General features: G+C 39.1%; 2 protein-coding genes and 2 non-coding genes across 4 annotated transcripts; 1 reads left to right on the top strand and 3 right to left on the bottom strand.

The window, feature by feature from the left end:
* The first annotated feature begins 26,879 nt into the window (after window positions 1-26,879).
* LOC139136490 (extracellular serine proteinase-like) lies at window positions 26,880-37,079 on the top strand. Its single transcript, XM_070704215.1, has 6 exons — window positions 26,880-27,014; window positions 27,797-27,923; window positions 28,725-28,831; window positions 32,075-32,219; window positions 32,604-32,788; window positions 36,849-37,079. The coding sequence occupies exons 1-6, from the start codon at window positions 26,895-26,897 to the stop codon at window positions 37,077-37,079; spliced, it is 915 nt and encodes a 304-aa protein (XP_070560316.1). The 5' UTR covers window positions 26,880-26,894.
* Window positions 37,080-39,632: 2,553 nt separating this feature from the next.
* On the bottom strand, window positions 39,633-62,050 carry LOC139137494 (uncharacterized). Its single transcript, XM_070705635.1, has 6 exons — window positions 61,684-62,050; window positions 57,676-58,735; window positions 49,456-49,660; window positions 45,114-45,216; window positions 42,921-43,282; window positions 39,633-42,234 (listed from the first exon to the last, which is right to left on the bottom strand). The coding sequence occupies exons 2-6, from the start codon at window positions 58,429-58,431 to the stop codon at window positions 39,761-39,763; spliced, it is 3,900 nt and encodes a 1,299-aa protein (XP_070561736.1). The 5' UTR covers window positions 58,432-58,735; window positions 61,684-62,050; the 3' UTR covers window positions 39,633-39,760.
* Window positions 62,051-71,063: 9,013 nt separating this feature from the next.
* On the bottom strand, window positions 71,064-71,135 carry Trnap-ugg (transfer RNA proline (anticodon UGG)). Its single transcript has one exon. It is a non-coding gene; the product is annotated as a tRNA-Pro (tRNA).
* Window positions 71,136-71,807: 672 nt separating this feature from the next.
* Window positions 71,808-71,879, bottom strand: Trnap-ugg (transfer RNA proline (anticodon UGG)). The gene has a single exon. It is a non-coding gene; the product is annotated as a tRNA-Pro (tRNA).
* Between the last annotated feature and the right edge of the window lie 210 nt (window positions 71,880-72,089).

Below are 72,089 nucleotides of genomic sequence, written 5' to 3'. Positions count from 1 at the left end.
ATTTTTATTCTAGCAGGCAATTGTCTTTACAAAAATACTTCAAATTAAAGTTCAAACCGAAAAGCACCCATGCAGGTATCGAAATGCAAAGGTCAGCACTAGTTTTATCATCCGAACTGTCTCCGTAGGTCCCATACCTTCTATGACCACAGATTCGCTGCTGTTACAATCCCACAATGTTTGGTAGTGGTTTTTGCCCAACTTTTCCTCGTGAAATTAATTGGAAGTCCATGAATTATAAATCAAAACTGTTTGCGATTATAAACAACGAGCTCGCACGAGAACGCAGCAATGTTGGTTATAATAGGTATAGTCGTACTACTTTTCCATATCGTCATAGTTATAGTTTTAAACTAGATTGAGCCAAGGAGACAGATATTCGCACTCTAATCTATTTACATTACATGTATTAATCAGACAACTTTCCTCTCAACCGATAGTCGTTAACTGTTGGTGGTACTGACATGGACGACACTCTGTTCGTCAACTCCAGTTTCGGACCTTGCACTCACCTGTACGCGCCTGCTGTGGGCATTACAAGTCTCGTGAATAAGAAGAATGGAACCGCGGTTAAAACAGGCACCTCCATGGCTGCTGCTCACGTGTCAGGTAAATACTACGTCATTGAATATTTTGTGACTCGCAATGTCGATGTTGCTCTCCAGATCTGAAGGACTTTTAAAGATACACTTTTGTCGAACTTTTATAATGGCAAGTAGCTGTAAGTGTTGCTGACTTTCATTAGTTTTGTTTTGTATGTCAACAGCAAGTTCTTTTTCTACTTTCCTACATAAGCATGTTAGAACACTCAATATTCAGCGTGTCAGCACGGGGTCTATACGTGTAAAGTGAACTGTTATTGTTCACATGTGAGTTGAAGTCGGAACTAGAATTCACTATTCAACAATAACAGTGCGGTGTAAACATGTGCACAAGATGTCCTTATGACTTTACGATGTTGTATTTTGCGATTCATTTGGTTTTGTGTGTAATGTATACACCAAACTAATTCTCTCTCTCTCTCTCTCTCTCTCTCTCTCTCTCTCTCTCTCTCTCTCTCTCTCTCTCTCTTTCTCTCTCTCTCTCTCTCTCTCTCCTCTCTCTCTCTCTCTCTCTCTCTCTCTCTCTCTCTCTCTCTCTCAGGCATTGCTGCCATCATCTGGGGAGCAAATCCAATTTTAACTGCCGATGAAGTTCGGGAACAAGTTCTTGTGAAGGCAGTACCGGATAGGGTCATTGGCTACGGAGGGCCGAACAACTTGCTCGCCCAAGTGTAGACATTACAACTGCAAGAAAGTCCATCTTCGTTCCCTTCTACTTTCAAATGATATTATCGTTTAAATTTCACATTAGGTTTGTTCAAACAATTTATGTAGAATAAAAAATTAGTTAGGTAACTCATCAGCCTTTGAGCAATAATTCGTTTTGCGTACCTCATTCTACTGTAACATGAAACTGCTACTTCAAGGATTATCTATATTCAGTTGTTAGGAGATGAAAAAACGGTGAACTCATCAATTTCCTTTAAAACAAAATTTATTACAAAAAATAAAGCTAATCACTAAGTCACAGGATAGAGTAAAAACTGTAAAAGTTGACAATCTACTTATCTCAGCTGGGACGGCTCAAAGCTCCAGAGTTTAATCAGACACTGTCAGATCAATATCTGTAGCAGGTTTCCCCCAATTTGGTGCCGTAATTTTAGAGTTATATACCTAATTACAGAGTTCATTAAATATGAAAGTTAATTAACTTCACACTACTAAATGCTTTACAACACAGTCAGATAGCTGTCGGATCGGTATCTGCAGCAGATTTAATCAAGTTTGGTGCATTTATTTCGGAGTTAAATGACTATATACATAACTTCGTAAAATATGCAAATGAGCTATCTATTAACTTGACACTGCCCAATCCTTCTCAGTACAATTACATATTAATCAAATCAATATCTGTAACAGGTTTCTCCGAATTACGTGCCGTAATTTCAGAGTTATATACGTAATTACAAAGTTCATTAAATATGCAAATTAACCCTTAATTAACTTTACACTACTAAATGCTTTACAACACAGTTAGATATCTGTCGGATCAGTTTCTGCAGCAGATTTCATTGAATTTGCTGCAGTTATTTCAAAGTTATATGACTAATTACAAAACCTGATAAAATATGCAAATGAGCTATTTATTAACTTGACACTGTCCAATGCTACTAAGTACAATTAGATATATATCAGATCAATGTTTGTTGCATGTATCTTCAAATTTGGTGCATGAATTTCAGTTATGTCACTAATAACAAAAATTCATAAAATATGCAAATGAGCAGACAATCGACATGACACTCACAGTATCATCATAATATTCTGAGATTGTCATCTGTGAAAAGTTTAATGAACTTTTGTGCAGTATTTCTTGATATATGTCTCCACTGTCATTTCCATCTCCATAGGGAAACCATTGTACGGAAAAAATGATATTGCATAACTTCATTAATATGCAAGCCACACTAACCAAACTCTACTCAATTCTTACAAGTAGTATATGTTATCTGTGTACCAAATCTGACTTGAATCTGTTCAGGCGTTTTTGAGTTATCGTGTAAACAGACAGACAGACACACACACACTAACACACACACACACACACACGGACAGACACAGACATCGCTATGACATTAGCCCACGTGTGAACACGTGGGCTAAAAATCAGGATCCAACACACCAACCAATCAAATCGTTTGAAATAACAACCAATCATACAGAATCTAGACGTGATAACCGACCTATAACAATAGACGTCCTGTCTATCTACTATAAATTGAGCAATAATTTGCTTCCTCCGACATACATTCGCTAGAATGGAACTGAATCAACTAGATAGACTAAGCCAATCTTCGGACGACGAAAACCCGACCCTCATCCCAGCAACTCAGCCGAATTCCAGAAACACCAGACTTTACATTCTCAAACCCTAGGCCCACCACAGATCGTGTCAGTAACGAAATCTCCAGCCACCTGAAAAAAAAAAACAACTTGAAGAAACCTGCTTCAACAACTGTACATAAACCTAAACAACATCGAACAACAACTGCATGGCATCAATCCATAGGTGTTTGCAAGAAGAAGCGGTCCAACGAAGCTTGCAAATCAACCTAAGGGCACAACTACTTGGCCATAAACCAGACGAAGCTTTCACAACAAAGTGGCGTGAACTAGAAAGACACAGTGGTCTAGTTTGTTGAGTTAATCAACAATTATCTACCACTACACCAATAAGAAAGCATCAAACGAATCGACAACGAAATCAGCGTCGCTGGTGAGAAGAAGAAGGCAAAACACCTACTCACCAAGCACATCGAGTCGGCAAAGAGAAGCATAAACAAGGCTCATCGCCAAAACAAACGCGCCAAGCGTTAACAAAAACCCATACCAAACGGCCCTTTTCAAGGTCACCAAATACTCTAAAAAGAGAACTACCAAAAAAACCCAATAAAATGCAAGAGAACACACAAACACTTAAAAGAAATAACAAAAATCGTAAACACAACAAACAATTGAAACACAACATTAAAAAAAATAAAAACAAAATCGAAAAACACCTTAACAGACAAAATGGCCATAGAAATAAATCAGCCATCATCAGAACAAGCAGTGAAAAACGTACACGAACTATTAAAACATCGACCATGATACTTATAAGTATCTTGATCCACAAACATAAAAATCCGTACCCCGGAGTGGATTTATTGACTAGAATTATTCACAAACCACCGCTTGAAAACTCAACGTTTGCTGGCAGACCAATAATCAGTGGCTGCTCCAGTCCCACTAACAGAATTTCAGAATTCCTGGATTACTTCATAAAACCAATAGTTCAGCAACAACCAACATATATATAAAAGACACAACAAATTTCATACAAGAAATAGAAAAGACAAATGTCCCTCAACAGGCATTTCTCTTAACACTCGACTTGGTGTCAATGTACACAAACACAATTCAGGACGAAGCAATTCGGCTAGTCAGTGAAACACTAAACTCACAAACCTCCCATTAAACAAAATACAGCATCAAAAAACCAACAGACACATTCAAATTTCTACATAGATAATCGTATCACCCGACAGCAACTTTTAATGGCTTTATCAAAGGCGAAATCCTTAGTTACTCTCGCACTTGTAACAACAATGACGACTTTATTAGAAAAGTCGTTTTCTTTACAAACAAACTACTCGACAGAGAATACAAAAACAACGAAATCACGAAAATAACAGCAAAAATAGACCATTTTATCCGAAATACACTAACAAACCGCACAGGTACACGTAAAGAAAACAAAGAAACTCATCTTCAGCGCACAACATACAGCCCATACATCAAAACAAAAGATCTTAAGGGAAGTCTTTTGAAACATTGGGCGGAACTGGAGAAGGACTCAACACCAAGGAATCTATTCCCAGAATCACCAATCATTGCTTACAAGAGAAACAAAAATCTAAAAGACACACTAGTCAAAACAAAATTTACAGAAGTAAAGAAACATGGAACAAACAAACCGGACCACCAAACGGACTCACAACGAGACCTAAACATTGATATTCTTGCCTCGCTACTCGAAGAGCAAGAACACTAAAATGCATTAAAATAAATTTTCACAAACACAAACTAAGGAAAGAATCTACACTGCGACTGATGAGAAACCACACTCGGGTTTCGAAACGCAATCGTCAAAGGGCCAATCTATCAACTTTGTAACACCATATGTCCGGCTGCATCTCGCCATAAGCTTTCCCCACACAAACAAAACATGACCGTACACACTAATCCAAACTTCCCTGCAAATATCCGAAGCGAAACAAACATTTTTATTGACACAAACAATCGGATAAGAATGTAGGAACACATATCTGAAACGAATCAAACAAAGTCGACACAAAAACATTTTGAATAGTAAGGTGGGGGCCTCTTTCACATTTTTTACATAATATCTAATTTTACTGAAAAGCATTTGGCAGTTTCAAGTTAATAATTAGCTCATTTACATATTAATAAAGTTTTGTATTAGTGATTTTACTCTGAGCGTACTGTGCGAAAGTTGATGAAACCTGCTACATATAAAGATATAACAGATATCTGATTGTTCTTATTACACGCCTCACACGGGTGTCGATCATATTGGTATAAATTGGGTTTATTGACAGGAATATTGAAAAACATAATACAATAAATCCTCGTCAGAGATAGTTACTCTGGCATGTAGACCGTATACACGTCTGTCTTATCAGTAGTCTGTCTCCCACTCCGCGTCATGTGCTCAATTGAACTGCTGTTAGAATGTACAATGTCTGTCTTTGTTCTTGTCTTTTGGTTAGTGATTATTCTGAGGTCTGCAAATGTTGCGTAACATCTCCTTTCTCGCTGTTTTGTCACGTCAAAATGAGACAGGTAAAAGGAACAATTGTTTTACACAACTTCATAACAGTCACAAAGTATGCAGTAATTCATGTCATACTGTATTGTTTCATGCGTCCAGTAGTGTCTTATAAATGTCAGTACATGTCGAGTCATCAGCAGTCAATTTCAATGCTTAATAACTAAGTTTGTAATTTTGTCAAACTCAAAATCTGTACAAGTCATTTGCATATAACACGTCATTCCTTCCATTTAGGGGTCACATTAGCATGTCAAGTTGTTCTGTTGAGTAAATGCTAAAATTTTCTGGTCTGTTTACTGGATATCCAACATTATGTGAAGCGTACTACTATTAATGAACCTGTTGTAAAACACGTGAGCACATTCAGTTCACATCTGGTTTATGAAGTGGCGTAATCATAGCCTTTCTCCAACTTGAAGGAAAAGTACCGTTAGAAAAATATTGTAATACAAGAGATATAAAACATGACTCAAACGCGGCCAACTATATTTGACTAATTCAACGAAAATACCGTCATGACCGGGTGCTTTCCCATTTGGCATACAGTGAATGGCTTTCTCGATTTCAGCCTGAGAAATAACTGCTTTAAGGTCATAAGGAACATTATCAAGACAACTGTTACAAGGTTGATCATGAGTTTCAAGTATTGCTTTGACAGTATCATGGAAAGTGATATCTATATTTGTAGACAAGGGATTGTTAAGCAGTGAGCGAAAATACACATACCATTGATCTGTTGTAACATCACTTGTTGACACATACTTGCGCCTCATATTTCGCAAATGGCCCCAAAATTGCACAGAGTCATTCTTTACTTTTAACAATCTTTGTTTTTGTCTCTCCTGAAACACAGATTTGTTTTGTCTACATATAGCCTTAAACCTACTTTTCGAAGATCTATATGAGAGCAAGTCATCATTACTACTCGTGAGTCTAAATTTATTGAGAAATATATACGTTTCATTCTTGGCATATTGACAGTGTGAATCCCACCAACCTGGTTGCGAATTGCTACGATTGTCTGGTCTTTACGTTAATTTCATTTCAGGTGCTACATAGTTAGAAATGTCGCTAACAATTTGAATAGCTTGATCAACTCTGTTAATTGCGATTTGATCACACACATCAGTAAGCAGATCACTTGTATGTTGATCATTCATCCTTAACAAAACTGCATTTGAATATGATGGCTTCCATTTGAAAGAGTGCCAGGGTTGAGTATTAATCATTGGTTCAGAGTTTCCTTCGGGTAAGGTATACAGAATATCTCTAAATTCACAGCAAATAGAAAAGTGGTCAAAAATGTCTACAAGAATACTAGAAAAGTCTTTCTCAAAAGAGATTAGTTCTGATGACAGCATTACGTAATCTATGACACTTGTTCCATTGTTTGACACACAAGTACAATTACCATCTTTGTCAGCTGGGAAACGTCCATTTACAATAGCAAATCTGTTTGCTTACAAATATCTAGCAGCTGTTTCCCAAATAAATTTACACATTTATCCTTCAACCTACGTGGCGAGTCAAAGTTGTCAGTCTCATATCCTGGTTGAAAAAAACACATGACTATCTTGCACTATGTAATCAGGCAATTCACCTGTACGGGCATCAAAGTCGCCAGCTATAATGAAATAAAAGTCATTTAGCTGAGCATATGCATCAAGGATAATGTGCTCTAAATTCTATAATACCATCATAAGAATCATGTAAGTACATTGGTGAGCGCTCACGCGGTACATATACAGCACATAACAGAATATCTTTATTCAACCTCAGAATTGTTTTATCAATGGTGATCAGAACAACATTTTGTGAACGTTTGGGGACTCTTTTCACGTACGGAGCTAAATGATTAATGACGAAAAATAGATACACCTCCCGAATATCTCCCAAAACGACTTCGCTTTTCATTGTATTTAGAGAAACATTTATTTCCACTGACCGCATTATCGAATTCAACTTCGGACTTGGCCAAAGTTTCATTTAAACACACTAAATGGTACTTTCTTACCAAGTCTATGAAATCAAAATTATTCAGATGTTTACGTAGACCTTGAGTGTTCCAAGCAAGGACAGCCAGTTGTTCATTGTCTTGCTGGGCCCGGCCGGCTACCTAGCTAGGTCGATGGCGGCTTTCATCAGATACTTCCTTGCACGAGCGACGGTCTTCGTCGTAGATGTATACTTGCTTTCCACGTTCTGACGTGACAAGAAGTTTATCATAGTTCAATCTCACTTTCTCTGAGCTGTTAAGATTAAGGATCTCTCGTCTTTTGGCCAATAGCTCGTTCCGGTTTGCTCGCATTCTTGGTGAAGAATCTTCGTCAATACTGATTGATGTGCCTTTCAAATTATAAGCATTTCTTAGCACAAGGTCCTTGTCTTTGAAGAATGAAAACATTGCAACAATCAGAGGTGATCCACGGATTGAAGTGCAAGTGATTTTATGTACTCGTTCAAATATTATGTCCTTTGCGATACCTAGCTTTTCCTTGCTCAAGTCTTTCACAATGTTCTAGCTCGTATCCTAGTCTTCATGAGGAATTTCTTGAGCAATGCCTCGAAATAATAGGTTGCATCTCCGACTTCTATAATCGTTGTCATTAGCCTGCTTGCGAAGTGCTTTTACTTTTTTTCTTCATTTCTGTCTGTTGTTCTGTACTCTCTTTTATTCCTTCCAACGGATGTTCAACGTCAACAATTCGATGCGCATTCGAAATAATAGTCTCACTGATGGCAGGCACAGTGTCTTCGATGTTATTCATACGACTTTCTATGGCAGAAAAGCGACGTTTCACTTCTTTTGAGTCGCTCTTTATTTCAGACAATGAGATCAGAATCATGTCTAGATAATTTTTTCTTACTCATGTAGCTTGTGAACGAGCATCAGGTCCGGGATTTAGTTCAACGTTGTCACTTATAAATAAAATCATGAGCACGAGACGAAGAGACGCAATTACTCCATGATAAGGGACTGGTCAGTTTCTTTGGCCTGGGGGGGCCGAAGGATTCATGGGGGGTCACCCTGTTTTTGACTTTGGTGATAGGGGGGGTCACCATGTTTTTGAAATGCCCATTAGAGGGGGGGTCGGTGTATTTTTGAATTTCGACACTGGCTCATTGCCTAAAATGCATCGTGTCAGCCTCAAATTTCATCATTCAGTTGCATTTTTCGGGCGCGTAACTTTAATAATAAGACATATTTTTCATACTTTCACATATCAGGCATACATATATCAGAGATATCTGTATGTTCAATATTTTTCAGCATGCTCTTCAAGCGCATTACTTTAATATATCAGACATTTTTCAGCACGCCCTTCCTGTGCATGACGTTAATATACAAGACATATATATCAGAGATATCAGGATATTTCGTATTTTTCTCCGCGCCCTTCGGGCGCCATACTTTAGTAAATCAGAGATATATGCCAAAGATATCTTGATGTTTGCTAAGTGAAAGTGTACCGTTATGAAAGATGCATCTCATATGATAAGCAAGACAAATTCCTGATACTTTTCTGTTCTCTGTATGAGAATTCAGTATGAGAAAGCAACATGCACAAATATTTCACAATATATATTTGATACAGTGACTTATTTTAGAGATAGAAAAATGATAAGATATCTTTCGTTCTCATTGATGCAACTGTTTTCCTTTGTGTCTCAGGCTTTCTGTAGAATGATGCTTTTTATGACCAAAATAACAGTTAAAAAAGGCAGTTTTTGTCATTATTAGCTGTGCTTTTATGGTTTCAATTTTACATGAAAAGGTCAACTCAGACACTGCACACATCAGATTTGGCTAAAATGCCTCTCTATGGCTCCTCAGGAGATTTAATTGGAAGGCTGGCAAGTCTTAACACCCATCAAAATTTTTGATTTACACGGTTAAGAAGACAAAGGGACACCATGTTGACTTAAGGTACCTGGCGAAGCAACCAATTCTTGCACGATACCCCTCCAGTGAGATGCCCATTATTGAAGTTATTCCTTACAACTAATGTTCATGTACTTACACTACTCCAGACAAAGTTTCGCCAGTACAAAAGGTTTTTGGAAGAGTGAAAAATTGACTTGCATCGGAACAGATACATGGACGATGTTGAATCAGTGAAGCGCCCTCTCTCACCTCAGTTAGACCAGTCACTACTCCTCAATTCTATTTCATCTGACTTATCTACATTTCCGTTGCTAGGTTCACCAGGTTGCCATGGCATAAAGCTTTGATCCACAGCTGATCCGTCATATCATTTTATCCTTGGTCAGGCTGTTTTTGGGACAAAATTAGAATCAGAAACGTTAAGGATGTACAATATACCATAAACCCAAATAAGAATTTCTTTCAAACTTACATACACCCTTTCACACTCTTTCGCCTCCGCCCAAAACTTCAACTGGGAATGCTATATCAATGTTGACAAACATATTATTTGTCATAGGTTGTGTCAATGACATCATCAGGTTCACACGAAGACATTACTTTCTTGCAAAAATATACCCGTGGGAAGCTGTTATGATTTACTTGCCCTGTATACCAAGCCGATGTATGGGTTACAATACCATATTGGTAAAAAACCAGCTGTGTTCAGTTTTGAGACCTCAGCAGACAGAAAACTGTGTACATCCCTCGTATCCTTTGCCACTTGACCTCCTTGACCTTTGCAGTAGGCGTCAGCAGAGTTCCAGCTTATTTGGTTTGTGCCAAAATAATAGCACTTGCTTTGAAAGTGCTTTCAATTTTAGGGACTCCTGTTTTAGAATGAATGTACTACAATGTATATAAATCACAAAAAGAATCCAGACTATCATAGAAGAAATTGTTATCTGTAAAGCATTTTGTTAAGCATGTACATACATACATACATACATACATAAAATTACTCTTAGTATATGTTACTGAATATTCATGCATTGGCAATTTACGGACACATCCGTCTTTTCTTTATGCGCTTCTACTCATTGTTATGGTTGGACCATACCATTATATAATTCGCGATTGCAAAATGTCACTGAAATGACATATACAATTACTATCGACATATGATTGTTTGTCTTACCTGGGAGTGGCGGTTCTGGTGGCTCTTCGGCTGGTTAAACATAAAATAATTATTCAAAACTTTAAACATTGCTTTTGTAAAATAGTAGTTAGCTACTGGACCTCGGTTTTTGGTCGTTGTAAACTTTTTAAACTTGCTGCTGACTGTTTATACTTTTCACGATGCAAGTTCAAAACTGTTTAACCTGCCTCGAGTTTCGATGTATAGAAGACTGTAAATAGGAAATCAAATCACGCATGTTGATTGTGCGTAGGAAGAGGCAAATAACTAGATATTGTATTGTGAACATAATGCTAGTTTGCTCTACCAATAAATTCACTGTCATTTTAGCCAGATACGATATTTCTATTGACCGCTGTGTTAAGCCTGCAGACGATTACAAAGTTCTTTCTCCCTGATTAAAGTTGCGTGTGTAATTTGATGATGCGGACCATTTTTCTGTGCAGCTGTACCTCACCTTTACAATATGTTTGCACTTTTACTTTAATTTTCAAAATTGGAGGACATGTTTGTCGAGGATTTGAACAAGATATTGTAGATGTAGGTCGTCACACTCTTACTAATGGATGTGTTGAACTATTTGATGTGTCACCTATCTATCTATCTATCTATCTATCTATCTATCTATCTATCTATCTATCTATCTATCTATCTATCTATCTATCTATCTATCTATCTATCTATCTATCTATCTATCTATCTATCTATCTATCTATCTATCTATCTATCTAACTATCTATCTATCTATCTATCTATCTATCTATCTATCTATCTATCTATCTATCTATCTATCTATCTATCTATTGTCCCCTCATCCCTACCTCCCTCCTCCCCTCCCTTCCTCATGAATCCAATTTTTCGATCCCTCTATATATCTTCTAATAATGTAAAATCAGACTTACACACTTTTTAACAGATGTACCATGATTCCGGAATGGGATAATTGAGAGGTCGGTCGTTCCACTTGAAGTTAGACCAGTCACTGCTTCTCAATTCTATTTCAGCTGACTTATCTACATTTCCGTTGTTAGGTTCACCAGGTTGCCATGGCATAAAGCTTTGATCCACCGCCGATCCATCAGACCATTTTTATTCCTGGCCAGGCTAAATATTCAGTTACAGTGGTCATAATTTAAAGCTACGGTATGTTTACTCTGTCATTACACGTTTCCCATCACGTCTTTAAGTTAGTATTTGTGTATTTCTCAATCCATTGACTTGTTATGGTAACTGTCAGCAAGATTTCAATTCGTAAGGTTTTCATAGGTTTAGACCCAAATATTCTGCCACGTCTTTTATCAGTAATAATATTTGCAAAGATTGCAATTCACTTACTCTATATACCAAGCCGATATACGGATTACATAACCATATCGGTGAACAACCAGCTGTGTTCAGTTTTGAGACCTCAGCAGACAGAAAACTGTGTACATCCTTCGTATCCTTTGCCAGTTGACCTCCTTGACCTTTGCAGTGGGCGTCAGCAGAGTTCCAGCTTATTCGATTCGTGCCAAAATAGTAACATTTACTTTGAAACTCTTTGCAGCCCGAGGGACATTCACCTGTTAATATATATTTTTAATAATGTTTTATTATAACTTTCGGGGGGAACCTTTCTATATCAGGAAACATTTCATTAAATCAAATCTTTCGGGAAGGTGACGAAAAATTGTAGGAAAATTAAACCAACTTAATAACAGAAGAATACCTGATAATTAGTCTGAGAATTGTTTTTTCTATGTTTTCATCCATTTTTAGCGCCTTACATCATGGCAGCTTTACAGAATTCGCAAAAACTGCATTTTGCGAAAGTGACTTCAATTTAGATTATGTGCGCCGGTCGCTATGGCAATGCCCTTATCGCTGATCCATGTCATCGTAGATTTTAAAGGCTCTGCAGGCCGTTATCGGTTAGCACGCAACAGGTTGCATTTCACAAAATCAAGGCTGCTCCTTTATAAGGACCTACACCCCGGACACACACTGTATTCACATTGAAGCACGATAGCCAGGCAGTTGGGGTGCGCTTTGTAAAAAGAAGCACCGTACGGATACCGTTTACGACTGCAGTGACAGATCTCGCGAGTCTTCTCGTAGTGGACGATTGATTAGTGTAGAAAACTATAAATTTCACAGAATCCGGCACATTTGCTCTTCGCAAGCGAAACGCTATCCTCCGGTGAGTAACATAATTTATCTGTGTCTTGGCTGGGCTGCTTCTTTTACTGCCTATAGCTATTTCAGGACGGGGCTATCGATCGCGTGCATATGTCTCAGCGAGGTAACAAAATTTACAGTCTCTCCATTCTTCATTCATGAATTATTTTCTCAACAAATTGCATGGGATTGTCCCTATATATGATTTGGTCGTGGATTTTACACAAAGAAGGATAACATGTTTTTTCCCAATCTCCCTTAGGATGGAAACTTTACCATCGAGAATTCAGCGTCTGCGTGTGCAAAGTTTGCGAATTACGTCATATAATCCATATGCTTGGAAATTGATTTCTCTGGTCTTACCATCATTGAACTGACTGGATTTGAATACTTTTCTCTTCGAGTTCAAAAAACTAAAAGTTAGGCATAGGTCGCTAAGGCGGTAGTACAGATCTAGACCGACTGAATACTGATCACAAACAGAGTCGGCCGGTCTGTTATATCTCCAAAGTAATGTCTTACGAAAATAATTGGCAAGCAATCACATTTCTCAATTTCACGAGCACCTTTCAAAATAGTTATGTATACTAATTTTCGGGACACGACAAAAAAGGAATACGTTTTTCCGACCTGCAATATTTTTTATCATGCTAGAATGCATTTCGGGGCAGATATTCGGACTCTAAAATCTTTACAAATCATTTTTGGTCTACCATTTGTGGGGGCTCATTGTGAACCATTTTGAACCTAAGTTTTCGCCTTTGTGAAAATCAAAAATTCAATATTTTACCCATACACAGGGATGACGGCCATATTGAATTTCGAGTTTCGGTTAATGTTTGTTAATTTGTTTCTCTTGTACAGAATTTTGCATGGTGACTCCTGATTGTTACTCTTGGTTTCATAAATGAATGACTCAAAGTTTCCTTTCGGAAATTTTTGGCAAAAGTTTAAGTCTTTCATTTTCGAGGTGCTTACTTAGATAGGATAAATGTTATTTTTGATAATATTTTTCACTGTTTTTGTTCTTAGAAAAGTTCATTTTCTTCGTTTCTTCCCTAGAATATGCTGAAATACAAATAATTCGAGTGATCATGGAAAACAATGTGTGGTGAACCATATGTGGTTTTACCATTAAATAAATGAAATATAATACGGACTAAAGTTCAGCTGTCGCCAATTACTTTAGACATAAAACAACGGAGGTTGTGTTACATTAAAGTAAAACTGTTTACGATGCATTAGATTCGTACATTCATGTTTTACGAACGATAAGTCAAACCCTTTGCGATCGACAAATGCCGTAATTTGGGTTCGCCCGCCAACCAAATATTGCCACTGATTTCTATATTCTGATTTTTTTGACAGTCCTGTCTGCCAAAGAAACTGAAAAATCAGAAAAATGAAGATTTTAGCGTTGTGTCTTTTGCTGTGCCTGTGTCTCGACTCTGCATGGAGCAGGAGAAGAACAACAAAATACATCAGAGCTGTTGCCCAGAATCGAATACCGGGTTCCTACATTGTTGTAATGAAGGTGGGTTACCTGTTTACACGACAGGTCATTTCTTTGTTACTGCCATTACATGGAAAACAGTGAAGCTATCCCTGTCCGTATATTATTTGAACCACAACCGTCAATATTTTAGTCTTTTCAACAAGACATTTCTGTCTGTCTGTCTGTCTGTCTCAATCTCTTTTTCCCTTGGTCTGGATGTATCTGTCAATGTCTCTTTGTGTGTCTCTATCTTTCATTCTCTCTGTCTCTGATTCTCTATCTATATCTCTTTCTATCTGTCTGAATCTCTATCTGAGTCTCTGTCTGTCTGAGTCTCACTGTTTGCCTTTATCTGTCTGTCTGTCTGTCTGTCTGTCTGTCTGTCTCTCTCTCTCTCTCTCTCTCTCTCTCTCTCTCTCTCTCTCTCTCTCTCTCTCTCTCTCTCTCTCTCTCTCTCTCTCTCTCTCTCTCTCTCTCTCTCTCTCTCTCTCTCGCCCTCATGCGGTGAACACGGCCTTGAGAGAGCTCCGATTTTGGATTTGTTTTTTCTGGCACTGTGAGTACTTTCTCGTTCAATCTCGATTCATCGAGACTGTTTTGTGCCTTTTTGTGGTGTGTGTCACGTTTTTGATCGTGTATTGACTTGCTTTGCGGCGATTCTTTTAGATTCTGTCTCGCAGTAGGTCTGGTTGGTTAGCCATATCAATATGGCTGCCGCCACGCCAACTCATGATTCGGAAAGCGATGTTGATATGAAACTTTCTAAGCTTTCCATGAAGAATAGCCTTAAGTTGATAACTTGGACGGAGTTACCTTGGATGATTTTGTTGAAAGTGTAGCGAAAATTGTGAATCCCGAGGACATTTTGGCTGCCTCACGAATGAATAAAGCTGTTGTGGTTTTCTTGAAAACGGTTTCGCAGGTCACACAGGTATGCACTTCAGGTGTACATGTCAACGACCTGTTTGTACAACCCACACCGATGATCCAACCAGCTACTAGAGTTATTATTTCAAACGTACCACCGTTCATTCCAAATGCCTTTCTTTGCGAGCAATTGCGTAGATATGGCAAAGTTCTCAACAACAGTTTTTCGCCACATCTCCTTAGGCTGTCGGAACCCCGATCTCAAACATGTGAAATCTTTTAGGAGACAAGTCTATATAGTTCTAAAACCAACGTTCAAAGACTGCAATGGGGTATTGCAACTTCTTTATGAAGGAAAATTTTATCCCGTTTACATATCAACAGAACCACTCAAATGTTTTCAATGTGGAAGTCCTGGACATATACGAAAGAACTGTCCTGGCAAAAATGATATATCGAACAGTAAAAATTCGAGTAATTCTGAACAGAACTCTACCGAATCCGATAAAGAACGTATTATTGTTGATCGTAACGATACTTATTCGCCAAATTTGCTGACGGAATCAGAAGCGCAGGATCCATCTTCTCAAAGAAGAGACGAAATAATCGATAAAGCAACAACAGAGGCCAATTTGAATCGTCAGCATACCACAGGTGAACAGGAAAACACCACAACACCTGTTCTTACAAGTAATATTAACAACACAGCTAATAATGAAAACATTGTTAATGAAACAGCCGAGGAAACAATTGATGCAATTGCAACTCTCGACACAGACGTCCCCATGACGTCTCAAAACAACACCCAATCAGATCAACCAATAGAGCCAATAAAAAGAACGATCGATAGTGTTGATGAAGACAGTGACGAAGACGAAAAGTCACATAGCCAGAGCAAGTTTCAGGCGATTTCTGATACCGAAGATGAACCTTTAGACTCGCCATTCAAGTACAGACAAATTGCTACGAAATTCTCAGACACAACTAACATTGCTTGTAATGAAGCAGCCAGTATAAATGAAACAGCTTCCACTGGCGAAGAAATTAATGACAGTATCGAATGCAACGCTAACATCATTCCAAACTCTGGCCGCTTTTCAATATTAACTACAACTAGCAGTGATGACTCAGATAGTGACTCAGATGAAAGCAGTCATAATCTTACTCTAGAATCTGAAATACAAACAGACGAACTGTCACAATGCAACACCCTGCCATCACAAAAGAAACTTGCTCTTTTTCTAGATAACATAAAAACAAAAAAAATCGTTGAGAGATATGCCGCGAATTTTGTCCCGATTTCAATAACCTGCTCAAAGCTCTGTCACTTGCTATAAAAGCACCAACCACTGATAAACCTCTGAAGCAGAGAATATGTAAATTAATGAAGAAATTAAAGAGTGACTTGAAAAAGAGAGGAAACGAATCACCACTGTAATGAAGCGTTCTTCTTTCTTTTTTCATATAGCCAACATGATGCACACAATTCTCCCCCTACTTATCGTGACTTGTCTCTCAATTCTTTCTAGCAACACCCGTGGCTGCCGAGATGCACTGAAGCGGTATACTATACTTGAAACGCTTAAAACACAGCTTAAATGTGATTGCTTCTTTCTTCAAGAAACGCATACCACCATACGTGATGAACCTCTTTGGAAAGTTGTATGGCGGGGCCAGATTGAATTCTCGCATCGTGATACTCATTCAAGCGGTGTTGCAATTCTTTTTCACCCGAACTCACGGACTGATATCCTTCAGAAGGAAGACATCATTCCAGGACGTCTTCTCCACGTTCACGCTAAACTTAATAACACCAACTATCATTTCATTAATGTCTACGCGCCAAATGACGGTCAAGCACGTATTGATACATTTCAAACATTACAACACCTTATTGCTCGCTTAGACTCCTCACCCGATCCCATAATCCTTGGTGGCGACTTTAACTGTACTTTAGACGCAAATACTGACAGACGCAGTCATATCGAACCACACGCGCTTTCTTCTAGCGTACTCGGTAAAACTGTAAAAAAGTTCAAACTGATCGACGCTTGGCGTCAACTTCATCCCACTGATTTGAACTATACATGGCATGGCAATAATAACGCACATGCACGACTTGATAGATTCTACATTAGTAAACACATCACAAACAGACTTCAATCAGCAATGATTGTGCCTGTTTCGTATTCTGACCATAATATTATTCAAATATGTATTAGCCAAAAAGAAATAAAACATAGAAGTGCTCACTGGGCACTAAACACTTCACTACTCGATGACGAAAATTACAGAAAGATTATTATTGATTACTGGTATGAGTGGACCACTAAAAAGAACGATTTTCCTTCCATTCAAGAGTGGTGGGATGCAGGTAAACTTCAGATAAAATTGCTCTCCCAACAGTACAGTATAGGGCGTCGACGAGCTCAAGCAAGAGCTAAGGAAAAATCGATGAAAGATCTCTCGAATCTTGAAAACAAAGTGTCAGCAGATCATATCAGTCATGCAGATTACGAAAATAAGAAAACTGAGCTAAATGAGCTTCTCAAAACTGAATCAAGAGGAGCCTGGGTCCGGTCGAGGTTTCAATATATTAACGAAAGCGACAAATCAACACGTTACTTTTTTGACCTTGAGCGTCGCAAGAGTGCGCGAAAAATGATAACACATCTCAAATTGATAACAGTGATGAAGAAATCATTGAAGATTCAGCTGCAATACGCAAGATAGCTAGAGATTTCTATAAAACACTTTACACTCCAGAACAAATCAGCAAGGATCAGACGGATAAACTATTAAATGACTTGCCACAACTTAAAAATGACACTAAAGAAGCTCTCGAAACATCGATCTCATTTGATGAACTTTCCAGAGCTGTTAGAAAACTTGGAAATAACAAAGCCCCAGGTATAGACGGCATTCCGGCCGAATTTATAAATGATTCTGGAGTGTTATTGGAAAAGATTACCACGAAGTCGTTCTCCATTCAGTACAGACCGGTCAGCTCCCTCTTTCTTGTCGTAGAGCAACCATCACTTTGTTACCAAAAAATGGCGATAATGGTCTACTAAAAAACTGGAAGCCAGTCTCAATCTTGTGTGCAGATTATAAAATCCTGACAAAAGCACTCTCTTTGAGATTGAAGTATGCCCTAAATGAAATTATCCACTTCGATCAAACCTACTGCATTCCAGGAAGAACCATTTTTGATAATATACACCTCATCCGTGACGCTCTGTCGTATGCAAATGAGAAACAGTTACCCCTCGCTGTGCTTTCAATTGACCAAGAAAAGGCCTTTGATCGTGTTCATCACGACTATCTGTTCAGTACTCTGGCAGCCTTTGGATTTGGTAATAACTTTCTTAACTACATCCAACTTATCTATAACAAGGCAGTATTGCTGAAGGCAATGAGTACTTGGGCCGCGATGGAGTAATTTTGAGGACAATATATACTACTATTCAAATATGGTCTTGAATTTCCTCCTGTCAATTAGGCATTTGATTAACTGGTTATTAAACGAAGCAATGGCATGACAACGGCAAAATATGTCTAGCAACTTTGTGGAGTTTGAGGCAGGGGTTCTTTATTTATAGTGGAAATTGCTTAAACTCCTTAAATATTCAAATTACAGCAAATTTCTTTTGTTCTCGATGGTAGATGTCTAATATTTAGATGGGCATATTTAGATTTCTACCCTATAGTTATCCCTATATACCAAAAATCGGACATCCAGCTCTATTGATTTGCTCAGAATTAGATATGTGCATAATTAATGAGGTACAATATGTGGTGTCATAAGGTGTCCCATCATACCAAATATGAGGGTGTAGCACTTGTGGTTACTGAGTTGTGGACAATATATATATTTGAGGTCAAAGGTCATTGAGGTCACGTCACATTTGTCAAAATTATTGTATTGCTAAGTTATTCCTATATACCAAAAATCAGACCTCTAGCTCTATTGGCTCGCTCAAAATTAGATATGCGCATAATTGATGAGGTACAATATGTGGTGTCATAAGGTGTCTTATCATACCAAATATGAAGGATGTAGCACTTGTGGTTACTGAGTTGTGGACAAATATATATTTGAGGTCAAAGGTCATTGAGGTCACGTGACGTTTTGTCAAACAAATTATATTGCTAAGTTATCCCTATATACCAAAAATCAGACCTCTAGCTCTATTGGCTCGCTCAAAATAAGATATGCGCATAATTAATGGTACAATATGTGGCGTCATAAGGTGTCCCATCATACCAAAATATGAAAGGTTTAGCACTTGTGGTTACTGAGTTATGGACAATAATGTATATTTGAGGTCAAAGGTCACCAAGGTCACATGATATTTTGTCAAAATGTCTGAGATATCTGCGTGAACCGATGGACTCACTGATGGACTCACGGACGGATATGACCCAATCTATAAGCCCCTGGACTTTATCCGTGGGGACAAAAAACTGTGTCACTGCATCCTTTAGGCGATATGAATACGATGAGAAACTAAATTTTTATTTTTCTTGGCCTTATACATGGGAGTCTATGTAGGTGTAAACTAAAAAGTCCTCTAACACGGCCAAATTCGATCGCATTGTGAAACAAATCGACGTGCATCTGTATGGGGTTGGGTACTATTCTTGTGCAAAGTTTGAAAGACATTGACCAGGGCATGTCTGAGATATCTGCGTGAACGGACGGACGGACGGCCGACGGACTGACATGACCAAACCTATAACTCCCCCAGGACTTCGTCCGTGGGCACTAAAAACAACGCAACAGTTATTACAGCTACACTGGCGGTAGGTTCATATCCAGAGCCCCGTACGGTCTGCCGCCGTCGCTTGAAAACAATCTCATAAACCTGGCCATATGGGCAACTGTGTATGTGCAGCTAGCTGGATGCTTGACTTCCGGAGAAGGCGAGCTGTCACGTTCAAGCTCAGGATTATTTGTCGATCAAATTTCAGTAAATTTACCTTACCTGGATGAAATTTTGTCTACAGGCTGAAATTTCGCCGAAGTTTGACAAAATTGCATCGATTTTTCAGGTTCATATCCGACATTTTTGAGTTTTGAGTGCAGACAGAAATAAGTTTTGAGGCAACATGGCTGCGACCCCTAGCCCTGCGCACGATGCTAAGTGCTACAGCTAACACACAGCATCGTACGCAGGGCTAGCGAGAGAGTTGCCGACATCGACGGTTATTTACGAGAAGTGAATAAAAGACTGTCATTTTTGGAAGCGATCGAGTAGCTGAGGTAGGGTGGGATACGACTTGGGCCCAAGAACGCTGAATTTCGGCAGTAATTTGGCTTTTTACGTCAAGTCCCAAAATGGATTTGAAGTCACCGACCCTACGTACGGGTCTTTGCAGGGCTGTGGTTAGACTCTCCACAGTCGCTGTGCCTTGTTTTGTGCGCGCCCACGGTGGGCCTGCATTCGAAGGCTACGCTGTGCAGCTGTGAGCACGCGCTGCCAGACACAGCGACTGTCAGTTCTTGCAAGGGTATGAATATTCATAAGGGTAGTGTCGTCAAGAGAAACACCTATCTAACTGGGCGGAGAGAATATATACTAGTAGCTGGTAGACTTATATACGTGGTATGTTTTTATTTATCATTTTTCGTTTTATTTGGCTATGCTACTTGTCATTTTTGTTTTGATTAACGGATGTGTGGAGTTCTATAAAGTACCCGGATCAGGCAGAAATCCGACCGGTCGCTTGCAAGAACGTCCAGACCCTGGGATTCGCGTCGCGTCTCTGAAGGGCGCGCGCGTGTTCCAACAGGGAAGAACGCGAATTGCAGGGTCTCTGCCAGACTAGGCTGTGGTGAGCGGGGCGATTAGCTGTAGCGGAACACACAGCATCGTACGCAGGGCTAGTTGACCCCAACGTGAAAATGTGTTCGCGATCAAATTTTCATATATTTTTTTCAGAATTTTCGACAAAATCATTGCTTCTTAAATCTTTTGTAAAATATAAAATACTAAAATAAAAATGCGATGTACCATGTCTCCAGATTTCTAAAATATCGTTCGTTGACCGTTCGACGGAATACTCATTTCGCAAACTTGTGACGCAGTTGAAATTCAATACTGACCGCCAAATAATCTTAATGAGACGAGATCATTCTAGACATCCTCCAAATTATCCAACCATTCGCGTTAGAGTTCAGCTCGCTTAGAGTATCATAACATTCTTCGGCCTTCGTTTAGATCGACCCTAATCTCTCCCATTTAGGAAATAAATACACAAGCCACCTTGACAAAACTTCGTGCACCATCCAGGACCAAACGCACTGCAAATCTGTCTTGACGTCATCATCTCCTTACATGGTAATCGGCATACCGTATTTTTTAGCAAAGGAGACACAGAATACGTCGGAGTATTCAGTTTCAAAACGTATTACATTGTGTGATGTTGTCAAAAAAGGTAATGTTACTGCAGTGGTATAAATTACAAAACACAAAAGTTCAAATCAGTTTATTTTGGACTGGCTTTACCCAACATTTCATATTGTTTCTTATGCCAGATTTGACCACGTGCTTACTGGCGACCCCTTTACATGCAAATTTTGTGTCAAATGGTGTGTTCTCCTGGAAAAACAAACGTACGATTTCTATATGAAGGAGGCGAAATTTGCCCTCAAAACTCGAAACCACCCCTTTATGGGGTGTACCTAGCTATTTTGAACGAGCTTCTCGAATCTGCAGCTCTATTTCGAAACGATGGTCTGGTTTTCTCAGCTCAAGGATAAGTGTTCTCCATCGCTGTGGGCATTACTATTCTCAACTGGGGGTACAGTTTCCAGTCGTAATGTTTTTCATTGTGTCCGGGATATAAAACCTTTCCTTTTCACTCTTTCACTTTGATTAAGACTAGTCCACATCTTGTCAGCGATTAAACATGTTTCAAGTTTAAATGTTAAATTCTGGTCTCGAGCCCTCCTGTTCAACCAAACTGAAATTACCCCTCCCACTTTGGCTCGTCCAATGGGTGTAGCAAGGGTCGTGCCATCGCCTAGGAAACGGAGGGTGCATTAATTGTTGCATTTCGATGCACATTTTGATTATATTCAGAAGATTTTGTGGCAAAAACTCAGATAGAGAAGCATTAGTATTCACATCTCACTTGTTCAAGACTGGCTGAGAGCAGCACTTCCATTCAGTTAACATCATTAAGCCATTTATTATGCCAAGAAAGATGAAGCCAAGACATTTTGCCCTCTCTGGTCTCAGCCAGAAATGGTTATACCTTACAGAGTTTTTTCCCACGGAATGAAAACAAATGTACTTGGGCTGAGGCCCAAGTACAATAACGCCGAAAGCATTTTAAAAGTCAATCATGATCTGACCACACCTTTTGTCTTTGGCCGTGGCATCCGTCAAGGATGCGCTTTGTCCGGGCAATTGTACACAATATGCATTGAACCTTTTCTACAAAAATTACGGCCTGGTGATGCTTTGAATGGTTTTCCACTGCCTTGCTCGGATTCTAGAAAACACTATCTTTCTGCATATGCTGATGATCTCAATATCTTTGTCACACTTAATACTGACTTTGAAGGTATTCGATACTGGCTTAATATTTATCAGGGTGCATCCAATGCAAAGATTAATTTTCTGAAGTCAAAAGGCCTGTGGGTAGGCAAGTGGCAGAATAGGAAAGACTCTCCTCTGGGACTTGCTTACAACAACAAAGGTTTGAAAATTCTGGGAGTTCACCTTGGCAATGACGTTACCTTTATGGAAAAAAAACTGGGATGGTTTGTTAGATTCAGTTGCGAGTACACTTAAAAAATGGAAACCATATGCTACTGTAATTTCATATCGTGGTAGAACCCTCATTATCAACCAGTTAGCTACTTCCAAACTCTGGCACAAGCTACAGTGTCTATCACCACCACGTACACTTATTCAAAGTATTCAAGTGCTTCTTGTCAATTTCTTCCAATTTCTTCTGGCAAGGGAAACACTGGCTCCCTCACGATATTTTGTATTTACCAGTGAACGAGGGTGGTCAAGCTCTTGTGCACATTCAGAGTAAGATTGACAACTTTAGAATGATGCATATACGTAAAATACTGTATGAAAATTCTGACCACCCTATTCATAACTACGCAAAGTATAATATCGGCAAATTTGGTTATAATAAATATGGCGTCCACGTTCTAGCTCTAAAAGTCCCACTCCTTCCACACACTAATAATAACAACAGAACTCAGCCATTTTATGAAGATTTGATACGTACTTGGAAGTCACTTGATGTTAAACCTTCATTACCCCAACCTTCTGTGTCTGATATTATGTGTGAACCTATTTTCCATAACCCCTTAATACTTCATCCAGTTCAACAGTCTCCGCTGTTTCTAAGACATTTTATCGAAGGCGGAGTTATGACGATAGGAGATCTTATTAACCGCACTGAAAAGCGTAAAAAGAGTACACGAGAAATTCAGACAAATGTTTCAGTTTACTCCACAAGAATTCTTGACCGTGCGATTCAACTAGTATGGGATGCAATACCGAACAATTGGCAATCACGTCTTGATCAATTCTTTCAGGGTAACTGTACAGGCAGTGACCCACCCAATTCACTTCAATTTAATATTACATTACCTCACAGTGGTATTCAGAATATTGAACCGATTTACTTCAGTAAACTGTGTAAAAAAGAGCTTTACTATTTGCTTATTAAAAATATTCATGTCAATCATGATCCAGCAAGATTACCCACTCCATGGCACGACTTGTTGTCGGTTTCCGATGATGTTAAACCAAACTTTCAGACTATTTATTGGGAACCTGTCAGCAAACGAGACAGTGACCTTCAATGGAGAGCAATCCATGGCTGCTTAGCAACCGGACGCTTCCCATTTCTCAGCAATAAAAGGGATGACAACAAATGTCTACATTGCGATGAAATTGAAACACTCTTTCACATGATTATTGAATGCAGAGAACTACAGGAGCTTCATCGCTATCTCGCACAGTTGATCCAACAAATCATCGAGAAAGACTCTGTTCCACTCCTTTGGTATATCCTCGGTATACCAAAAGGACCCAAGATATTGCGACACGCTTACCAACTATGCAACTATCTCATGATTACTGCGAAGGTAGCAACAGTCTATTGCCGGTTAAACGAGAATCCAGACCCACTGAAAATGTTCAAACAACGTGTAAGATGCAGAATAAGTGTGGACTATAACTACTACAAAATGAATGGAAACTTACAAACTTTTAAAGATATCTGGGCCATCAATGATATCATATGTGAGATTGATAACAACAATGAATTGATCTTTAATATGTAAAGTGTTAAGTCAGCGGAGACGAGTTGTTGTATGATGACATTTCTACTTTTATGACTCTGGAGACTACTAAGTTTCTGTACTTTTCACTTCATTTGACTTCATTGTGATATTCCGTGTATATAGTGCTTGTGCAATGTAATATTATAGTGATATGGTTGAGTATTAAAGACATAGTGAAAACTCAAAACTCAAAACTCATGATGATGTTGATTATTTTGATGTTGATTATTGAATATTCTGTGTCATATTTAAGTCAGTCAGCATTTGTTAAAAGCATATTAGGGAAGAAAATGTCTAAAGAGCACGCAATATGTCTACTCCTGAATAACTACGCATATCGTAATAGTGACGTCATCTATTATGTATTATACTCCGCGACAAATACAATATAATTACCAGGATTTTAATGACAATCATTGTTTACTAAACCATTAAAATTCTTGCAAATCAAACAAAAAGTTATGTTACATTGCTGTTGAATTACATTTTTGTTGCGTCTCTCTCTCTCTCTCTCTCTCTCTCTCTCTCTCTCTCTCTCTCTCTCTCTCTCTCTCTCTCTCTCTCTCTCTCTCTTTCTCTCTCTCCTTAGCAACAACAGCAATTCTTTAGATCGACGTAAAATTCTACGTTAACTTTTATGATGTTCCGTTAGCGATCTCGCATTGTTGTTTGCTGCTTTGGTGTTGATTATCATTGCCTTGCGATATTCTGTGTCATGTAATATATAGTTGATCCAGCATTTGTTAAAAAGATATCACAATAGACAATGTCTAAAGAGCAGGCAATATTCAATATTGTGTACTCCCGAATAACTATACGCATATCATAATAGTGACGTCATCTATCAAGTATTATACTCCGCTGCAAATACAATTTAATTACTATAATTTTAATGACTACAATTGTTTACTAAACAAAAAAGATTATGGCAAATCAAACAAAAAAGTTACATTACTGATGAATTGAAATTTTAATGCGTGTAAGATATTATTAAGTAGTTCCTCTTAAGATAGAACGCGCCTCGGAACAGATGGTCTGACTCTTATACTTCTACAATTCTTTTCTGATCGACAAGTTGTTGGGGCTCATTTTGAAGCTCTTGCAGAAAGGAAAACTTTAAAATTATGATTTTAACCCCATAGAGTGAACACAGGAATGGCGGCCATTTTGAATTACAAGTATCTTAAAATGTTGGGTAATTTGTTTCACTACTTCCGTACTTTGCACCGTGACTCCTGATTTTCATTGTTGATTTGGTAAGAAAATGATTGAAAGTATCAGTCAGGAAAGTTTCAACGAAAGTTTAAGTCTTTCAGTTTTAAGGTAGTATGCACCTCGAAAGTAAAAGACTTAAACTTTTGCTCTAACTTTCCTCAAGGAATCTTTCAACCATTCTCTTTCAAAATCAAGAATAAAAATACGGTCACCGTGCAAATTTTGGTACTACAGAAACAAATTACCCAAGATTTACCGATATTAGAAATTCAAAATGGCCGCCATCCCTGTGTTAACTCTATGGAGAAAAAAAATCGAATTTCGTAAAACTAAGCCGGTTAAAAGTTTTCTTTCACCAAGAGCTTTAAAATGAACCCCCACATGTGGTATATCAGAAGAGAATTGTAAAAGTTTGAGAGTCCGAATGTCTGTCCCCGAGGTGCGTTCTACCTTAAGGCGCATACTACCTTAATGAAGCTTTGGGAATTCCACGCCGTTTTGGCATCGTATTTACCACCTAGCTACATGCTGTCAGCTAGATTTTAAAATTGATTATTTTCCTAGGTGAAAAAGTGTCTACTCGCAACGGGAAACTCACTAAGGGGTGGCCTTTGAATGACTCTCTGTGTCACCGAATACCCCATTACAATCACTGGATATATGGCGATCAATCATAAAATGATCCTAGAACAAAATATCGTTTCACTGTGCGACAAAACTTGTAATATGTGTAATTTGTTCATGAACCTATACTTTGTGCATGTTTCGTTGACTGTAATTTAACTGCGTTCCAAGCTCCGATAGATTTACTTGAGACCTCAAAATATACAAACTGACAAAATGTTTCCCCGAAAAGCAACTTTGTCCAGTTGTGTAAATAATGCTATATTTAGGTCCCGACAGGAATACATTTACACCGGGAGTTTCGGAGTGGGCATCAACTGTTGTTATCGTAACCTCTTCCATAACGAGCTCTGTGCAACCTTACAAGAGGTTGTCCGATCTATGACTTTGCAAGTAGTTAACACAGCAACCTTGCCTTCATTTATTCATTTTCATGACCCTATTGGAGGCAACTGAATTTAACCTCCAATATGATTTCCCAGACTGCAATACAATACAATTCTATTCACAGCATGTCATGACCTATCAAAGAATTTCCGAACACAATCTACTGTATAAATTAAACTATTAAATATCCTTTCTCCTACACACAACACCTTTATTTACACCATGGTCGATTAAACGGTTCAATCTCACTTCGTGGCTTTAACACTACACCTCATTCTAGCATTTTCGTTATTTTATGTATAAGCCTGACTCTGATGTGGACGACATGCTCTCACGTATCAGAAAAGACTTCGACCAAAATGCGGTGATGAAGAGTAGCTTCAACGGCAGAATGAAAGGATTTGTGGTCGACTTACCAGACTATGATAAACAAGACCTGGACAATGTACGTAACTTCGATTTCTGAAGCGATTAAATAATGAATAATTACATACACATACACACACAGACACACACAGACACACCATACATACATACATACATACATACATACATACATACATACATACATACATACATACATACATACATACATACATACATACATAAATACATACATACATACATACATACATACATACATACATACATACATACATACATGCATGCATGCATGCATACACGCATACACACATACACACATACATACATACATACATACATACATACATACATGCATGCATGCATGCATGCATACATGCATACATACATACATACATACATACATACATACATACATACATACATACATACATACATACATACATACATACATACATACATACATACACAGACATATAAAACTTACAGACGTACATACAGGCACACATTCAGATATGTATGTATATGTATATATATATATATATATATATATATATATATATATATATATATATTATATATATATACGTGTATACTGTATAGGTATGTGTGTGCGTGTGTGTGTGTTTGGTAATGTTGACAGTGTGTCGGTACTTAAACTGTTTCACAACTTCTCAAAGTCGGAGTCAATTTTGGTGGCGAAATGTTACTTGATAATGAGTGAAAACCCCTAAGAGCATGAAATGAATGTCATATACGATCCCAGTTTTGATTTGAGATTTACGTGTGAGAAATATGGAAGGAGTAAAACATCCACAAATTGAAACGAAATATTCTTGCGCACAGTTATTGAACGACCCAAAGGTTGATTATGTTGAAGAGGACGCTTTAGTAAGTGTGGCTGCCGAAAGTTGGGGATTGGATCGCATCGACCAAGCTGATCTGCCATTGGACGGCATGTATAATCCACCTGGTTAGTGGCGATTTCTGTTGTTATCGCTGTTTATGTGCCGTTCAACATGTAGTTACGAGGAGGGAGTCATTGGATGTGCGCCTGTGCGCCTGTTTCTTGTTCACAATGTATTCGATGCACGATATCTAGATACATCACGTCAACATGGCTGCATCATATAAATTTTACGATCAATCGCCAAAGGTTCCTTTTATGCAGTGTTTATGTTTCCATTGGTCACGTCGGTCTACCAGCTCCCTTTGATGTGGACAGACCTTCTTTGCTATTTGTTTTATTTTTCAACGACTGCAACCCTCGCGTAACTGTATGGTGGACGGTCCTCTCTTTTCCTTCTGAATTTTATAATTGGGCTAAGCAGTTAATTTGCGTATGAGTGGAGTCAGTATTCTATAGAGCCACGCGCACGCAACATGGCATAGAGACATCGGACACTTTCTCTCGACTTACTATCCTATGGTAACGATATCGTAGCTGTAAAATATACAGAAACTCGATTATGTTGCTGCTGCTACTGCTGCTGCCGATGATGATGATGATGACGGTGGTGGACTGGTGGTGATGATGATGATGACGATGATGATGGTGATGATGATGATGGTGATGATGATTGTGATGATGATGATGGTGATGGTGGTGGTGGTGGTGGTAATTTTAATGATGATGTCAATGATGATGATGGAGGAGGAGGAGGAGTTACCTTGATAGTAAGTGAGAGGCCCCTGTGATTGGTAAAACTTGCGAAGTATGTCAAATGTAGAACTGCCTTAGTAGTTGTTTTTTCTGTGTTTTTTTTGTTTCTAGGTGATGGTAACGGTTCCAACGTCTATGTAATCGATACTGGAATACAAAGGAACCAACATGACTTCCGTAACATGCCCAGAAACTTTGCTGACTTCACTGGCAAAAGTGTAAGCCATGTAGAATTCTAAAACACGTATAGTACTTGTGTATTTCAACGTCTTCACTGGTTCCCGTTCAGAAGGTTGTGATTGTAAAAACAGAGGGACCTTGTCAAGTATGCTGCCACAAACGTACCCGGCGGCCTGTACCATTATTTTTAGGGGTGGCCGACGGGTGTGAGGAGCTGAATAAGCACACTACTGGAAGAGTGGGACGAGCAGTAGCGCCCTAATGGCAGTTGTTGTTTTAATGGTGCACCTCTTTTTTGAGGGTCGAAAAAAGGTCACAGGACCATTTGGTTTTTTCAATTACTGCGAGAGCATCACAGTCGATGAAGGCTAAGCGGCGAGTGACTACCTACTGAAAAAATTGCCATATTTATTTCTGAAGATGTGAAAGATACTCCATGCAAAGTTTATTGGCATTTAATGTCTTTTGCTGATTTGACACCTCACTTCACACATTCTACAACAACCTTTTAGTAGAGCAGAACTCTTTTTGCCGGGAATAATATTCGTTTTGGCGCCTCTCTTCACACATTTTATTACAACGTACGTATGTAGTCTGGTTCCCTGACCCATTTCCCCGGTAGAGGGCGTGGGGAAATATAGGGTCAGGTACCGGGTAGCCATCTTGAACAGAATTTTGTTCAAGATGGCGGAGGTTAGTCACCTGACAGAACATGCTGCAACAAATATGGCTGCTACAATGAAAACGCCAGTCAAAATTCGACTGGATCAGAATTATGTTCGAACACTGGTATCCGAACCAAAAACATTGGCACACGAGACGGGAAACATAAACTGAAAGGATTAATCCAGAAGTACGGGGAAATAGAGGTGATTGAAGGCTGGCTGTGATATCGCAGCAGTACTTGTTGCGTGTATCGAACGCGCTAGGGTCATTGAGGTCATCGCCGACTGCTGCGTGACCCTAATGACCCTAGCACGTTCGATACACGCCACAAGTACTGCTGCGATATCACAGCTAATTGAAAGCAAACTTTATTGGAACTGTGAACGACGATTGATTTCGATGGATAGAATGGTGTCCGAATTTCGTGAAAAATGCAAGGCATCATGTCGACGTTCTAAAAGTATTAAGAGGTGTGCTAAATCACAGTGGCTAAATCATGGAGGTAGAAAGTCTTTCTTTCTACCTCCAAGGCTTTGTGGAACAAACAAGAAGTTGGTGTCAAGTGAGCCTGAAAGTGCGAAACGCAAGAAAGATGAGAAAAAGTTACAAGTGTTACTTTCATCCAATCACAGCTTGTTTTATTTTAACCCAATAGCGTCCATGTTTACATTAGCCGGTACCTGACCATATATTTCCCCACGCCCTCTACCGGGGAAATGGGTCAGGGAACCAGACTACGTACGTATGGAAACGGAGCGAAGTCACATGTCAGCATATCGCGAGATGACACTTTGCGAGGGCGCTGTTCAAATTGTTTGTGGTCCGAGATTTATTTCCTCTACATGAGTGCCTGCTGTAAGTAAAAGACACCAGCCTCTACTTTCTCCGATCAAGAAGCTTTGACACTTTCTTTTGAAAGTGCGGTTTAACATATCAGCGATGCAACATGTCCCGCCGTGAATTAGGAAATGGAATGGTATGAGGGGACGAGCATCATTGACAGCAGGGGACCGGAAGAGAAAATACACATAAATACACATATTTACCTATTTTGGTATTGGAAAAAATTATTTATAGTTTCATCATAGACTACCATGTATAGTGAATCAACATTTCGGTGAAATTCCAAAATCCAATTTCTTGCACACACCCATTTGTAACCACCCTTGTATAATCAAGTACATTAATATAAATAGTACACAGATTTACCTATTTTTGTATTGGAAAAAAATATTCATAGATTCATCATAGACTAATGAAATCCAAAAATCCAATTTCTTGTACACACATGCATATTTTACTTCCCACTTCAAGCAAAATACATTTACATATATTATGAAACATATATAACTGTACAGTTGTGTGGGGAAAATTGTCAATAGTTTGCCTGATAGACTCCCATATATTATGACTTGATCTTTTTGGGTGAAGCACTATATCAGCAATATCATGCCGCCTTATATAGTCGCGCAAAATATGGTGACCCTCCCGCAAATGCAAGACCCTTCAGAATGCTTGCCTGATAAATTGCAACCTTCCCTCCTAAAACACCAGCTCTCCCCCTGTAATTTTTGTCTGTAACTTACATAACAATTAAACTGTTATATTAATTAGCTGGTACTTTTTTTAGTTTTTCCTGGGGAGAAAACTGTAGCGATTGCTGGGAGGGTCAAGCTTTCGAATGCCGGACAAGAAGGAGGGCCACATTTTAGATACAAGGATGGGGAAAGGTCACATTTTACAGTACCGGTGCGCATGGAATTCCCCTGGCCCATCCCTTTGTAATTACTGAAAGCTCCCTAATAGATCTTCTTCTGTGCACCGATCTCCATAATTTCATTGTCATCAATATTCCCTTGTGTACAACTTCGTCTTAGAATTTTTTTAGGGAAGGGGCATACATGATTCCATGTACACTCCATATATGTATGTATGTATGTATGTATGTATGTATGTATGTATGTATGTATGTATGTATGTATGTATGTATGTATGTATGTATGTATGTATGTATGTATGTATGTATGTATGTATGTATGTATGTATGTATGTATGTATGTATGTATGTATGTATGCATGCATGCATGCATGCATGTATGTATGTATGTATGTATGTATGTATGTATGTATGTATGTATGTATGTGTGTGTGTGTGTGTGTGTCTGTGTGTGTGTGTGTGTGTGTGTGTGTGTGTGTGTGTGTGTGTGTGTGTGTGTGTGTGTGTGTTCTTGGCACAAAACAAGAAGTGGCAACACAGAACATTAAATAGTAGCTCACAATAGTTACCCGTTTTGCACCCCAGGACTTTGGTGTGGGGTTGAAGTATCGTGTGGTATGACGTCTGACTTCTGAATTATTAAAGGCTGTCCTCCAACCGTACATATTTGGCATTACCATATCAACATGCAAATTATGGTTAAGGTTTTTCAACAGTATTGTATCAAAACAAATAAACAAGATAAAACCTACCGAGAAAAGCAGAGGATTTATATCATGTAAATAAATGCAATAAGAACTCATTGTGGACCACCACTTGCAATAAAGCAATAAAGTCAGCAAAGAGATCGCCGACATCATGTGACAACCTCTGTGATTCTCGCCTTTTCCTCCTACAGCCACACAAAGACTGTAACGGTCATGGGACCCATGTAGCCGGCACTATCGGCAGTACTACATACGGTGTAGCAAAGAACGTACAACTTAACTCTGTACGCGTCTTTAACTGTACGGGAAATGCCCCGTGGAGTACGATCATTGCAGGTGAGGTTGCAGTCTGTACGAGAGAGAGAGAGAGAGAGAGAGAGAGAGAGAGAGAGAGAGAGAGAGAGAGAGAGAGAGAGAGACAGACAGACAGACAGACAGACAGACAGACAGACAGACAGACAGACAGAGACATAGACAGTGAGGCAGAGAGAGATAGAGCTAGGTACTTCCGTAGTAGCATATTTGGCAAGGTCCAAACACGATACGTACGGAAACGGAGACAGAGACTGGTAAACGGAGAGCCAAACAGCAGACAGATAGAGAAAGAAACGAGAGACAAACAGAGATACAGACGGACAGACGGACGGACGGACAGGCTAAAAGACAGACAGAAATAAACCGAAAATCAGTCTAGTGTTTCGGTATTGTAATGTTCTACAGGTATCAACGAAGTAGCTGAGAGAGGAACAGCGCCTGCAGTGGTAAATCTATCGCTTTCAGGCGGTTTCAATCAAGCTGCCAATGACGCGATTGAAAATCTCAAAGCGGCGGGTTTTCTTCCAGTCGTTGCCGCTGGTGACAACGGCGATGATGCCTGCATTTGTTCGCCTGCAAGTAGCCCAGGTGTAAGTACTACATTTCTATCCTTTTCAGGCAGTGCGCGCAAAGAATATGAAAGAATTTAAAGATTTAATCTTTTGTTCACACTATCCTAGAAATCGAAAATGAAAATAAAGGGTTTCCGTGTAAAACTTGCAGCGAGAGAGAAAATACCCACATTCAAAATGGCCGCCATCCCTAAGGAAAATTAAATCTTCGATTTTCGAAAAATAGAACAGTGAAAAAACATTATTTAGGCTGCATTCGCAAACACCTCTGGAGGGGGAGATTCCAAAAAAGTTCTCAGAGTTTTATCAAATACCCCACTTGCAAATTCACAATGTGTTCAAGACCCCCTTCTGACTTGCTATAATTTTGAATGCCCCCTCCCTGAAAGGAACGCAAAATGTGGCCGATATGGTGCTTCGTCCAAAAATATAAATCATAACACATGGATGTCTATTAGGCAACCTATTAACACTATTCCCTTAAAAACAAGCTATATCGCTACTTTTAAATATGTGTGATAATTCATGTAAATGTATATGGTAGTCTGTGAGAAAACTATGAACACGTATTCCAAATATTAAACTTGTAATATCTGTTCATCTATAGACGTTTGATAACTGATATAGATGTACATTGTACTTGATTAGCATGGGGTGTTTACAAGTGCACAAGTGTACAATAAATTACATTTGGAATTTCGCCGAAAATGTTGACCCTCTATATAAGGGAGTCTATGGCAAAACTGTGAATATTTTTTCCCAATAAAATTTGCAATATTTGTGCATACATGAACCCTGAATAATCGACATAATTGTACTTAATTAGAAGAGGGTGATTAGCAATTTGATTTTGGAATTTCGCTGAAAATGTTGATCTACTATACATAATGTAGTCTATGAGGATACTAATAATAATATTTTTACAAAACAAAACCAGCGAAATCTCTGTATTTATAGATGTTTGAGAAATGATATTTTTGTACTTTATTGCACTAAAGTGATGACAAGTGCATGTGTGTGAATGGAATTTGATTTTAGAATTTCAACGAAGTGTTGATCCGCTATACATTGTAGTCTATGAGAAAACTATGAATAATTTTTTAACAATTCAAAACTAGCGAAATCTGTGTATTTGTAGACTTTTGATAATTGATATAAATGTGCTTTATTAAATTAAGGTGTATGTGTGCGCAAGAAATTTAATTTTGGAATTTCACTGAAAATGTGGATTCCTTATGTACATTGTAATCTATGAGGAAACTACGAATAAAACATAGGTTATCATCTCCCCAATTGTTATTTAAATGTTGTTTCACCTGGAGTTTCCAGTTGATATTGATGACACTAAAGGTATGCACCATTATTAACAGTCTGTATTCTGTCTGTTTGTATTCCTCAAAAAAATGCACATACGGCGACATGAACGTTTGAATACGTGGCACATTTCGGCCGACCAATTAACCAATTTGTACCTTCAAAAAAGAAAATCAAAATGGAGCTAATTTTCAATTTTCAAACGGTTTAATCATCTTAATTATTAAGTTTTAGGCCTATTTTTAAATTTAAAATCCTTTTTCTTATGTTTAAATATAGGAAATAGGTTTATACTACATTCAAATTTCCCTCTAACAAATTCAATTTTCCACAATACATATTTCCGTTTTTCCAATTTTCAATTTACCAAAGATCTCATTTTCCTATTTTATTTTGGGAGTGGCGGCTGATAGTATCTACCTTTAGCTTAGGAATGCATAAAATTGTGACAGTTATTTGCGCGGGGAACTCGTTCAATGGATCGAGTAACGAACATAGAAAGAAAAATTGTGTTGCGTCCGGAAAGGAAAGTACGATATAACCAGTTTTACCTGTGACCTGCTAAAGTTTTGCACGCTTCCCGTTAATGTCGCAAACTTGTACGTTGTAAAAATTGTGACAGTCATCAGCCCAATCAGAGTGCGGCATCATCATTTATAATTATCTGAGTGAGTTATTTAGCTCTCAATCTTTGTACGCAATAATGTTCTACGCATAATGATACCCCGTCATAGTTTCTAAACCGTGTGCCGGCCTTTATAAATTGCATCCGTTGCAACCCGATCCAAATCTTGACCTTGAATCCGTTTGATATCATGTTTGAGACAGTATAGTCTTACACTTCGTTATGAGATACAACTTACACCGAGCAAAATATTTTGGAGATGAACACTTGTTTTGCAGTGACGTCTTCCTTTATCAACCATTTCTTGAATCTCTCGACTTAAATTCATTGCCTGAAGTACACACACTCTAAGCTTACCAACCAAAGAACCTTCTCTTCCAGTATAACTATGTCTGTCATCAGACGATGTTATTCCCGCTAATTTTTAAAATTATTTTATGCAATTATAGTTGCCTAGCCCCCCCCCCCCCCAGTACATTTGTTATTCAAATGCGATACATTTATTTCCGTCATGGTATCAAACAATTCCGTTGTATTGGAAATTGAAAAAAAACCCGGAAATGTGCATTGTGGGGAATAGAGTTTGTAAGAGGGAAATTCGAATGGCCGCAAAGTGCCATCTTCACGGCGGTATACACCTGTTTCCTATATTTCAATCTCAGACTAAAGATTTTAAATTACAAAATAGGCCTAAATAGGCCTAAATAGGCCTAAAAGTTAATAAATAAGATGATAAAACCATTTAAAAATTGAAAATTAGCTCCATTTCGGTTTTGTTTTTGAAGGTAAAAATTGGTTTTTTGGTTGGCCGAAAAGTGCAACGGATTCGTTTGACACTCACTTGGACCCATTGTATAATGGAAGAATGTCATCAAATAAGTTATCTCCCAAATTGTTATTGAAGGTTAAGTTGAAACTTTAAGTCATTATAGAGGACAGTTTTGCACAACAGAGGGGTTGGTAAGTAAAAATCATGGCAAAATCCATGTTTTGCCTCAAGGTGGCTGCTAAGATCATCAATAAATTGTTTAATATACTCTAACACTTGCGCCCGAAGGGCGCACGTTAATAGATATGGCAGGAAATGAAAGTGCCAGATGGTATTTGAAAAGGACTTTGATACTCAAAAAAATTTCAACTCCCCCTTTGCAATGTCCTTTTTTCCAGATTCCCCACCTGGCATGTTGCAAATATTTTCAAGTCCTCCCCCGAAATCTTCCCCTCAAGAGATGTTTGTGAATGCAGCCTTACTCCAGGACCTTCAAAATAAGCCACAATAAAACAACGGTATATAGTTATGTAAAAATGTGTGTGTCCGAATATATGTCCCTCGCTCAACTATGAGTAATAACTCGCGCTCGGACTCACTGATACAAATTCGACACAAGACTGGCACAAGACCACGAATCAATTTCCCATGGGCTTGTACAGTGGTACTGAGCTAAGTTTTAATTTCTTATTTGAAAACATTCAGCGGCACGAAACCTCTTGACAGCTGTTAAGTCAATGTCAACTTGACTAGTGATGAATTTTTCGAGTTGGCATGTCCACGGAAATCTTGAGCACGTTGAGTTGGTGATGAAAATAGCGGTATCAGTGGTGTTTTTGCAGAAATTCATGCGCCTCTTTGCTATGATTTCCATTGCCCTTATAACTCCTCATATTATCAAAGAATGCTCCAAAAAATTAAGCGGGTGGCCGCTTTTTAAAACCAGTGCCCTCACATAGGCATTTAAATACCAAGGAACGCCCTTTGACCATATATGGGCATATTTAGATTACAGGTGACTGTATACCTTTAAAGTCAGCACTGTTTTTCACCCGTACTATCTTCGTAGTGAATTACCGGTCTTGTGCCTTCTATGACCTCATAGTCACCGCCATTACAATCCCACAATGCATGCTTGTTAGTTATTTTTTGTTACAATTTTCCTCGTTAAATCCGTTGGAAATCCATGAATTATAAATCAAAACTGTTTACGATAATAAATAAAGAGATCGCGCGAGAACGTAGCAGTGCCGATTACATTAATTACTGTCGTCCTTTCCATTTGATTGTTAGAATGGACCAAGGGTACAGATTTTCTGGCTTTTATCTTTTTACGTTATTAACAAGACAACTTTCCTCTCAACCGATAGTCATTTACTGTTGGTGGTACTGACATGGACGACAGTCTGTTCGTCACCTCCAATATCGGACCTTGCATTGACCTGTACGCGCCTGCTGTGGACATTACAAGTCTCAAGAATAAGAAGACAGGAACTGTGATTAAAACAGGCACCTCAATGGCTGCTGCTCACGTGTCAGGTAAATACTACGTCATTGAATATTTTGTGACTCGCACTCTCGATGTTGCTCTGTGGATCTGAAGGATTATAACAGATACATTTTCACCATTTTTGTTTTGTGTGTAAAGGACAAGTTCTTGTTCTAATTCCCTACATAAGCATGTTATAAAACTCACTATTCAGCACGGCGTCTATACGTGTGACGTGCACAGTTATTGATGACATTTGAGTTTAAGCCGGGACTAGCAGTGCGGTCTAAACATGTACAAGCTGAGTTGACAAGTTGTCTTAAAGACTTTCCGATGTTGTATTTTGTGATTCTTTTGGTTTTGTGTGTAATGTTTGGGAAAAGCAAGAAGCAATACAATGCCGTCGGTTTTTGCAGTGTAAAGACATGTTTTGATACAATACAAGGGCGCATATGCATCAAAAAATAATCTCTCTCTCTGTCTCTCTGTCTCTCTGTCTCTCTGTCTCTCTCTCTCTCTCTCTCTCTCTCTCAGGCATTGCTGCCATCATCTGGGGAGCAAATTCAACTTTAACTGCCGATGAAGTTAGGGAACAAGTCCTACAGATGGCAGTCTCGGGTAAGATAATGGGCTCTGGAGTAGGCCCGGAAGACTTGCTCGCCCAAGTGTAGACATTACAACTTCATCTTTCTGTCCTTCGATTTTCCAGTTATGTTATCCTTCACATTTCACATTAGTTTCATTCAAAAAATTTGTGTAGAATAAAAAATGAAGCATTAACTCATCAGCCTTTGACCAAAAATTCGTTTTGCGTGCATCATACAAGATGAAAATGCTGACACAAGGGTTATCGATATTCATTTGCCAAAACGTGCCAGGAATCAATCACTTCTAATTTGTGTCTGGCATCGGTTCAACCACAGTCTCTCCATCATATTTTTACCCCAGGACTGTGGCTCGCCCGCTATTACAGTCACTCTCCTGCATGTATGATTGATCCTCATTACCAAAAATCAATTCCTAAGTTGGTGGCTTCTGTGCGAGTCCCTGTCAAATCCTGTAGGATCCTTAGGCAGAAAGGTTGGGTGATGAGTTTAGCCCAAACTCAATATACACGAACATGAAATGAAGAGCCCCAGCTAAGAGACAGGACCGACCACAGTAATTCCGACTGATATATTAGCTCAGTTGGTAGAGCAACTGCGATGTATTTGGGGGATGTGGGTTCGAGTCCCGCATGGGTCACTTTTCATTTACTACATTTTAAAAAAATAAAATTCGTATAGTGAGGTGGGGCACAATTTCAATTTCAAATATGTCACTTGATGAACAAAGATAAAACAATGTTTTGTCGTGAACAGAAATATAATCATTGCTCAAGAACACTGTGACCATGAAAACAACTGTTGACAAACAAACCTGTACTGTAACAGCTGACTCATGATCGTCGTGGTACGTATGCCTTCCAACAAATGCTGCAAAGGTCCTAAACCTTGTTTGAGCTACAAACATGATAAATCGGACTCAGACTGCGCAAACTGTTTTTGTCGGAGGTCACATAGTGCGCCCCCCCCCCCACTGCAATAGACGTTGGAACAGAGAAAACCTTTATGGATTTTGTCTTTCGAAAAGAATCCTCTACCTCACAATTGATGTCGATGGATATCAACAACAATAAGTATGTTCTACACAACATCATTCAATTGCTCCAAGTTTCTGAGGCAGAAACTCTCTGACCAATGCTAGCTGTGAATTTGTGGACAACAGACAGATAGGGGCATGTCAAGGCCCTCGCGGGAATTCAAACACGACCAGAAGGCGTAACAACAGTAGCTTGTAACACTCTACAACGCTTTGCAAGGTGACAGCGTTGGCGCCCAGTCTGTTGGACTGAATGCTGTACACTACTGGCCAGAGTGAATTGTGCAATTGCTGTCTATTGAGACAAGAGGAAGGGGACAATCCGAACCGTTCCGTAGGGCAGCATTCTTGTGACAAAATCCTGCAACACTGTGGGTGCCTCTACTCATCAGATTGTCATTGCTGCACCACGCCATCTACGAGGAATATTATATTGATCATCCTACGACTTCTACGGAACAGGTATTGCAAAGTCGAATTTAATTTGAATTATTTTGTACTTGTGGCCATTTGAGGGAGACTGAAGATCCTACAGAATTTGCCCCTCATTTCCCATTTCTGAATGGCGCTTGTTTTAATCACTGCCATCAATATAACATCCCATCAAATGTCAATCACTGTGTCTCAAATTTCTTTGAAATTTCAAATGAATTTTCTCAATTTATCAAATTAACTTGACCAGTAACACTCATGTATCTTTGGTTTCGCTCATTCAGTTTTTGCTGAGTCATCACTGTCAAAATTCGATAATTTTGTACAGGAAAACAATAAAGATATATTGCGGCACGACTACACATACCAATAAGTCCAGCAAATATACCATTAAAACGATATTTTCCATACTTACTTTTTTAATCAAACTTAAACGTTTAAATGGCACAAAAACTAAATGAGCGAAACCCAACTACCGGGACGATATCGATGTTGCTCCGTGTTACATTTCGTTGACTATCTGCGCGCGCTTCGCAAAAGCGCAACGTTGATTTGATGAATAGATAATCATACAAAAAAACTGCATATCATGTATTATTAAACGTTTAACTTATTTTTTATTGGAAATACTAAGATTTTCGATGAAACATATACAAATATATACAAAATGATAAAAACAAATATGAATTTATTAGTTTTGCAATTAAAAATGATTAATTTTTACACCTGAGAAATTCCTGTACTTATTTGGAAATGATGAACCGGGTTTTGATTATTAATAGAAACAATCTCAGAGTCGTCATTTGATCTGCCGCTGCTCGTACGGGGTTTCCTTCTCCTATTTTTCACTTTCGGAGAGTATCTCTTCAATAATTTAAAGTCGCTTTCATATCTCTCATTGCCAGACGCAAAGACCTCGTCATCTTCCACTTCGTTTTCGAAACAAAACAGCGATGGTCTTTCACCGGAGGGGCCTTGCGGTACAGCGCCCTCAAAGTCCGAAATGAGTTTGCCTTTTCCATTCTGCTTACTGTTTTGCCCCGAAGTCGACGTAGACTTTTGTTGTAAATGTGACTGTATATGATTTTTCTCCATTGTCTTTGACTTCAGTTTAATTTTTACCTCTGATCGATAAACTACAAGCGGCGATTGCACAGGATGCTCCGAATTCTCGTTGGGTTTCGTCATCCCGTATTCATCAATCTCGGTCACACCATCGTCCCTCTCCATGAACAACTCTGGACTGGTCTCATCGCTTCCATAACGTACATCATATGCGTCATCACTGACTGCTTTCTTGTTGTTCTCATGGCAACCACTTTCACGCTTCCCGGACTTGTTTTCGTTGACATGGCAACCGCATTTGGTGCAAACGACGTCTTCCTTTTTGCTCTCAGGCGTTTTCGACGATCGTCTCTTTTTCGTCTGTTTCCTTGGTGACCCCGAAGCCCGCGGTGCCTCACTCGCGATTACTGTCGAAACTGCGTCCGAATCGCTACCCGCCACGTAACCGGAGTTGATGTTGCCATTGTTACCGTTCGTTTCATACGAGTATTTGCTCTTGGCTGGCAGTGACGTAGATTTCTTATGCGACACGGCTACGTCGGAACATTCTGTCGATGAACCAATTCCCGAACTGGTACTACTGCGCATGTGCGCCAAGTGGTTACCCAATGCGGACGGCTTTTCCAACTTCAGCCCTTTATCTGGTTCAGACGAGTTATCCGAACCTCGGTCACTCTGACTTATTCGCCTGACGTACTGATTATATGGAATTTCGCTTTCTGACGCATTGCCACTGCTCGGATAAATATCTTGTGTGACGTCGCTGGCACCACTATCGTGTGTAGGCGCCTCCCTACTGGGCGTTGTTTGAGTACCTTGCTCCTGTAGTACAGTCCGAGATGGCAAATCTTGCGTCTCTTTTATGATAGCGTGACCGGAACTGCGTTCCGTATTCCCTTCGCTTATCATATCGCGATCGTGCGTGGACATTTCAGTCCTTCTTTCCGGTTTCACGTTGGTATCAGTCACTGAATTCGAAGCAGCGGTGTTATCGTCGTGGTCGCTTTGAATCCGCAATCTGCGAACGCTGTTTTGATCGTATATGATGACGGACGGCCACAAGTGCGGCGTCGCTGCTTCAGTTTGTTGTCGTCCGTTCGAATCATCGGCGGGGAGGGATTTCGATTTTGTGTGACGTATAATGAGAGGCCCACTGTCGATACCGACTGGTTCCGGGTCGTCAACGTATGCACGATTCACTACACCTCTTTGATTAGTGCTCCTATCGGGCCTGTGATGGCGTGAGTTCGTGTCTGAGCCAATTTTCTTATTGCGTACTCTTCTCTGCTCATTATGACTCCTTGATTCCTTTTTCGAACGAGGATATTCCATGAAATATTCATCCACCAAAATTTCTTCGTCACTGCGACTTCTTTCGGTCACCCGTTTTTTATCCCTCACTGAGGGGTCTGTCGTTTGCCGAGCAGACGACATTTTGTCCTGCGAAGGCTCGTGTTTTGGCGCGCTCTGTTGGCGAAGGTCCCGGATGACAGCCTTACCACTGTGTCTTTTTTGTTTCTCTGCGCTCAAAACATGTTGGAAAATGAGGTTGTACATTTGAGGATTATCGTCATCGAAATCTCTCACAATAACCTCTTCTTCGCGCGGCCTTTCACGAAGATCGCTTTCCATTGTCGTTGGGGGCGCTCGGGACCTCCGAGCTGTTGCGCCAGCTTTGTCACCGGTATGATTGCATCCCGAGTACATTCTCCCGTACATAGCCCTGCACGTGAAGCAGGGCCGATACCCAGAGTGATTATAAAGGCACGTTTCAATCTTTACAGGAATATTTTCCGCTGATTTACTGCGCTCCTTACGTTGATAAGATTTGATCGTTTCCTCTCTCTTAGAAGGTCCTCCATCTTGACGAGGCGGCTCAGAACGGCGGTTTGGAGCGCGATCACTGTAACGGCGTGCTCGTCTTTCTTGTTCATTTCTCTCAAAACTTCTACTCTCCTCCACGTAACCATTGGAAACAGGGTTTATATGGTGACCGTATCTCGCATCATCTCTGTACGAACTCATGTTCTCAAAGCTTCTGGCCCGCCGCGGTCTCTCTGGCGACCTTGGTCGCTCGTAGCCATGGGCGTATCGGTCATCGAATATTTCATCGCAGGATTCACAGTAGTCTGAAAGAATAAATAATGTATGAAAATGAATTTACAACAAATTTAACTCGGTTACATAATTTCGTTTTACAATAAAGTGAAGTCTCCATCTGGCGTATGGTATCTGCAATGACCTTGCCCTTGAAATCGGCATCACAGCTCTGAAGAGTAAAAGCCGCGGCTTCTTCGGTTCAAAGGCCGAAGAAGCAATTACAGTTTCCTGCTCATGTCAACCAACCAATGAATCGAAAATTGAATTTCAATGGACGAAACAACACTTTGCACGGTAAAGACGTTTAGTCGGCAATGTCAAGTTGAACGAATGAAAATTAAATGAGCACAAAATCCTATGTGCAAAGGCAGTTTGAAATAAGGAAAAGTTCAGCCACGATAAAAGTTATAAACTTCAAAAGAAAAGTTGGACAAAATTGCTACACTGATCGTACTGGAATCAGTACAACGACTACGAACGGTCTTAAACTACTTCGAATATTTTGCTACCACTTTGAAGCCATGTTTTAAGTTGTGTTTGGCCTCGACGAGACCTCTAAAAACCAACCGTGTACCGGTGTCTCTATTAACAATCGTTCTTGCAGTTAATTCGCATAGCACAGTACTGCAAATTACATCGGTAACCATGTTGCCAAAGGACGAATAATTGTAACCCTGGCAACGAGGTCAAAGGTAGGCACAAATGGATCACTCACCGTCACTGCAATCGCTGTAACTCTCGTCGCTATAGTAACTGTCTGAACAGCTGCTGCAAGAATCCGAATCGCTCCAGTCGCCAGTATCCGGGACATACTTTTCCAGCCTCGCCCGCGGAGCATATCTTGACCGGTGTTCTTGCTTTAGGGCGTCGACCGACACCACCCCGGGGTGTTCACCGGCCACTGTCACTCTCTCGTTCCATCTCACGCTGTACGATTTCCGGATGGCGTTTGAAGGACGGGAGCGGTTAGCGAGTATGGACTTGGAACTGACCGATCGGACAAGAGGGGGCGGCTGCCCACGCACGGTCTCTTCTCGGTGCTGACGTCTTGACGAGACGTCGCCCATGCTGAGACATCTGAAAGTGACGAAAAACGTCAGAGTCACTGTGAGATTAAACCTTGTCACTCTAAGGGGCCGTGGATAATTAAAACACGCGCACGTAAACTCAACGTCTGTGTTTAGGGGGAGGGGTTTGGCTGTATTTCGATTACCAAGCGCAAAAATCGCACCACAAGTTTCCTCTCGCAACATCTCGCTACACGTTGCATGTGCAAGGCCAGTACGGCACCAGCGCTACACAAGCATTCTTTTGACATACATGTGAATCAGTCAACGAGTAAAATAACGTAACAACCATTTTGGATACACAGTTTCATGTCATTCTATTGGTTGCGTCATTGTTGAGTTGGCGCTGAACAGAGATTGATTTAAAAGGGGGTATGCAGGGGACCATCGGTAGCGTATGCGTGATTTCATAGCAACTTATTTGCTAATTGTTGGATGCAGATACAGAATGAGGCTTGGTTGGATTTTCGCACTTCCAAACTTTCGTTTAGGGGAGGGGGGTTGAGGACAAACACACTTAGTTTTGTTTACCGTGCGCGTGTTTTAATTATCCACGATCCCTAATATTTTGGCACATTCAATCATTATTTCCAATGGGTTTTAAACGTTGCTAGATCAACTTACTATGAAATGGTCGTGAAGAAGTGAAACTCTAGAAAATGGTTCAAGTCGCACAGCGCATTTATTCTCAAATGTTCTATTCAAAACATTGCTGCAAGACTTTGCAGGATTTTTCTAGGAAAACGTGGGATGAAAAAAGTGGTAAAATACGTATCGAAAAGAAAAAAAACAAGCACTTGTATTTGCATTGCCCTGTGTAGCGTTTTAAATGGACCATTGCCGCCTTTAGAATATCTAACATAATGCGTATCTCGTCAAAATAAGCATGGAAAACTTTGAAAATCCAACATTTTTTGCCTTACACTTTTCAAACTATGACATTTTCGGTTAAATTTTGGAATGACGTTTGGCTTGTTGGACATAATTCAGTGGTTTAAATTGATCCAGCCGTTTCGAATATGAACAAAATGACAATCGCAAAGGTCCGTCCGATGACGACCCTCTGACATCTCAGGAAAACGTCTACTTATAAGAGTCTCACTACATTAACATAGTTCACGGAAATTCACGATTTCCGTGTTCCTGTCAAGGCCTCCGACAATAAAGACTTCGACCTCAGATGTGACCAGCAGACAAATTTCAGCCCAGAAATCAATCAGTGTTTTGTCTTATTGCAATGATTCCAGCGTGTAAAAGTAATGATCAAAATCGCAATGAATAACTCTCAAAGTTTTTCATGCTTCAGTTTGTGGGGACACGCATTATGTGCTGGTGGGGCATTCTACATTGCTTCCGAGGGCAATGTTAGTACTAGGACGTGAAACTGCCTTTGGTAGTTTAAAATTGCCTGTATATAATCACAAGCGGTTTATTTGTACTGAACTTGACCTCATTGTCAATGACATGACCATCTGTGTTGTGCCAAGATTTAAGAAATTCTGCTGCTTCTATTGCTACTGGAAGCTCACTTTTGCCATGTGTGTTTTAGGACTCGCCGGAGTGGCATTTGGAAATATCGTAGAAATGAAAATGTTGGCACCAGAGTCAAAAGTGCTTTATCGGGGCTTGCACAAATTAAGAGTACAAGACATGACAACGGAGCGGGGGTATGGTTGATACAGTTTATCATATGGACTTAATGATCGCGATGTTAACTCATGTACATTGTATACGTTGATTTACAAGAGTATTCTGACTTTTTGCACCAAAATATGGGCAATATATTGAATAGCTTGCAACTATGAGTGAACATGTCTTTATAATGTAGGGAACGGACTTACCGTCTAGGGGTGCCCAAGTTGTTGTGGTGTAAAGTTGGAGTGGTGGGTGTGGAACGAGAACCAGTCAGCCCGGCAGAAGACAGTCTGCGTTCATTCCAAGGATCTGGAAGAGAATGAGGAAATTATTCAGGCAACTTTATATATGATCCAAACTGAAATGGAGGCATCGATTTTACATTTTGTTTGCTATATACAGTTGGCAAGTCTACCGTGCGTGACCGCGGCGTGGCGCCAAGTTGATGTCTATAAGTTGCGAATAAGATACTTAAACCCGAAATGGATGTGACAAACTCATCACCTAAACAAGTTGAATGTAAATAATCGAAAACTGCAAAGAGTTTAACTACAGATTTTGAAAGACTCCACCCGAAAAAAAAGTTAAAGTTTGTTCGCAAAAGAGTAAAAACTCGGATTTCCAAATAATGAAATGCTATCAATATGCACAAACATAGTCATAAAGTGCGAGCAACCGTGAAAGGAAAACCAACAATGTATATCCCCTGCGTCTTTCAAACTTGTTTTATATTGAATTGACAAAGGCTGGGAGGCCTTTTTAAGAACCAAGCAATTTGATACAAAAGCGATTAGGGGTCATCTTCGGCATGTAATGATATAAAATGGGTCATTAAGTCTCTGAGTAACCATACTTTTTAGAGACCACCAATTTAATTTTGTGGTTTCATGTTGCAATGGCGGGTATTGAAATGTTTAGAATCGCCAGAGGCGGAAAGATGATTAGACCAAGCAGCGGACAAAAGGGGTATCTTGTCACCTGCAATCATCGAGGGCAAACACGTTGATACCAAACCCGTAATGAAATCCGAAACCTCTCTGAATGTGAACGCCGAACCAAAAACAGAAATCAAGAACTGGGCAAAGTACGGTTTCAATCAATTGCGCAGTATTAACACAACTTGATTTTCACGATAATCGTTTTGTTGTATAAATGGTAAGCCATTAAGGAAAATAGTGTATATCTTGTGAATGTTTTTAAGAAAAAATTGTTATCCGGTGATATCATTAGGGCTAAATGGGTGTTGATATATATATATATAATATATATATATATATATATATATATATCCATCCTTGCACGGAATGAAAGTGTCAGTAACACAAATTCCACTACTAGTAGACGGTCTGATAGGCAGCATGATGCATGAAACATGAGTTCAACGCTTATACTTTTAGTACTCTCATAATCGAACTCTGGGTGTATGAGAGAGAGAGAGAGAGAGAGAGAGAGAGAGAGAGAGAGAGAGAGAGAGAGAGAGAGAGCGAATTGTGTGACTGTGTGTTTGTATACGTATGCGTATCACTGCTCTTCATGAAAAGACTTTACATCTTCCATGGTTAAAAGACTGACCTAGTTTCCAGTGAAGGATTATCGCTAGACGGTGCTGCATGGAACGTGCAGAAGATTTAACTTTAAGGATTCGGTGTGAATTGAAAGTCAGTGAAGCGTGGATTTCGTGATCAAGTAGCTATTAGTCCCTTGTTATACGAAGTCTTAGACGGTCAGTGAACGTGTTCGGTTGGCACCGCGAGACTTTCGGGACTCTCGTGGTCTGGCTACTGACATGGATTGTCCACAATTTTATAAAAATTGAAACTTCTTGATTAAAAATGACTCATTTTAGATTGATTTGCATGCTGAAACAATGTTCATATATACAGTTGGTAAACATGAAATACATTACGGAAATCGAGCTTCGAATGCAGTGACACAGTAAAATGAATTTTCCAGCACGTACGGTTACAAAAATTTGTAACCTGTTCGCAGTAGCTTCCGCCGAGCGGTACGGTTAATATATCATTCAGTGCGTTATCTTTCTCCGTGATCTGACCAAATGGATTGGTGTTTGCCCACTTGCTTTGATATGGAGGGTTTTTTTCTTAAAACTGCTGGTACATGCAACTGCGAGTAGTGAATTATGAAGTGTCAAAACTCTTGCGGATTACCGTATTTACCGAGACAGCGTTCAAACAACGGAGAGTTGGTTGATCAAATTGACGTGTGTGCCAAAACTACCAATTCAACGACTTTGAAATTTGAGCAATACCGGCAATGCAAATAACAAATAGCGTTGCCTGGTGACGAGGCGCGACTTCACGCATTGTTTAGTTTTGGGGACGCGTTCTTTCGCTGCCAAGTTTGTCTTTTGCGAGAGTTGAATAAATGCATTACAATTTGAATGCACGCTCTAAACCAAGGACCCGTAATCTCACTGTGACCAGACGCAGGACGCGAACCGCAAATTCTGAGCGCGTGAAATTACTCAATTAAACATGGCGATGTTGGAATTTTTCATGTATGTGTTTATTATCAATATTATTCGCTTCAGCTCTGACATTTCTCGTGACCTTCAGGGAAAGTGCTGATTTTTCGCATTAACTCGCAGATCACATCAGACGACAGAAAGATCGTTCCAGAATGCGAGGTATAAGTTGACCGTGCGGCGAAACATGGATAATTTGTCCGGGGTTGAACTGAAAGCCAAGTTGCATAACCTTCGCATAAAAATCAATGAAAGTCAATATTACTGAGTCATAATTCAAACCCGTGCTAGAGTAGCAATGAGGTAGGCACGGCTGAAGACTAGAAATGACTTTCAGCGATACTTGTCGTTGCTTTCCACGCCTCCGTGTAATTCTCACTCTCCGCGCTGTCTCTGACCGATCTCCGCGCTGTCTCTGACCGAACGGCGGTCATTGTCTTTGCAAAATCTTGCGACTCAATACAGGTCACTTGAAGAATGTCACTATTGATTTTTTCTCCCCAGAACGCTTTCATATTCTTCTTGTGGAAACAGTGTCAGACTTAAGTCTTAAATATTTAATACAAAGTTGTGGTCGCTTTTTCATGGCTGAAAACGTCAAACATATTTGATTATGCACAAATATTATGAATACTAGAAATTTATATTCTTTTTCTATTTTTTTTCCTCTGTAGGTTTTTATTTTCCTTGTACAAGTCTCGCTGTTCATTGTTTGCGCATGTCTGTATGGAAGACAGGCGACAATGACGTCTGTTTAAACAAATAGGTCGATTGGAAATCGAGCTAAATTGGGCACAACTGAAAAATCAAGAAGAACTGGTGACTATTAAACCTTAAATTGTGACTTTTGTTAATTCATAGAATGCGGTGTGCTCGTAAAGCCCAGGTGGTCAGAAAGCATATCTCACCCAGGTCCTGTCTTATATATCCTTCTTTTCTAAAAAAAAAATCGCAATTTTATACTTCTAAATGGGCACAGATGTACCTTCTTTAAAAAAAACACTGACGTAATTACAGCAACCTACATCTTAATTTTCCAGGGTTCCAATTCGAGTACTTTGGAAAATACATGCAGTCATTAGTTCCAAGGGATAGATTCCTCTGTGGTTTAATTTAAAATTATTTTTCGCTGCGCGGAAAGCAAAAGGTTAAGGAGTCTGCGAGCAGTCAAACGTAAATTCGAAAATGTAATCAAGGGTTGCTTTGAAAGAGCTGAGCACCTGTTGCCCTAATGTAGTATTGATGTCGCTATTGTTTGAGAAAGTTCGCGGAATTGTAAAAGCACCTTGTGATTTATGTGTTTATATTCTTCTTTTTCAATCGAGACTTGTCATTACGGGAAAGGCAGATATACGAGCGGCCAAGGTGACTGTCAATTGACCGTGGTCAGGACAAGACCTCGGGCACACATCCTCCATGTAAATAAAATGCAAGCATGCATATAAAATGTGAAACGGTGGATTTTGCTATAATCATGGCATTTAAACTACTTCGAAAATTCCATCTTATGGGGTCGTAAATACCTAAAACAGGCGTGGGGCAAATAAGACTAACTGGACTTAGATTATCGTTCGCTACGGTGACGTCATGGCCAGACCGCAGTTTAAACTTTAACTACCTATATCAGCACTTGATCATGCTTCGCTATTTTTATCGTCAGAATTTCGCACATCCAAATTTTGCTCAAGGGGAGGGGGCGAGTTCAAAGTCAAACATTATGAATTTCCGTTTGCATTGCAATGTGCGTATTCCAAATATCTGTTTCGTTTTTGCTCCAAGTCAATGGTTTGCCACGAAAAGATATTGTTAGACTATGTCAGACATTGCTTGGTAAAATCTCCGCTTCATGAACTCACTCGTTAAAAATTGAACGTTAAGTCCCGGAATAATATGTGGACGGGGGGAACTGAAAGTGGCGTCATTACAATTCTCGACATTGCGTCGTTTTAGTATTGTTTGCTTTACGGTGATGTCCAGAGTGAGAGACGTATATATATACATGCGTGCGTTGCATGAGACAGTAGCTCGCAGCGAGAAAGGTTTTCTCGGTGGAGAACACTTACTTGACGGTGGAGTATGGTCCTTTTTCTCCTTTCGGAAGGGGCTGCAGAGCTTCCTTATAATGTACCAGTATCCTTTTCGGTATGGTTCGTATAAACACACGATGATGAACGGGTTGACTGCTGAGTTCAGAACAGCCAATCGCACAGCGATGAAGTCGACGACAGGACTGATTTCCTGGCCAACCTGAGCGGCAGTAATGACCCCCTAGGAAGACAAAAAAACCAGAAACAATTTATCAAAACTCTGCGTTTCAGAGTATATACCACAAATGAGAAATCGCCTTACCCTTCTCATGCACAGAAAAGTGTCACATGTAATCGTTGTAGACTATAAGTGTAAACACGTTACCACTTCAAGTCATATATACTACAGTCTTCAGGTTTAGGTGAATACGAACAGCGCAGACTCTGAGCGAATTGGTCGATAAGTCTTTTCGCTTGTACCTAAAGGGTCAAAATCGCTATCTAGTCGGGCTTGTTTCTATCAAAATTCGCTCAAAGTCAACCAGTATTTCAAAAAGTTTTAAATTAGCATCATCACATGACAGTCAAATAAAACTTCGCTGTCTTTAAGAAACCGTTAAGTAACTCTAACTTTTGTTGACATTTTTGAAGGTTTTTAGTGCATATGTCAGCTAGAGTTTCTAGAAATACTCCCCACAGCGTAGTGAAATACCCAGTACCCAGCTTGTTGTCGGTTGTTGATTTTATATGTGTGTCCTGCACTGTTAGTGTTGATGATCGAATTAAAATCCGGGCTTGAATTCAACTTGTTGACAAGAACAACATATATCAAACGCTCTGACACACTTCACTGACTAACCAAATGTACTGGGCATTTAATTATGTTGAAGGAAGTGGGCCAAGAAAGTGTAGAGGCTGGTATTTATAGGGAACAACTGAAAAAATGTCAATAGTTACAGTTGCTCTAGCTTCCAACCCGTGAGCGTATATTCCATAAATTATGTCACCGCTTGCTTTTTGAAATGTCTCTGAAATGGCCGAGTTGAAGCTTCTTAAGGTCACTGACTTGTCAAACAGTCAATCAGCATTTTACAATGTTCTGAAGGATGTTTACTGATCTGAGTACAAAACTATCAAAACTTATTCTTCAAGCCCGTCGGAAGCAACGTAGCCCCGTTGAGAAATGCGTCCAAGTGACGATCAAACCCAGCGGCCACAATGGTTTGGTGCTGTCTGCAGTCCTTCGATGGTAGAGATTTCGAATTGGAGGTTTGCCATGTGTTGAGCACCGTCTTCTATTGTCGGCCTATCGGCTGATTTTGCACAAAGACTGAAACCTAGCACGCCCCAAAATCTGTACATCAGCGTTCACATCAGATCTTATCAGCGTGCACTCGCATGAACACCCCGACTGACTTACACAACGTCGCGCGCTAAATATTTCTGATTCATCCATCACTGTGACCATGGTTGAGCTACGATACTTCGCAGTTCAGTAGATATTTCGAATTGGAACAGAATTAGGCAAAGTTGACAAACAGTCATGGAAACAGTCCTTTAATAGACTGCTACAGTTCGAATACAGCGGTTTGAAAACAAATATTTAGCGCTGTTGTCAAAAGCAATGATCATTATGGTGAACGTAAATTTATATCACTTTGGCAAAGAAAGTAAGGTTCGCATTTTAGATATAAGAACTCGGAATTGTAGTTTGACTGTCCGCATTGGTCGCATTTTCGGTGTAACGGTTGTAGCAGTTTATCAATGTAGTCTCCTTTGAAGGAGGATAAGGAAAATATTCCACATATCTTATATTTCACTTGTGATTCAATCACATGGTTTTGAATCTTCGTGGCTCAACGTGTAAAACATTTTGCTGTTCTCACTGTACTCGGAGATATTCAACAGGTGGTTTGCGCCTCGGGGACAGATGTTCGGACTCTCAAACTTTTACAACTCTGTTTTGGTCCTCCACTTGTACTTGTTGGGGCTTATTTTGAAGGTGTTGGAATGAGCTAATTTTTGACCGGCCAAGTTATATGAAAATCTGCAAATTTATTTTTCCTCATGGAGATAACACGGGGGATGGCGGCCATTTTGAATTTCAAATGTTGGTAAATATTAGGTGATTCGTTTCTCTAGTAACAAAATTTGGATGGAGACTCCCGCTGCTTCAGGAAAATTTGAGCAAAAGTTTAAGTCTTTTATTTTCGAGGCGCGATCTACCTGAAAAGATCTCAGATCGACTCGTCGGAGAGTGCCGGGAGCATTTTCTCTGCATGGTCGTACTGTAACATTTCTATAAGTGATACACGACTTTCCCCTTGTTGTAATTTCGCATGTCCACGTGACAGCGAGCGTACACTACTTGGCCTCAGCGTTTGAGTAACGGCAGCGAATGAAATGAAACCGTTTGCGCGAATTCTCAAAGAAACAAAGTCCACACGGATTACATATAAGAGAGGAAGGTCATGATTTGATGATAATCGCATTGTTTGAAAATGCGGAATGTCCATTACCATTAAAGTTCATCTTGACAAAGAAATGGCATAGAGGCAAATTGTCTCGATTTTCCCAGCATCATCTGTATAGCGTTTGTTTCAAACTATACAACATAACAGGACTTGAGTGATCCCGAGTGAATTCAGAAACCGGACTCTGCGATTAATGGACATACTTGAGACAGCTTTCGAGACAAAAGACATGCTTTCTTAAGTTTATAGTGAAGCGCTTATCTAGATATGTCCACATTTAGAACGAGTCCCAGCTCAGCCATCGTTGGCAACCAACACTCGCTGTATCCGCATCCCAAATTGAAATCATCGAAAAAAAAGACCGTGAAATAGGTTTTTTACGGTGATTACCTTAAAAATGGTGCGATTACCTCAAGGACCGTCTTTCATCAATGGCGACTCGGTGAGACCGTGTTCCATTGCTCGGTGTATCCTTGTGAATGTAAAACTCTCGTGTTACGCCTCTGAGCCCAAGGAAAGCGTTGCTTTATTCAACGGCCGACATCGCGTTTGAAAGAACTAAATGACATCTGGGGACTTTACAAAGTATGTTGAGCGTCTCTTTTAAGTGACAAAACAAGGATCTTATAGAACGCTCTTGAAAAGGATAACACACACATACCAAACAAAGACAAGCGTCTGTACGCTGCTACTTACACTAAAGGGCTAATATTTCACTGGTTGCCTGAGCTGAATCTCTGAGCTCTCCCGCTGCTTTAGAGATGCTTTGAACCTTGACACACGCTTCAGGTCAGAGGTCATGGGTAAAACCAAAAGGGTTCTTGCTAATCTCTTAAAAATCGCGATGGCTCTCATGTTTTGGTTTCAAATGTACATGTCAATTTAAAAGAGCAGTGACCCATTTTTGTCTTATGTGTGTTAACATAGTAGGCGATACGAGTGTGGTCGGAAAAATAGCACACGTTACACTCTACAGTCTCTAAAAAGCGGCAAAGTTTTGCATCGTGACTCACGTCAGCTTTCCACATTCAGTTGCGCCATTGCGTTTCACGCGATAAGTTAAGGGTTCGGAAAAGGACGCTGGCCGTCCAGCTATAGCTCCGCCATACACTCCAATTACACAAGAGCCCTTTTATACGGATCTTAACAAGGACATGAAAAGCAAGTCTTGCCACGAAGCTTTGTGGCGAGATAAACACAATTAAATTTTGTTTCTTCTCATTGTGACGGATATGACCTGTTTAACCCTAAACTTTCCAACCTTTCTGAAAGTTTCACCCGGTACAGACGAGTCGAATTGCACGAGACTTGACGTCGCCATGTTATGGCTGTCCACACTTGAACAAACTTGTTCTAATCGATTAAGGCTTTCTCGATGCTGCTAATGTTCGCCATTACTGGAGCATTTAGTGACATGGAGGACACGAAAAGTGCGTCAGTCGAATATGTAATGATCTTATTATGTGCAATAATGATGCGTAATTGCTTGTACGTAGAACGCGGTGGTATAAGCAATATAAGTATAACGCTGGCCAGTCAACCATGAAGTTCTTCTTTGTGAATGTCCAAACATGTCGCAGTTAAAACTTGGTCCGCAGATTACATATATTGACGGTAGAGTCAGAAAATAAAACCACTACAATAAACATAGACCATTTTAAGCGAAATAGCCCCGCCAATACTGAAATATCAAAAAATTACTTCCCGGGTTATAATATAATAAAACTCGCTGACGTGACAGAACAGGTATTAGTCAACGATCAATGTTGACTGTTTTGTGTGCGAGTCTATTAGGTAAACAGGGACAACATAACGAAAATATTAGCTTGGCAACAATAAAATTCAATAATTTTTATATGATGTTATTAATTATAATATCAATATCTGGCAAACTAGCGTATTTGAGCACCTGTCGTACGGTCCAGTACGGCGTAATTGACAGGTGATGTGGCGTGACGTAATGGTTCACGGCGCTGATCAGCCAGCCAGGGTCAGAGTATAGTATGACCTTAATTAACATACCGCAGAGATTGTGTCGTTTCATTTGTACATTTTGCTGCATCGCCTATCTCAACACAATAGCCTGGTTAATTGTAATTGTATCAAGTTGTTTGTTAACGAAGTTGAAATTAGAAGAGAATGGCATTTCTGCATTAACGTAACCATCTAATGAACAACACCAATTAAAGGTTATCGCTCCTCAATGACGTCATAAATATTTAAAGAAGTACGCGGCCGCGATATTGATTAAGGATTACAGGGATTGTGGGTTCGTCCTTGCAGGGAAAAGGGCATCCCAATTAGTTCCCATGGCAGAACAAATTAATCAAGTTTTTGTAACCTAGCAACAAGGATGAATAAACATACTATTTGTACGACACACTGGGTTGGAAAATCGTTTTTAAAAGAGAATAAATAAAAGTAATGACAACTTTTGAATCTGGGAACTTATGCGAAGAGTAAAGACAATTTTTTTCTCTGTGCCTTGGATTCTCAAAATGAACTTCAATTTATGAAGACAAGTTTTTTCGACCGAGTCAAGCTCATACCAGATTTGGACTATGCACACAGTTAAATATAGATTCGCAAAATACTTGTGTTGCGTGTGGAAATTTTGGCGTTCCAATTTCCTTCTTTACTAATCATAATGTTCGACTCTTTCGTCGTATCCAATGTCGTGAAAATGAGATTCAATATTCATAAGGGGAACTAGCCAGGCTTCACGCAACATTAACTTTGTCAACACCCTACAACAAAAAATGGTTAATACTCTCATTGTCATTTTTAACGATTTCTAGTGCTTCGGACAAAATAAATTCTAGAAGAGATGAAAGTAAGAAAAGGTCGATTTTACAGATATGTGATTCCTTTTTCGAAATTTTAAAATCTCATCAAATATTCATCAGTGAAAATCGCCTCTTATTGTCACACTGGAAATAAAGAATTATCTCAGTTACAATACTGGACATTTTTCAAGGCTGTTTTTGTTTGTCTTCGGTAATCTCCTTTTTGAAAGCTCACCACATAAACTTTTCGTTCCCACCACAAATTTTTCTATAGAAACGCGTTCATTTTTCACGTACAGACAACTGTTTTACGTCCTGAAGTCGATCGCCAGACCGTAACAAGTCGTCAGCCACGCTTCACGCGGTCGGTTATTCTGTCGTTTGAAAATAACAAATATTTAGAACGGTTTGTGAAAAGCTCAGGCGATCAAAGGTTGATCACGGAATATTGATTTCCCCCTTTAAGAATGGATATCCCTAACATACGCCAGGGCAATTGAGAACAAAATGGCGTCCGACGAATGCAAGAAACCCTCCATTTGCAACAAGTAACTTGTTTTTTCTACCTTTCAGAGTGATTTGTGTGCGTAACAAGTGAACGACAGGTTACAATTTCCGCGAACAGCCTGTTGGGATGATTAATTACACCTAGTGTACATATTTGGCCGCAAACGAAAATATATTTTGTCATCGTGAATTTTCCACCTTTACTGGTCAAATTACCCATTCGACGATATCTGTAACATGATGCAAATGGAGGGTAGAAATCGTGAACCGTGGAGCAATTTAGTCTCACTTTTCAACACTCACTGGCATTCGCAAAACTTGTTTTCTCTCTTCAGTAGACTCTGTCCCGCTAGACTTTATGTCGATGAGAAGACGTTATTGGATACGTCACAGGGAAGTCTTTCAACCCCTGCCTGCCACATCGCTCTTCCACAGTCGAAATAGGTATAACATTTGATCATACAGATACACACACATGCGCGCGCGCACACACACACACTCACACACAGAGGCAAACATAGACACAGACAAAGACAAACGTATGCATGAAAGGAATCAAAGCTGCCCGACTATTCACAAACTTGGTGAAGACCAGTAGAACCCACAAGTGTTCTTATGAAGTGTCAACGAAGGACAGTGATCAGCAGACGAATACCTGATGTCAGTTGCGAATACTTTTTGAAATAATGCGAATCATTTCACTGATTATACGGTAAAAATTGATAACAAGTTGAAAACAGGATTTAGGCGTTACTCAGAGTTTCACGCTACATGTATTCTCAGTAGCGATCATCAAAAAAAAAAAAAAAAAAAAAAAATATATATATATATATATATATATATATATATATATCTTGAATATATCATTTAATATATACATTTGTATCATTTGTATATATGCGCGCCTGTGCAATACATATAATTAGATATTTCGATGGTGTCTCTCTCAAGCCATTCTGTGATATAGCTAGATGAGGTGTGTTTCATCTCATCGTAAGTCAGTCATTTTGTGTGATTTTTTTCTCCTTTTTTCTGCACTGCGCGTAACCCTAATGACGTATGCACTCCTTGAAGTCAGTAAATTTGAATAACCAAATCGAACCTTTAGGGCTGGGGAAAGTCTCCAGCCCGAAATCTCTATTGGCCGTTAGTGCGACAGAGTATGTCAATTTCGATAGCATTTAAAATTAATCGTCCTGAAAATACTTCGACTATAATACATCCTCTCAGCGTAGCCTGGAGGCAAGTGCGCTTTATACAGTTCTTAGTGTTTATAGGAGCGGCAAGGGGTATGATACAAAAGACTGACTTTTTAATGATAGAAATATCGGAACCCCACTTCGTGTAAACAGGCTAACCCATGCTATTGAGAAACAATAGGCTCCGTCCAAGGTCTGTTTTAGAAAAAGTTTCGGAAGAGCGGGGAGATAAACTATGCGTCTTTCTCGTACTTGACACAAATCATCAATGTCAGCAACAATTGGCTGAGAATATCCATTAGCGGATCAAGGGCGTTTCCATGGCTACCACCAAATCACGGCGACAAATGTGTGGTTTTCTCGTTCGGAGATTAATTACTAACCCTCGAAAAATGACGGTACCGGCCAAAATATTTTTTCCAGAACCTTAAAAACATTGACTGGTATTTTAATCTACTTTAACGACTGATTCGTTTGTGTCATGAAAATTTACGAATCAACAGATCCTTTCACAACACTAATTGCTTGTCAAAGCATCATAATTAACCGCTGATTTATGTTCACATTCAAAATAAACGTGTTCGTATGACTGCATGATCGCCCTAGCAGCGCTGAAAATGAACAGAGGTCGCTGTTTGGGAATACAAATGCGCTGTGATGGCAGAAGAATAGACAAGAAGCCCAAGAATTTATCGATGAAGTGGTCGCATTCCATCGGGGCTTGTTCTCAACAGCGTAGAGCGACGGAATGTTCTTAGAGAACACACAACGTAGAAATGATGTCAGCTCGTATTAGCAGTATGCTAAATACATTCAGTAAATTGGAACTTCGTGATGTGAAACAATATAACAATCAACTATGCAGTGGCGATTAGGAAACACTGACGATAAAAAATACTGTTCTTGGACCTGATTAAAATCTACTCGTACATACTGTTGTCAAAGATGACTTTGATATCAATATAGATATAAAAGCTGTCTCATTCAAGTCTTTTAGCAAAGTTCAGCAATGTGGTAAAAGATACATCATTACACACTTCATCTTTTCTGGATCACGGTGTCAACCTCACATTCCATACGCCCCTCTTCCTTCATCTACGGCCCACATTCCTCTCTTACCCAGCTCACTTTCTCTCCCCTCTTATCTATCATTCCTCAGTCTTTTTCTCTTTATTTGTGCGTCCACCCGTCTCTCTCTCTCTCTCTCTCTCTCTCTCTCTCTCTCTCTCTCTCTCTCTCTCTCTCTCTCTCTCTCTCTCTCTCTCTCAGGACAAATGACAACATACTTACTAGTAACGGAGTCCACGTAATCCAATAGGCCATCAGTAACACCCAACTCATCCTCGTAAACATCGCCTCCAATTTCAGACACCTTTCTTGAGATCCTGGAGACCCGTGGTTGCCGTGGAAACCTGGACTCCGAGTCAACTCGGGCAACTCTTCGGAAATCTCCGACAGTCTTCGCGACATTAGTTTCCTCCTCGAAATAAACTTTCTTAGGGTACAGATCACAGACACGTAAGAAAATAAAACTATAAACATGAACAGATAGCCGATGAACAGTGCTGTTATTGAATAGGCAGTAGACATCGCTGAGTTTCCGCTGTAGTCAAAATGGCAGTAGGCGTTGTGTGTTCCGTACGGTTTCATGTGTCCTGATCCAAGAACCGGAATGATTGCGAACACGGAGGCTGCCACGAGACCGCCAATGCAGCACAGCACCGTCCTTCTGACTGTCACTTTCGACTTGTAGAAAAACGGTAAACATATCGCCAGGTAGCGGTCCAGGGCCATCAGGGTCAGGACAAACATAGACCCGCCATTCGTGGCGAACGATATCCACCCAAAGATGTCACACAGCGTTGCATCTTTGGAGAAGTCCCAGTCGGTCAGGTATGCGTACACGGCGATGGGAACCGGCAGGACACCTGTGAGAAGATCCGATATTGCCAGGGCAGTCACCAATACGTCGGGGACTGCTTTGGGTTTAAAACGATTGATGACGAAGAGCGTGAGTAAATTACCAATGACCAACACTACATCCATGCAGGCGAGGGACACGCCGATACCAACAGCGTCGACGGGGAACAACTCCTCACCCGCCGAAGAATTGGTCCCGTTTCGCGTACTTGAAATCTCAAAACTCGAAGCCACTGAATCAGGAAAGCCCGTGGGTGCGCCGTCCAAGCTGCTAAGTCGTCAGCCATGTTGAGAACAGTAACCATATTTCACTCCTGACAGCTTCGGGCGCCTAATTGTTACGATGGCAATTCACAGCTATTTAAGCTCAGCGGCGCATGTCGCTCCCGTAAAATTAAATCTCACAGCTCCATCCGTCTCTCTTTGTCACCTGAAATACAAAAAGGCACTCATAAACGTTGTTTTCCACGTTAAAATCGTGTCTTTACGAGATAATCCGTCCATTAGAGATATACAAGTTGTACCTTGGTGTTTCCACTGCACCTCGTTGCCCAATTATGTTGTCTCTTTGCAAAACGTATAATATTACTGTATCAACATACAGGCAGTGTACACAGGGTACTATATAACATAATTATGATGATATGCGTCGAATATTCTTATTTCCATATCTCTAATTATATTACATAGCTAATAGATGTATGTTTCACTTCCAGAGCTGCACAGCATAGTCTGGTATTTCAGCTTGGGAGCGGGCAAAAATTGAGTATTTCTTTTTTCGACTGTGATTGATAATGAAACGTCATATTCTCCCATTTGCGCTTAAATCGTTACGTCCACCAAAGCTTAATCTTAATCCTATTCCGCATTACAGGAGATAAGAAAAAACGGGAGTATTAAAAATCGCACACTAATGATGCTTAATGATTGCAATCCATTTGCTGCAAATTTGAAAGAATGGGAATTAAAAAGTTAAGAGTGACCCATCCCCTCTTAAAAATGGTGAATTTACGAGTCATTTCAGTCGCCGAGTGCGTGGGATACCCAACGTACCAACGCAAACAAACTAGAAAAGCCCTATTTATGTAATGGACAGCGTTGCACATAAGGTTCTGATCAATAAAGGCAAAGGCACAGAGAGAAACACGGATACTGTCCAGGAAAATCATACACTCTACCACATCACCGGGACGGTCTCAGACTCCCACACATAGTAACTATAAACGGGTAGAAATATCAAACGAGCGAGTGATAGTATAAAGATTTTATTTTTTCATTTACATGGTGTGTATTTTGAAGATTCAATTTACCCGCCGTTCACTAAAATAAGTAAATATTACCGTATAGCCTTTATTTAACGCGCATTTATATAATACGATTGCGGTTTGAAAGCGTAAGCGTCCCTCGTGTTATTTTACGATTCAACGCTGCACGGTTCTTTATGCGCACAAAACGTGCCATAAATTTCATTCTGCACTGTACCAGTACTGTACAATGTCTTTAAACGGACCAAGGCACGGAAGATTTGTAGTATGTTTGGACAACTCACAACAAGACGTGTGCCAGAAGATTCACCCTCGCTGCTGTCACATGTATCGACGTAAAACTACTTCGTTTTCATTACAGATTACGGTTGTCAACTCTATATTCAAAACGGTATGACATTTTTCAAATTTTCCATTTCGCAACCGCAAACGATACTTATCGGGTGGATCCGAGAAAACAGAAATTGAATGAAAGTAGCTTCAGCCTAGAAATCCAACAACATCGCAATATTGCTATCACTGACGGCTATGACTGTACAGAACATTGAAATAAGGCATTAAGAATAGTATTTGGATTATTTTCAGTTTTAGCGATTCTGATCTGTGCGTTTGGCGGTGAAATTGCAGTCACATTAAAAGGGCTATAATAAGCTGCGGCCATAAAAAGTGCATTTCGTGACCCTTGCGTGAACTTACCCCCGGTCATTCGTTTGGTATAATTCAAACAATTCGAATGAAAACCTGGAGACAACAAGGAACAGCCACTGACACGGATACTGAATTGCGACCTAAACTCTTTACCAGGCACACATGAGATCTTTTTTCCTTGCAGCAAAATGTTGAATTTGCAATACCACATGACATTAACAAAACCAAGATGTGAGGTCAGGGGTCGTGACCAAATGCACTTTCACTTTGAAAAAATGACCTTTGACCCATCTACTGCATCTGCCAGACTTCAATTTCAAACAACCATACCATTACAGTAGTCTAGACACCAGAGCCGTACATTATTTCGATTTTTCCATAGATAAAAGATGTACGCCCGCATTCCGAGTTAGCGAATAAGAATGTATAAGGGCTTTCGATTAACAAGATCTGAAGATGTTGAACTTAATTCGGTTATACTCGCGTGGTAACTTGAAGTGTTGATTGTTTGCCATTGTCATTGGCAAAATGTGGCGCATGGCGTAACAATTAGCATGTCTATTGAAATTCAAAAAGCCCGCGCGTGCCATGGCTTCTTCTCTGAATGGCCGGTCAGTTTCTCCACACACCCGCGCGGCGATCACGTTTACCAATTAGATCATCGTATGATTTTGTGGCAACTTTGCATGCACTCCAGTCAAATATAAGCGAGACAATCTTTTTATCGCTTTTCGCTGTAAAAAAATCTACCCGGGGCAACCAGGCGTATTCGGAAGTTAATGTTCTTTGTTCTGCTCTCACAAGCCGTTCAGATCAGGACAAACAAAGATACCTAAACAAAGAGGCCGCAAGCCAACTCGATTTTAATACATGTGTTGTACGAATGACGCGTACAACTGCTCCCCCAGTTGTAGAAAACAATACAATTTTACATCAATATCTCACAGAAAGGCAAATGAACGGCACAGCGAACCTTCATTTTCCATCTCGAGTCGATCTAGCTAGATGTCTTGCATAATAACCGAACGTCACATTCAGAACAGCTGTTTGCAAGCCACTGGTACATTAGCAGAGACACATCAGTCTTCACTCTTCTGCGACAAAACAAGGCAACAGGGCTGCTCCTAAATCGCCAATTTAAAATTTCCGAGATCTAGAAATTTCTCTTGCTAGACCCATGTGCAATACATTCGAACGTTTATATAGATTGGGCAATCGCTTTCTTCGAAGAAATAAAATGAGAAATTGGTAAAATCGAGAGTGAATATATAGTGAAAGCGGAATGTCCTGACCCGCGCAGACGATCACAGGCTATCGTCTGTGTACAAACGCATTTGTAGTCCTGCCGTTTGTAACTTACAGCTGATTACGCGTGTATTTTCCGCGCTGTCGGTGACAACTGATGGCTACTTCATGAGATTTGAACTTTACAAATAAGTGATCTAGATTTAAAGTTCTTCCTTACCTGTAATCTGTGTAAGACGAACAAGTGACCCGAAACACACACACCCGGCGCATACCATCACACTACAAAGACGTCGTGCACGGAGAGTGAAAATGCGCCAGGGAAACAAAGAGCAGAAAAGACAAAGACGTCGCCTGAAGTCGTTAACGGCGTTAAATTTCGAATTCAAAACAGCTCCTGTGCACTAATTGTGAAACGTCAACACAGATTCAAGCGCAACGCATGAGAGGCGGCCCGCCGCGCGTCACGGATCAGCCGTCGAGATGATCGTGACTAGCAAACGTGTTCACTTGGATAAAATATTCGACTGGCTCCTTTTTTTGCGGGGAAGGTAGGACTTACGGGGTCGTCCACATAGTTGTCATCAGATTGTTTTCTAAACGTGGAAAAAATAGACAGATGAGAAGCAATGACAAAGCTGAAGGATGTACGGGGTCATAGGTGGCATGGGAACCAAGAATGACTTTCGATCGCTAGACAAGTAAAACCACTTGTTGATTCGTATGGTGAATAATCACGTGACACTTTACCACAGCAATCCATTGAAGTGACTCATTTCGTGAGGTCAGTGACTCTGGGTATTCTTTTTGTTCCAAATCATATACATGACTGCCAAGGACTTCGATGTACCTCGGGAAAGGGATTGGAACTAACCATTTCTATGTTTTTCTCCTATTGGAGGATAGCGGTAAAGGTTGCCCTTCATGAACCATTGGGCCACATTATTCAAAGCGAGTGTAGCTTCACAATTTGTTCAGATCTCTGGACCTCCATTTGAGGCGATAAGTTCTAGAAATAGAAATATTTTCGCAACGATGTCATACCAAAGTTTTCTTGACGATATTAAAATAATAATTTATACTATGTATATATATATCACAATTATTAAGTGATCAAGAATGTTAAGTGCGTTTAATAACGTTTATTTCATGAAAGTGCTGTACACTGCATGTAGCTGATCTGACATTGAATTTGACGTGGGCACTGCAACATAGTGACACGTGGTTATCAACGCCACTTAAAGGACGAACATTACCACTGTAACATATGAATCTTGAAGGAAGTTTATTCACGATAATGAACATCATGAATTGAAAAGGCATGATATAATAAATGATCGTAATATCGCTTGCATCATGTCTTGCCATATCCAGTTTCGGTGAACGGAGAGAACGCCTTAGAACATGAACATTGATTATGTATAGTTAAAGGGAAGCAGTCGTCGGAACTGCACCTGTGCGAGTTTCTTGTTACAACAATCTATTTCGTGCACGATATCTAGATGCACCTCATCATCATAGCAGCAACATTTAAATTATACGATGTAGATTATGACAGACATGTTTTAACTTTCATCAATCACCATCGTATCTTGGATACAGTGTTTACATTGGTCGTATGGTCCATGCGACCTTGAGCGCAGTTCCAGCGACTCCATCCCTTCAATTTGCACATTCGCTGTGTTAATTGTCCCACAAATCAATAGAAACGGGTGCGTTTATTTTTCCAGGAGAATGGCTGCTATCTAATGCCATCATTCGTGTGCACGAATAATCATGTTAAAAGCGGACATCGCAAAATATGCAGCGAGGTCTCAGAAAGATTCATTTTAATTCCATTTGATCCTCGCACATTTGGAAACCTTTGCTCTATCGGTCCGCAACATGGCTTATCGTGGAGATAGTAGCGGGAGCTCCATGTTCCAATTGAAAGGCATTCCACAACGACAGGACTCGTTCAAATCATTCTTCAATGGCGGGGAGGGGGGAGGGAGGACTCGTTGACAGTTCGTTGACAAAGTCTATGGTCGGCTGATCAGTGCCTCATGACATTCTCATTTACCAAATCGTGTACCTTTCATACGATCGACTACGCTGATATTTAGAGTACGCCAAGTTTCAATGTTGAGGCAATGTTGTTCCTAAAATGCATCAAATATTTTTTTCAGATATTTTGTTAGTTATGCCATCACAGTTACTATGTTTGAAGAATGATAAAGGATACCAACGACATCACTGACTGCGCTCAACTCCAAGTTTACTTGGGAAAATGGGGAAAACGGAACATGCATATCGACGCTGACAAATGCAAAATCCAATCATAAGAAGCTGGCACAAACCCATCTCTTATGATTAGTAGGGGCATTACACTACAGAAGGTTGACTGTATGCATGATCTCGGCAGCGCAGCGAATACCTTCCAATCTGACAACTGACAAACATATAGACTATATGTGAAAAGGCCAATGATATGGTGGGGACCGATTCAACTCGTGTATCACTACAGATGCCACGCTTCTACGGCAACCTCAAGGATTCCATCAGAATGAAACGTCGATAGCATCTGTCACTGGCCCACAACAAGACACTCATTATTTTAATCTTGAAAGAGGTCCAAATAGCCAGCAAGTACCCATCGAAATATATTCTGAAGCTGAATTACAAATAAAATAAACTGAATTTGCTGCCCTTGAGTGTAGATAATTAAATGACTGTGTATTCTGTGTGAATATACGTGAATTAGAAATGTTTAATAGTATATATTATTGAATGATAACCAATTTGTTGAGTTCAATCTTCTGTCAACACAGCAAGATAAAGATGTCTCGCATTAACTTGAAAACTAAAAGTTTAATTCGTAAGTCATTTTTTCAACAGAATGTATAACCTGGGTGACGTTTTATCATTTACAGGCAAAACACTAGCTTGTGTAAAATCGTGTAAGTCCAGACCAGACATCAAGCTAGGTAGGCAAGTGTCACTAATACTGTGAATCTGTTTGATTCTTTACATGCTTTTTCAAATCTGTTTAGATCCTTTTACTCTTTCAATTTTAATCTCAAGACTTCTGTTAAAATAGTCTTATAATTTTTTCACTGTTTTTTTTATGTAGTATAGGAGGAATGCTTTTATATGAACCGAGATGGCACTCGTGCAATCAAATTGAAGCCAAGTGAAAAAGTAAAAATATAAGGCGGAGATTCGAGTAAATTTAAAATTACAAAGAGAACAATTTTGAGCTAAATTCCCTCTTTATCCGGGTAACCAATTAACCTGAATATACATCGAAGTTCTTATTTCGTTTAATGAGACGTGCACTGCAAACTGAACCGAATACAATGTTTTAAATGCCAATAGTCGCGGATTTCAAACATCAGGCAATTGCAATGGTCGAGACGCAAAGAGACAAGCTCACGCTAATTTCTCCGTGACGGTGGTGTTAATTCAATGACGGCAATTTTGCATATTTGATGCAATGGAGCACTACTGACATGACTTGCCATGAACATCCTGTAGAATCCGGACTGAGATTTTGACATGCCAATCCTGAGATGGTCAACCTTAGTCTCGTCTGTTTGAAACGCAATGACATTACCTCGGTCTCAGGATCCGCGTGTCGTCTTGACCTCATCTACTGATGAGTATATTCAGCACATAATCTAGATCAAACTTTGCATCTCTGGATTATTAAGTGACAATTCAAATGTCACTGAAAAGAATATTTCATTGTGGGGGATTTTATGCACAGTAAAATGTCCAAGAAACAAACCTTAAGGTACACCAAAACATGGAACAGCGTCATGTGATGCTGTGGAATTAATAACACAAAATTGCATACAGCCTGAGTATTAATAAATACATACGAAGGTATGAAGGACAGGATTTACCTCTTTCAAGTTGTTATTGAATCGAGAGAGTGGAGATTTATCACTTTTTTTGATGAATAACGACAAATCAACCGCCAAACTCATTACCAGAGTTTCAAAGGCAGGAAATGTAAGATACTATGTAAACTTACCAAGTTGACAATCAGTCTGACCGTCAGCACTGTTGAACACAGCAACATTTTTGCAAGCCAAGTAAAACAGAATTTTTTTTCACCGACAAGAGATACAGCTAAGAGTACTTGTCTTCCAATACACCTGACACGTTGCCTATCTGCTTATCGTGTAGGGACGTTTACTGAGGCTCTCCTATCAGAACGTAGCAGAGGATACGCGATGTTCACCTATCCTGTCAACAGTACCGCTCAAACAATGTGACCGCTTGGGTGGTACTTAATCAACAGGTTTATCGACCCTATGTGCCATCACAATATGCGATACATACCACCGCATTAAAATTGCATACATGAGCTAGTAATCAAGGGCATTATATTTTGTAATTGGAAGATCGCAGTATAGATAGAAATATTATCTTCCGATGGCAAACTGCACAAGTGGTGTGTAAAATGACTACATTTTTCAAATCAACGCTAAAATTTTGCGAATTTAAAAGTTTACTAACTCTTAGTAAGGGACATTAATCAAGTTGAATGAAAATATCGATTTGACTTTTGAAACTTTTTAAGAATTAACCATTCAACCACAACAAAAGAGTGTAATTACCGTTGTATACGTTTCTGTTCAGATTGACACACCCTCATTAATATTCATTAGACACGTGAGGAACTGTTGGCGAATCACTGTCAAGAACGCGAGTGGCCTCAGGGCTTGGGTACAGGAATGTTACGCCGTTTCAAAAGAAGGCAATTAATTTGTATAAATTATAAATGAGATGACATAAAACAAGGGCATGTCACATGACTTTTAGTTTACCGCCATAGGTGTTACGAACGGAAGTTTTTGATATCTAAACGGTGGTCTTTGTCATCCTGTAGTGTAGTGTTGTGTATGTGCTGTGCTGTGTAGTATAGTATGTATAGAATAGTGTAGTGATAGTATAGTATAGTATAGTATAGTATAGTATAGTGTAGTAAGTATAGTATAGTAGAGTATAGTATAGTATAGTTATAGAATAGTTAGTATAGTATAGTATAGTATAGTATTATAGTATAGTATAGTATAGTTAGTGAGTATAGTAGTATAGTGTAGATTATAGTATAGTATAGTATAGCATAGCATAGCTAGTATAGTATAGTATAGTATAGCTATAGTATAGTATAGTTATATGTATAGTATAGTATAGTATAGTATAGTATAGTATAGTTTGGTGTGGTGTGGTGTGGTAGTGGTGTGGTGTGGTGTAGGGTATGTAGTGTAGTGTAGTGTAGTGTAGTGTAGTGTAGTGTAGTGTAGTATAGTACAGTATACAAGTATAGTATAGTATAGTATGCATAGTATAGTATAGTATAGTATAGTATTAGTATAGTATAGTATAGTATAGTATAGTATAGTATAGTATAGTATAGTATAGAACCTTCAGATCGTTTAGTCGCTCTATACCCCGTTATATCTTTACATCAGCATCAAAATGCAAAATCAGAAATATATAGTGTAATCACCCTCCAGCCTTTCTGAAATAAATTTACATTAACTTAGTTTTTTGAAAATGTGAGTGTAAAATATTTTAGAAGATAACATAAATGCTCACAACAGACGAGTAACAATGACGGGCTTGGAGGATCGTAATGTCCTTTGAAACGGGTAAAATTATTTTAAAGTGAATCGATTAATAACAAGGATGTTGTGACAAGTTGGAATGTTCTGTGTCAAAATTAAGACATGTACAGATGGAAGAAAACATTCTAATTCATCTTGATTTTGACGATATAAGTTACACAATGGTAAACATTAATGCTCCAAATGTACCAAAGCATAGGAAACAGTTTTATACAAATTTAAAATCTTGGATCAGCAAGAATGTTAATATTGAAAACAATTTAGTCTTAGGTGGTGACTTTAATTCAATTCTGAATCCAGATTTAGATAAATTAGGTACCAAATGTCATCTCCATCAACCTAGGAAATTACAGAATCTGATGAAAGTTTTCAAACTCACTGATGTGTGGAGAGAGTTGAACCCAACAAAAAATCAGTTTACATGGAGACAGATATCACTTGGTATAGCAAGCAGGATAGATTTCTGGCTAATATCATCCCATATTCTGACTAATATCATTTGTTCCGATATTCGTCCAGCAATTAAAACAGACCACATGCAATTTCACTCAAAATAAATAATACTAAACAACGTAGAGGCCCTGGGTATTGGAAACTCAACACCAACCTTCTTAAAGAAGATGAATATCGAGTTTTGATCAAAAATGAAATAGAAAGACTGTAGAGGATTTAAAGACATAGAAGACTCAAGAATAATTCTGGATCTAGTTAAGGTTCGAGTTAGAGAAAAGTCAATTCGTTATGCGAAAGAAAAAGCACGCATTAAAAGAAATAAAGAAAAACTTCTACAGAATAAAATTAAAGATATAGAAAGTAAACTAAACGAAGGTGAGAGGTTAAACGAAGAGTTAAAAGCAAGATATAGCGATTTAAAAACCGAGCTGAATAAAATATATGTTAATAAGTTAAGAGGTTCACAAGTTAGATCACGAGTGAAATATTATGAAGAGGGAGAAAGGAATACTAAATACTTTTTAGGATTAGAAAAGAAAAACTATCATAGAAAGCAAATAAACAAGCTGGTCATAAATGGTCAGGTGATAACTAAGGAAAAAGAGATTTTAAATGCTGAAATAGATTTCTATGACACATTATACACTTCATCAAATGTTGACAAGACAGTATTATTACAATATTTAAATTCCATTGAATTGAAGTGTAAATTAAACAATGATGATGCAAAGCAATGCGAGGGTCCAATTTTGGAAAGTGAATGCACAGCAGCTATTGCAAAAATGAAAACAAACAAAGCACCAGGTGGTGATGGTTTACCAATAGAATTTTATCGTGCGTTTTGGGAGATTTGAAGCAAATTGTTGTCGATGCATTTAATGAAAGTTACAAAAAAGAACATTTGGCTGAGTCACAGAAAAAAGGTATTATTAGTTTATTGTACAAAAAAGGACCTCGAGTCGACCTACAAAATTGGAGACCAATCTCCCTTTTAAATCACGATTATAAAATATTGTCGACAGTGTTAGCAGAAAGAATGAAAAAGCATATTCCGAAAATAATTGATGAAGATCAAGTAGGCTATATAAAAGGAAGATATATTGGCCAAAATGTAAGAACTATAGAAGATGTGATAACATATTCAAAATCTCAGAATTTAAACGGGGCAGTTATTTTTTTAGATTTTTATAAAGCTTTTGACTCTGTTGAACATCCATTTCTGTTAGCAGTACTGAAAAAATTCAATTTTGGAGAGTCCTTCATTAAGTGGATCAGAACAATATATTGTGATGCGAAAAGTTCTATCATTAACAACGGATGGCTTTCAGATAACATAAAAATTGGAAGAGGGGTACGTCAAGGATGTCCCCTGTCTGCTCTTTTATTTTTACTAGTAGTGGAAATACTGGCTGTTAAAATTAGATCAGATCAAGAAATACACGGGGTAAATATTGGTAATCGATTGAAACATAATGAAATTAAAATAACTCAAATGGCAGATGACATGCAAGTTTATATCACAAAGCAAAAATCTTTAACAAGACTCCTGAATATAATAGATGAGTACGGAATGTTCTCTGGGCTAAGACTTAATAGAGGTAAAACAGAAGGTCTTAAACTTGGTAATTGGCGGAAAAATACAAACTTAGGGTACATATCATGGCCAGACAAGCCTATCAAGGCACTTGGAATTTATTTTGGTTATTCAAAGCATGAAATAGATAATTAAACTGGGAACCAAAATAGACAAAATTGAAAGAATGTTGAATGCTTGGAAAAGTAGATATCTATCAATTTTTGGAAAATAACTGTTTTAAAATGTCTTGCAATTTCAAAGATTTCATACGTTGCTTCAATGAAGGAATACTCCTAGTATAATAACAAGATTAAATACTATTTTCTATAATTTTTTATGGAATGGTAAAAAAGGTAAAGTGAACAGAAATGTTGTCATTCAACAAATACATAACGGTGGATTGCAAATGATTGATGTGGAGGCTCATTTCAAAGCTCTGAAATGCGCATGGGTATCAAGATTATGTAACGAAACGATCACAACTTGGAAAGTTTTACCGAGATACTGGTTTGACAAGTTTGGTAACATCCCTTTAGTGTTTACATTTAACGCAGATAAAGCGGTGGTGCATTTTATGAAAAGCAACCTTCCACCCTTCTACAGAGAAATATTACAATTTTGGTATGAAATAAAGGGTAAAAATACACCAGATATTACAAGAGCCAGTAGTGTTGGTAGCGAGGTTATATGGGGCAATCATTTTGTAAAAGATCGTAATAAGGCTTTGTTTTTTAAAGAGTGGATTAACTCGGGTATAATTCATATTGCTGATGTATTTAATAATGGTTCTTTCATTACTGAAAATCGACTTGTTGAATTACTGAAAAACAAAAGAAATTGGATTGTTCAATACAAAGTTCTTAAAAGTGTTATACCTCAAAAATGGATGGAAGTCATGAAAAGTGTAGAATCACAAATTAAGGTGAAAAAATCAACACCTTGTATTCTTAAAAAAGGTTGTAATGAAAAGTTTAAAGATATTTTTGAGTTTACATGCAAAGATTTTTATTGGAATTTTACAAATATGAAGACAGTGACATCCTATGCTCCACATATTTGGAATGAAATTGACCAAGATGATGTGAGTTGGAACATCATATGGGAGACAAAAATTAAGAGGCCTATTGTTAAAAAATTGCACAATTTAATTATTCTTGATTCATAATAAAGTACCAAATAAACAAAATCTGTTCAAATGGAAAAAAGTTAAATCTCCCAATTGCGAACATTGCAATCAAGTTGAAAACAGCGAACACTTTCTTTTTGATTGTACTCTGCTGAAATCTTTTTGGAACAAATTTAACACTGTTATAAATCAGATTTATGGGATCAACATTGTAATTAGATGGAGACACATTATATTTGGATACATGCTTAAGCAGCAAAAATTCGAAATGTTAAATTTATTTTTGATGGTAGCAACATTTGTGGTTTATAAAGCAAGATTGACAGAAATCAGTCTTATTGAAAGGTATCTAATAGATGAAATGTCAATCTTAAGATATATACTGAAAGATAAGAAAAAGACATTAGCAACTTCATAAAATCCATGTAATGCTCAGATTTTTCTCTTGTCTTTTGACACTGTCGATTTCCCTATTTGTGATTTAATATTTTCAAGGTCTTTTTCTGTTACCATGGCTATTTAGAACTGTAAATTATCTTTGTCTATGAAAAGAATCGAATAAATGTAACCAATTAAAAAAGAAAAAAATAACAAGGATGTTGAGAAGCCCAGATGTCTCCTTGAGCTCGCATGGCGTGAATTCATCATTTCAACGGTTTATGTGACTAGAAAGTTGTAGATTTAAAATTAAGACAAAGATTAAATATAATTCTTTGTGTATACTATATCGGTAGCCAAGTTGTCCATCGTAGCAATATCCGCCAGTACGAGTAACGGTTTCTATCGTGTACCAGCTGTGCGATTATAATAATCAATAAAATATAGGGCTCGTCCGGGATTTGAACCCGGGACCTCCTGCACCCAAAGCAGGAATCATACCCCTAGACCAACGAGCCAGTGTTGATGCAGCTAACATCATGTATTGTCTAAGAACTAAAATTTTATAAATGTGAAATTTATATTATTATGTGAAGTAGCCTAAGCATGCGTTAAAGTGTGCGTCTTGCACTATTTTGTTTTTCATTGGCCTTATAATAAACTTATCATGTGTTGAGAACAAGGGAGAAAATGTGTGCACCCGGATGATTTTGGTTGTGGAAGATGTAATGCAACTCTTTGCAGGATTATTTCATCCCCAAAAAAAAATTATTCTATAGTTCACTATGTTGTTGATATCCCTTTTGAACAGGGACAAAGTCATTGACAAAGTTAATGATAGAACCATTTGATGAAGTACATTTCATGTAACTATTACCTGACGAATCGTTTGGCGACCGTGAGGGTGTAACAGTAATGTGCGGCACGGTCTCTAACTCGAGACGGACAACTCTTTCGACTTTCACTGACAAGCCTGTTACTATAGTTGATAAGGCCACTGTCGACATTCAACAGAAACAAGGCAACGGCAAAAAAATCACATGGGTTGACCCTTTGGAGAGCACGTCCCACCACATTCAGTTTGCGCATGGACACTTGGTATATTTCACGGAAAACTCATCAAACGATCACGGAAAACATCGGTGCTAAAATATGGAAACTTGAAAATTGACGAGACAAAGGCAAAATTAGGGCCCGTCCGGGATTTGAACCCGGGACCTCCTGCTCCCAAAGCAGGCATCATACCCCTAGACGAACGAGCCTGAAGTTCTTCGCTTCGGGAAGCTGAACGATTTATTGTTTTTATTCAGATTTTCGATTGCGTTTTTCCAAACGTTTTACGAGAATTTTCTCGGACGAAATTTAAATTTAGGTGATACAACACATACACAACATGAAAACGAGTGTAATATTTACCAATTTTGTGATCTAAGAACAAATATGTTGTGTAAAGAAGTTTTTAAAAGTTGACA

Source organism: Ptychodera flava, chromosome 7, assembly GCF_041260155.1.
Source record: "Ptychodera flava strain L36383 chromosome 7, AS_Pfla_20210202, whole genome shotgun sequence".
Classification (NCBI taxonomy): Eukaryota; Metazoa; Hemichordata; class Enteropneusta; family Ptychoderidae; genus Ptychodera; species Ptychodera flava.
Note: the sequence above shows the minus strand (reverse complement) of the source record. Positions and strands in the feature narration are given on the sequence as shown.

Bases quoted from the DNA above. Each gene is read 5' to 3' on its own strand.
- LOC139137494 (XM_070705635.1), bottom strand. From the start codon at position 58,431: ATGGATGTAGTGTTGGTCATTGGTAATTTACTCACGCTCTTCGTCATC. The intron at 45,217-49,455 runs GTAAGTGTTCTC...ATTCTCTTCCAG, and splicing joins GGACCATACTCCACCGTCAA to ATCCTTGGAATGAACGCAGA. The intron at 43,283-45,113 runs GTAAGTCCGTTC...CGTCACTTTCAG, and splicing joins AACTTGGGCACCCCTAGACG to ATGTCTCAGCATGGGCGACG.
- LOC139136490 (XM_070704215.1), top strand. From the start codon at position 26,895: ATGCTCTCACGTATCAGAAAAGACTTCGACCAAAATGCGGTGATGAAG. The intron at 27,015-27,796 runs GTACGTAACTTC...TCTTGCGCACAG, and splicing joins ATAAACAAGACCTGGACAAT to TTATTGAACGACCCAAAGGT. The intron at 27,924-28,724 runs GTTAGTGGCGAT...TTTTGTTTCTAG, and splicing joins CGGCATGTATAATCCACCTG to GTGATGGTAACGGTTCCAAC.